Source organism: Hordeum vulgare, chromosome 6H, assembly GCF_904849725.1.
Source record: "Hordeum vulgare subsp. vulgare chromosome 6H, MorexV3_pseudomolecules_assembly, whole genome shotgun sequence".
Lineage (NCBI taxonomy): Eukaryota > Viridiplantae > Streptophyta > Magnoliopsida > Poales > Poaceae > Hordeum > Hordeum vulgare.
The window spans coordinates 316,831,220-316,903,308 of NC_058523.1; the positions used below are offsets into that span (position 1 = coordinate 316,831,220).

At 44.9% G+C, this 72,089-nt stretch overlaps 1 protein-coding gene and 1 non-coding gene across 2 annotated transcripts; one reads left to right on the top strand and one right to left on the bottom strand.

The window, feature by feature from the left end:
* The first annotated feature begins 10,617 nt into the window (after positions 1-10,617).
* On the top strand, positions 10,618-49,117 carry LOC123401293 (beta-1,3-galactosyltransferase 7-like). Its single transcript, XM_045095067.1, has 11 exons — positions 10,618-10,973; positions 29,638-29,737; positions 29,827-29,885; positions 29,987-30,186; positions 36,350-36,413; positions 47,594-47,666; positions 47,776-47,896; positions 47,992-48,079; positions 48,160-48,285; positions 48,371-48,480; positions 48,564-49,117. Exons 1-11 carry the CDS (start codon positions 10,870-10,872, stop codon positions 48,710-48,712), a joined length of 1,194 nt encoding a protein of 397 aa, XP_044951002.1. The 5' UTR covers positions 10,618-10,869; the 3' UTR covers positions 48,713-49,117.
* Positions 16,990-17,128, bottom strand: LOC123406601. The gene has a single exon (XR_006612268.1). It is a non-coding gene; the product is annotated as a small nucleolar RNA Z247 (small nucleolar RNA).
* Positions 49,118-72,089: the final 22,972 nt, after the last annotated feature.

The window sequence follows — 72,089 nt, forward strand, 5'->3', positions numbered from 1 at the left end:
AGTATCATAGAATGATAATATATCAACATGGAACAATAAAAAAATTATAGATGCGTTGGAGATGTATCAGGCCCCACCTGTCACTTGGTGATTAATTTAAACTAATTAAATTAATAGGTTGGGCTTGCAAGTCAGTGACTCGGTTTGCACAGTCAGTAGTTGACTGGGGTCAACCCAGTGAACTTGGGCCCAGGGCCCACTAGCAGCAACCTTGGGGTGGCCCGAGGCCAGCCAGGTTAGCGGGCAGCGCCGACGCTACGCCGACGACCATTCCAGCGGCGGAGGGGCCTCGGGCCTCGCTAGAATTACGCTAGAGATGCCCATTTGATGCGCGTGACGGTGTGTTCGAACGTGTGTTCGATGCCGCTTCGAATGGCATCGACGGTACGGCTGGTTCAATCGGATTCGTCACCTACAATGAGCAAGGGCGGAAGGTGCCGATGAGTTTCTTCGGGACGGAGTTAAGAGGCAGTAGGGGAAGGCGTGAGCGCATGCATTGGGATCCTACGAGCTCTAGGAGCTCGATGGGGTGCTCGGGCATGAGCTGCGGGCACGGGGTCCACGCCGGCGAGCTTGGCCACGGCGGCGGGGCTGCTACGGCTACGTAGAGGCCAAGGTAGAAAGAGGGGGAGTGATACCTCACTTGGGCCCTGTGGATGTGCACAAGCGGGCTCAGGTGAGGCTCGGGGCAGCGGATCAACGACGACGAGCGATGGCGACCCAAGGAAGAAGGAGGAGGCGTGGGGGGGATGCAGGGGCGGCGAGCTCGAGGCCGGGGTTGGAGAAAATGTAGCGGAGCATGGTGGAGCTCCTTGGCGTGGCAACGAGACATGGAGAGGACGGTGCCTACACCGGCGAGCGAGCGGAGGCAACGAGAGAGGCGGTCATGGCGAGGGGAGGAAGCAGCGGCGCGAGGGGAGAAGCGGGGCCACTAGGGTTCGTCCAGGGGGGGCGCGAGGATTCTTAAGGGCGCCGGCGAACCAGGGGATGGCCGCCATGGCGATGGGTGCGGTCGTGGCACGCATCGATGACATCCACATCCCTTTTGATGAACAAAGGAGGACGACGGGAGAGATAGGTGGGATGTGCCTCCCTCTACACTTGAGGCGGGTGCACAGTGGGCGCTTGGGTTTTTCTTTTTCATTTGTTTCCTAATCGTTTTTCTTTTAAAAACTCTATCATTTATTTATTTGAACTAGTAACTAGATTTGTAAAAATATGGCAGCTTGCCTAATATTACTATTGTAATATTAGACACTGCCACAAAAAGTTAAGAATTTATTTAAAGTAATTTGGAACTTTTATAAGTTTAAAAGCATTTAAATTATTAATATGGCCTCTGTTTTAATTATTTTAGAGCATTTAAATACTTTATAAAATGTGTATTACAACATGAAAATTATCCAAGGAATATTTGCAACATTGTGAACAATTTAGTTTACATGTTAGTGGATTTATTTATTTCACTTAAAATGTTGGGGATATTGCTTATCGGGAACTTATGGGCTGATCCAAGATAAGGAGTAAATTATCCGGTTTATCGACATATCGGCCGCTTTATCGACCAATTTATCTTATCGGTCACACAGAGGTAAGCGACAAATCGGTCGATTTGTCGGCATATCGGGGGATATCTTGAACAGAGACTTAATACTTAAAAATGAATTCAAAGGGGAATTTGAAATGAGATATGATTCAAAGATGATAAATCATTATTTAGCAAAATGATTAACTTAATCACATTGGTTACTTCAGCTTAACCACAAAGGTTACCGTTCCTTAATTACAGGGGTTTTACAAACATCACTTGAAAAATAATGGTTTCTAAACCCACTTCTCTTGTAAACATTTAAAATACATATCCTCTTCAACATCCTATATTACCAGTATTGCACTCGCTCTCAACGACTATAATTGGCGAATCATATCTACAAACGAACAACAAGTAATAGAGGTGTGAAATTGCACAGTAAGGTCAACACATGGAAACAGCATAGATGATAATAGAAAAATCAATTGTTCATGACATTTCATGTGAAATAAGCGTAGAGAGATGTGTGAGTAGTCGCTTCCACCTTGTCCTACACCAAGCAGTGGCCTTTCTCACTTAGCTTGCATGGCAAAGCACGCACTATCGCACTAATAATCACTGAAGCAATATGTTAATGTATCGTGTGCACCACATTACTCCATAGTCATTATGAAATGAACAAGTGGAGAGAGACATTGACTACATCACCCCATTATGGACATGAAAAGATCCATTAACTATATCACCCCATTATGGACATGAAGGTCCTACACATTAGACTTCCTTATTTTGTTTCCGAAACCAGAACATAGATTAAACTTCATAACCTCTTCCGTTTGCGAAGTTCTACTCTTAAAAAAATCATCGAGGGGTTCTTCACTGTAAACAAAAGGCAATTTAGGATTTACATTAAAGAGTGAAAATAAGCTTTTAATATGGTGACGGTTTTTGTGACATTACACAAACAACATCCCGTGGCATTACTACACTTCAAATCAAGAAATTATCATAAGAATAGAGGGAAGAGCCAAATAACCTTTTGTCAGCACTGAGATCGTCACAATTAGTACCAATCCAAGGGAACACAAAATATAACCATAAGACTGCTTGATGGCTTGGGCACATGATGCCTCCCATTCCATCCTCGACACTCAATAATCACTACAACCTGATGTCTAGCCATAGTTATATATTATTACTTCCTCATTGGCTTAAAAAATGAAGAAACTGGAGTTGGCACTATCATGAGAATTCATGATAAACTAAAAATTATTTAAGCAAATAAATGTGCTACACACATGGACACATCTGATTGTCAATTATTATTTTAATGTTTACATAAACCGATGAAGAAATTCACATGAGCACCTTATACTCTAACTTAAAATTCACTAATTTATAAAATAATTTGATCATGTATTGAGCAGTCAGGATTGAAAATGATATAAACACATGGATTTTGCTACAAATGAGAGGTTCCATGTATGTCCATTGGACATCTCACATATAGATATTTGTGTAATAGTTTTGTAAATTCAATGCAACAAGAAAACTGCACAAAGAGAAACTCGTAGCCGAGGGAGCAGTTGTCATCTTGCGTGGAGCACATGATGCAATTGAGGAAGCCTTATGCAAGGCCTACTTGAACTTGTATTCCATTGACCTACCACTATATTCACATGCTTTTCTAAGAAAACACATGAGTAGCCACCAACTGACCACTATTGCAAATTGTCAAGGCGTTTCCAATTCTGTAAACTATTCCAAATGTGACCAACTATAACTTTTCATCACTAAGTAATCTTGAAATTATTCCTACTTAATTGGTGGTAGAAGGCGAGGGAAGGGGAACGGTGAGGCACTCATAGATGAAGCCAAGGACGACACGACCATGGAAGAGTCGCCCGATGGGGTGGTGAAGAAGAGGCGCACCCCTCCGACGATGCTATGCGGATCACCATTAGCAGACGAGGACGCCGTCGGCCCCTCTCATGTCCTTCCGTGTGGCAGCATAGGCCGACCGGTGGGCAGCGGTGCCGCCCAGCACACATGTCCTTCTATGGAGCAACAGAATGACGGGTAGCAGCAACGAGGTGTCTCCCTCGTTTTTGGGCACAAGAGGAGGACCCACAGGGGGATGCTCCCTTGACTTTGGGGCAGTAGAGGAGGACCGACGGCGACGGAGGGCGGAGGACGACGCGTAGGCGAGGAAGGATGGGCGGCGGACGACCCTGAAGGTGGCGGAGGATCGGCTGAGGGACGTGGGCGAAGGGCATGAGCGGCGTGAGTGCGACGCCCTCGATTTAATCATACACCCAATGCGTACGATCAAACTCAAGGACTCATGAGGAGATATCACAACAGAACTCTAGACACAAATGAAACAATACAAGCTTCATATTACAAGCCAGGGGCCTCGAGGGCTAGAATACAGAAGCTCGATAAACACACGAGACAGCGGAAAAAACAATATCTGAGTACAGACATTAAACATGGGGTGCCTTAGAGAAGGCTAGCACAAAAGAAATACGATCGAACGAGGCGAGGCCTCCTGCCTGGGAACCTCCTAAACTACTCCTGGTCTTCAGCGGCCTCCACGAAGAAGTCACCAACGGGGTGACAGGCGTCGACAGGAAACTCCATCTCCTCGGCTCCATCATCTGGTCGCAGCAACGGATCAAGGGGACAAAGGGGGAGCAAAGCAACGGTGAGTACTCATCCAAAGTACTCGCAACACTTACATCGGAACTATGCAAGTATGCATCAGTATCAAAGAAGGGGTTTATATGTGGACTGACTGCAGCAATGCAAGAAAAGAGAGAGAAGGCCTAGTCCTATCGAAGACTAGCATCTTCAGGGTCTTGCAGCAATAGACGAGAGTAGAACAAGTGTAACACAATTAATAGTCATATAGTTGCAGCAAAATTAAAATGAGGTCACTCCCAGAGAGCCTCCCTCGACTCCCTGCGAGGAAGCAATCCCGGGGCAACTAATTCCAGTTAAGTAATAGTTGTAGTTGCATAAGATCAGGGCACAACTCCAAGTCGTCCTGTAACCGTGGACACGACTATCCGAATAGATAAGTTCTTCCGTGCAGGGGTGCACGACATATTCCCCGATGCGCTCGATAACACTTTGGTCGGACACACTTTTCTGAGTCATGCCCAGCCTCGGAATATCGACACGTCGCAGCCCCACCTAAGCTCAGTAGAGAGGCCAGCCCGCCGGTCTAGCTCCTAAGCATAAAGGGGTCGTGGGCCCACTTGCCCTCCACGCTCCTGCATGATGCGAGGGTGGCCGATGTCAGTCCTAGCACCCCTTAATACAAGAACGATGCATCTCGGGACCACTCGGGCGCGCGCCGCTACATCGCTGACGTCTGAAGAGCTTCGGCTGATACCGCGACGTCGAGTACCCATAATTCTTCTCACACACACGGTTAGTGTGTAATAAGGCCTTCCGACCAACCCAGATCAAATACCCAAATCCATTATCATTTTAATTAAGTCATCGACACAAACACGCGGGAATCCATCCACCTAACATCTATTCATCAAAGATCCCAGTAACATGGTCAAGTAATTGTGTGGTTGAAACATCGGGGGGAATCCGAGGTATCACCCTCGTTGGATTCCGAACGATGTAATCCGTCAAGGTGGACTTAGAGGAATCACCCTTGAGGGTCCCACACTTGAGGGGTTGCACGACAAAGGCATCGTCGGGAATAGTGAAAGAGGAATCACCCTCGATAACCACGACCGACTGGCTGTACTACAGATATATCATCAGGAGTACTTCGCGAGGTGTCACCCTCGGTACCCGATATTATCTCTCTAGCGTCGCAACAACTAAGGGGGTGTAAGTGTTGTGCCGGGTTTGGCTCGTCGATCAGGGATCGAGAATTAAAAACAAAGCGGGGCAACTGGACTACGGGGTCAGAGGGGAAGACTCCTCCACCTATACTAAACAGTTTAAAGGTACAATACTGAAAGTAGCAGTTCATAAAAAATAGGCTATGCATCAGATATAGGAGCTAACTACAACATTAGCAAAATTCTAATGCAAGCAGGAGGAAGAAAGACATAGGCGATATAGGGATGATCAAGGGAGTTTTGCTTGCCTTGTTGCTCTGCGGCAAAGGGCTGGTCGGCAGGGCCGTAGATGTACCCGGCAGCAACGTCAGTCTCGGGGTCTACCGGTAAGAAGAGGGGGGCGAAACAATAAATAACAACAACAGGTGCAACACTAAGTATGACATGACAATATGCAGGCTAGGCATGAGCTAACGCAATAACATCCGTCATAGACGGGTCGGGAAAATATCAGATGATATTTCCCGGGTCTCTAGCTACTACTGGTCAGACTGAAAACGATGAAAAAGTTACACGTTTGCTATGCTAGGGACGCGTGACAAATGAATGAACCGTGTATCTCATGTTGAAACTATTTAGTTCTGACTTACGGTTTATTTATTATTAATTTTTAAAAGTTTATTCAAAAATTAAAAAATTAAAACAAATTTAATTTATTATTTAATTACTATTATGACATCAGCATGATGTCATGCTGACATCAGCAGTTGACTGGTCAACTGACCAGTGAGTCCCATGTGTCATAGACACAAATTTTTAATTAGGTTTAATTATTAATTAATCAGATTAATTTAGTGGGGGACCCACGTGTCATACTCTAATAGGATAATTTAATTATCTAATTAATAGATTATCTAATTATCTATTTAATTAATTAACTAATTAATTAAATAATATATCTATTTTTTTATTAATAAAAACACATATATATTTATACTATTATATATATTTTTATGTCTTTTTATTTTTCTACACACATGCATACATACGCAATACATACATACATACACACATTAATACATACATACATACATGATACATACATTTTCCTTTCTTTTGTTCGTTTTATATCTCTCACATTTCTCTGCTCACATCTCTCTCAACAGAGAGAGAGAGCGGAGGCAACCTCCACCTCCTCATACCGGAGCACAACGACGCCGGAACGAGGCGGTGATCGCCGGAATGGAACCGAAACGGGGGGAGGAGGATAGGTGGCCGGGGCCCGGAGCTCACCGACGTTGCCGGGGAACGGGGCGGCGAGGCTCGGTGGAGCCGTTGAGGAGGATGACGAGGAGGCCGGTGGCTGTTGGCGTCGAGGTGCCCCGGGACGGGGCGGATCCGGCGTGGTGGAGCCCGGGGCGACGGGGTGAGGCGATGGCGCAGCCGGCCGGTGGGAGAAGGGCCGGCGCGAGGTGGCAGTGGGGGTCGGCGGCGGGAGGGGCCCTGGCGGCGGTGACGTGGGAACCGACGAGGGAGACTGGGGGCGGAGGCGGCCGGTCCTGGCACGGGGCGGCGACGCTGGCGCCGGAGTGGCCCGGTAGGCCGGCGATAGGGCAGCGCGAGATGGTGCCGGTGGTGACCCGGCGGTGGGGCGGAGAGGAGGACCGGCGATGAGGGCACCGGTCGGTGAGGGAGGAGGAGGGACAGGGGGCGACGAGATCTGGGGGAAGGAGGCGCTGAGGAGGAGTGGCAGTGACGGGATCTAGGCGAGGGGGCGCGGTGATGGGGATGGCCAGGGGAGCGACGCGAGGTGGATTTGGGGAATTCGAAGGGAGCGACGGGAGGATAGGATCGGGCTAGGTAGAGGGAACCCTCTGGTGTCCCTCGTGGGTTGGTGGAGCGTCTGGGGCGACGTGGGGATGGGCAGGAGGGAATGGGGTGACGAGGGGGGGACCGACGGGGGTTGGTAGGGGAGCGAGGGGGTTTCCTCGTCCCTGGCGGCGACAGAAGGAATGGGTGCGAGGCGGTTCAGCGCGCTAGGGTTCCCTCGGGGTGTGGCCGGCTCGGCCAATTTGGCCCAGTTGGGCGAGGGACCATTAGGTTTTTCTTTTATAGTTTATGTTTTAAATTATATAGGGTTTGAAAATGCCCGTTTTATTTCTATAAACTATTAGAGAATTCTTATAACTTCCCCGACATTTTTATTTTAACATTATAAAACTTTTCTCGTTCGACTTATGTTTAAACTTTGAATTCTAACTCGGATTCGAACTAACGCGAGAACAATGATAGAAATCATGGTAACGTGGCACCATTAGCGTGGGACCACTGTAGCTTAATTACATACATTACTGTAGTAAAAACCGAGGATGTCACAGTAAGTGGTTATGCTTTTCTTTTTAACCTAACGTGGGTGGTTATGCTCACACGTAAGGGAAACGTGTGCTGGGACGAAGCGGGATTAGCGTTTCGTTACTGAGGCTAATTTTATTAACAAAGATTTTTAACCATTGATAATGTCATTAAACAACCGAGATGATGTTTTGAATCTGTCCCTTCGTGTTTTTATAGGTATAGTAGATACAATAAATAAATATCTCAACCTCATAATCATCCTTTTTAAGAAGAAACATAAGAGAATCTAGTTGTTGGCGGAGGAAAAGAACATGCAACAAATTATCGTTGAAACTGATTGTTTAGTTGTGTGCAAAAGATGTGAGAGGCGAATGATGATAGATCCATGGTCGTTGTTACTATGTTTTCATAAATATTTAGGAATTCATTCCGATATATGTAAAGAAAAACGCTAATATACCGACACATGTTTGTGCTAGGAATTTAGTAGTGATTTAAATGCTTTTATATATTTTTACGAATGAAGTAACCCGTGCAATCCAATAGATATTGTTTCATGTGTTTAAATAAATAATGAGATTATTAGATGGCAGTTCTAAAAATAAAAAAAAGGCTGCTGGCCAACATAAGAGCATCTTCAATAAACGGTTCATATTTTCACGATGTAAATTGATGTGTAAAATTTTATATCACCAAAAAAGTTTTTTATATTTAAAAAAAGAGGCAACTTCAACACATGGCTCAAAACGAAGATGTAAAACAACAACTCCAACAGGTGGTCTAAAATAAAGACATAAAACCAATCGATGCCTAGTGTACAACCGCACATATTGCCAAAACATCTAAAAATAACGTAAAAAAATTATACATGTTCACAATATCAAATTATTACATAGTTCTTCAAATCCACGAGATCAAATATAACACAAATACAACATAGTTTTGCACAATACAACATAGTTTTTCGCAAACAAATAATTAACCTATGCGGCTCTTTCGCCATGCTATTTCCAATGCTCTTCTATTAAATATTTCTCGAGTTGATCATGCACGTCAATGTCTCTAATCTCGCTGTATACCTTCATGTAACGTTTGATCCGCTCTTCTTTTGCATGGGGTTAACTCTAATACCCATTAATTGGTAGAAGTTGTAATCTAATTTTTTTCCACGCTCGTTCTTAATGATCATGTTATGGATGATCACGCAAGCGGTCATTATGTATCAAAGGATTTTTTGATCCCAAAATTTAGATGGTCCTCGCACAATAGCAAATTGAGATTGCAAAATTCCAAAAGCCCTCTCAACATCTTTTCTAGCGGCCTCTTGTGCATTGTGAATGACGAGTTTTTTCTTACCTTCGGGTTTTGCAACCAGCTTGACAAATGTACTTCACCTCGGGTAGATTCCATCTGCAAGATAGTACCCATAGTTATATGTGCGACCATTTGCTTGGAAGGTCACCGGTGGTGCTTCTCCATTTGCTAACTTGGCAAACAGAGGTTACCAGTCGAGCACATTAGTGTCGTTGCAAGATCCAGGCATATACCAAAATATGCATGCCAAATCCATGTTTCATGATCGACAACTGCCTCAAGAATGATAGTGGCATCCTTTCCAAGATCCTTGAATTGTCCATGCCATGCTTTTGGGCAGTTCTTTCATTTCCAATGCATGCAATCCACGAATAAGGAATCAACCGAGCTCACCTACAACCACCGTCAAACATACTATTTAATCCCAATTTAAATCATCAAGTTTCGTCGTTTTTTATCTTTGGGAATTTCATTGAACACCTTGTGCGCGAGGCGGGGGGAGAGAAGATGGTTGACGGTTGGATTGGTAGCCAGTCACTGCTGCGGAAGACTGCACATGGCGAGCACAGGAGAAGGGAGCTTGACGACCGACGGAGAGGAGCTATACAGGCTACCGGACCGCCGGAGTCGGCGAATCCCGCCGCAGCTGCTTCGCGAATCGGCGACGCCGAGACGACCGCGAGACGCCCTCCGGCGGGGGAGGCGACGCGACGAGGGCGGTGGTGGCGATTCGAGGCGGTGGCGGCGACGACGATTTGGGTGGTGGTGTCAATGATTTCCGGCGGCTGCTGCTCGGGTGGGCGCGAGTAGTCCTGGCCAAATGGGCCGGCCCGACACGACCCGCCCCGGCACGAATATTAGCCGGGTCATGCCGTGTCGGTCCACGTGCGCAGCCTCACGGCCCAGGCACGACACGGAGGCTGTACGAGCCGGCCCGTGGGCCCACTAGGCCCGCTATTTTTTTATTTTAGGTTGTTATTTGGGCTGATTTTGGCCTGTTCGGCTGTTTTTGGGCTGACTTTAACATACTAGGTTATTTTTTATCTTATATATATATATAAATAAATAATAAATATGGTAAACGGGCCGTGCCGTGCCGGCCCGCGTGCCCCGCCCTCAGGCCTAGGCACGGCCCGAGGCGGGCTTCGTGCCTGGCACAACCCGATTAGCCCGTGGCGTGCCGGGCCGGCGTGCTTCCGGGCCGGCCCAAAAAGCACGGCCATTTGGCCAGCTTTGGGCGCGGGGAAGGAAAATGAATGGGCAGTTGGTGGTTTTGTGGACGGCCACGGTTTTATATGAGATGTATCTCATGATGCAAATTTGCATCATAAAGTGTTGTATTTTACATCTTTAGAAGGAGATGATGTATTTTTTTTACATATGAATTATTTGTTGGAGCATTATTTTTTGCTCTTGAAGATTCAAAAGTTAGTTATTTTTGCATATGGATCCTCTGTTGGAGATCGTCTAATGCAAGTGTAGAGAAAAGAACAGCTCGGCTATCTTTTTGAGAAGAGAAAAAGGCAAGACGGAAATAAAAATAAAAATGTTTTTCTTAAAAGCTGCGTGAGAAAACCAACAAAACAGGCCGCCCACCACGCTCCCCGTTTCAGAATTTCAGACAGCTGAGCTAACTCGGCTAGCCCAGCTTCCTCCCCCTTCGACCTGCTGGTGACCGCCGGCTGCCTTGTACGACGAATCTCCGCGCGAGTTCGGCCTAGCTCCGCAGGGAGTCTCGAAATCTCCCCTTTGCCGCTGAGTCGAGGAAGAAGATCGGCTCGGGTTCGCTTACTCGTTCGCTCGAGGACGAGATTCAGCGGCGGGATTGATTCATTGATTGGGCGCGAGCGAGAGCGGATGAAGGGGAAGAGCGGGGCTCTCGACAGGAGGTCGTCTGCGAGGTGGAGGCTGCTGCTGCTCTGCGCCTTCAGCTTCGGGCTCGGCATGCTCTTCACCAACCGGTGGGTATCTCTCTCACTCTCTCCCTCCATCTCTCTCTCCGCAGGAGCCATTAGATCTCGCCGCGCGTTCCTCTCTTATCGGAGGGATTGCTCGGGCTTGATGACGGCGCGGCTCGGTTGGCTATCAAAAGCTTGCGCCATTTCTCTTGGTTTTTGACCGCCTGAGGTTGACCAAGCTTGTTTTGTCCCACCTCTAGCCAATGGCGTGCTGATATTTGTCTTTTGGAGGGAGATTGGATTTTAATCTGTCTCTTTCTCTTTGTTCTCTCCTCTTGAGCTCACGGGGATCTGGGGTTGGTGGAAAGCTCGCATTTCTTATTTAGAAGACGGGAGATCGCGTTCTGATGTGGACTGGTGCATGCTACGTTTTGGGAACTCCTGTTTCATCGAACTAGAAGATACCTCTCGCGTTGCCGCTGAATTTCTGGTTGATAAGTTCCTAAAGATTATGTGAATACGTACTAAATAGAGATTAAGAGTATTATGATGCGCTTCTCAAACATTTGCGAGCTAACTTTTGGAAGCTGAGAAGCCAACGAAATATTTTTGTTCTTTGAGGGCTCAGTCTATAGCCTGAATGAACAAATCATAATCCTTAAGTACTTCTAGTTCCGTTAGGAAGAGAAGTGCAGGTCTACCACTCAAATATGTGTGCCAAATTCGTAAATATTTTTGTTCTTTGAGGCGAATCTCAAGAAGCATGCCGGCTTGTGGCTTGATTTCCTATCCTCGTGCCTGTCTTAATCTCTTGTAGAACATTTTTTTTTGAAATATATTCAGGTGGGGAGTCTTTCACCGTGACAGTTTTTTCTTCATAAATCTGAGGTTCCTAATTGTAGCTATCTCCCAACAGATTTTTTTGGCACTCTAGACTTGTTTATCTACCAATGGGTCAAAATGGTACTCCCTCCGTCCGGAAATACTTGTCATAGAAATGGATGTATTTAGATGTATTTTAGTTCTACGTACATTCATCTTTATCCATTTGTGCGGCTAGTAATTCCGGATGGAGGGAGTATATAACATATTAATTGCCAGCTTGTTGCTGTAGGTCCTCAACTAAGAAAAAAAAACATCAACTAAGAAAAAAAAACATCAACTAAGAAAAAAAACATGTTGACAACCTGAAGAGAGGAGCAACACCTGCAATTGCCGCCATATAAAGGTGGTTTCCTATAAATGAATCGGAAAGGGAACATAGTATGCAAGATAAAATAGATACAACAAAAGGTCAAATTGGAAAGGGATCTTATTGTCGGAGAAGTTTAAAAGATGAAAATGAAGAGAAAATTACCGCATATATTAGACCTGTTAATGGAAAAAGGTGCAGCTCGGTGCACGTAACTCCTGCTTGCGCAGGGTCCGGGGAAGGGTCCGACCACTTTGGGTCTGGAAGAAAGTGAAAAATAAATTTAATTTGAAGATCACATGAGCATGGACAGGGAGGTAAATCGTTTCTTGCAACCTGATCATGTCATATGTTGGATAATTTGATATTCAACAAACAACCAACAAAAAACCTAATAATGGACTATCTCATTAAGGGAAGGGCTGTTTTGTGACATGGATATGGAGATTAGATTAATTTGAATCCTTCACATTGATTTTTTTTAGAAAAAGAGGATGACCCCCGGTCTCTGCATCTGGGAGATGCATGCGACCATTTTATTGATTATTCCTGAGGACCTTACAAAGTAGTACAATAATATGCCTGAATTCGCCATCTTGGCAACATTTGCCGCTACTCCTATCCATATGACGAAGGGGTGCAAGCTGAGCCAAATACCCATGTGCGACAATGCGGAAACGTCTTAGCCATCTAGGCCGACGTGTTGCGTGTTATATAGATGGGTTGCGAGCCCTCATACCGCGTACAAGGAGATAGAATTACAATCTTGGAGATCAAGTAATGAAAGGGATAGATAAGAGTTTAAACCATACATAAGTATCTATCCATCTAACTTAAACCTCTCTAGAGATAAACCTCTCCTCTAACGATTCGGTTGAGATACTAGCAGCCGCATATATGTTTAACATCCTCCCTTAATCACAACTTCATCAAGTTGAGATTATGCTTGAAGTCTTCAAAACTTCTTGTAGGAAGAGCTTTGGTAAAACCATCTGCAACCTGGTCTTTTGAGTGAATAAACCTGATGTCCAACAGTTTATTTGCAACCCTTTCTCTAACAAAGTGAAAATCTATCTCAATGTGTTTAGTTCTTGCATGAAAAACTGGATTTGTTGATAGATAAGTAGTACCTAGATTGTCACACCATAAACATGGAGCTTTGGTGCTTCTTATGCCTAGTTCCTTGAGAATAGACTGCACCCATATTATTTCTGCTGTTGCATTGGCCAATGCCTTATATTCTGCTGCTGTACTAGACCTGGAAACAGTTGCTTGTTTTCTTGCACACCATGATATCAAGTTAGGTCCAAAGAAAACTGCAAATCCACCAGTTGAACGTCTATCATCTACACATCCTGCCCAGTCAGAGTCAGAGAATGCACTAACAAGTGTAGATGAAGCCTTGCAGAAATTCAAACCAATGTTTAAAGTATTTTTCACATATCTCACAATACGTTTCGCAGCAGTGAAGTGAACTGTAGTGGGTGCATGAAGAAACTGACAGACCTTATTTACAGCAAATGATATGTCAGGTCTGCTGAGTGTTAGGTACTGAAGTGCACCTACTAAACTTCTGTATCTTGTACTATCATCTGGATTCAGAAGTTCTCCTTCAACAAGAGATAGTTTTTCTGTACTAGATAAAGGAGTTGGTACTGGCTTACAATTTTGTAGACCAGCCTTCTTTACTAAATCTGTTGCATACTTAGCTTGAGAAAGGTGAAGACCATCCTTGTGTCTTTTTACCTCAATGCCAAGGAAATAGTGTAGATCTCCCAAATCCTTAAGAGCAAACTCTGCACTCAAGTCTCTTAACAATCCTATTATAGCTTCATTAGATGAGCTTGTCACAATTATATCATCAACATATATGAGAACAAATATGGATGTATTTGATTTGTTATAAATAAATAATGAAGTGTCAGACTTTGAAGGGATGAACCCAAGTGCTTGCATCTTCTTGCTGAGGCGAGAGTACCATGCTCTTGGAGCCTGTTTTAATCCATACAGGGCCTTGTCAAGTTTGCACACATAAGAGGGTGCATGTGAATTTTCAAAACCAGGGGTTGTTTCATGTAAACCTCTTCCTCCAGAACACCATGCAAAAACGCGTTCTGTACGTCTAGCTGTCGCAGACTCCAACCCCTGGACACAACAATAGACAAAACAAGACGAATAGTGGTAGCTTTAACTACTGGACTAAATGTGTCTTCATAGTCAATACCATACCGTTGTTTGAATCCCTTTGCAACAAGTCTAGCTTTGTAACGATCAATGGTTCCATCAGCTTTTCTTTTTATCCTGAAAACCCACTTACAGTTAATAATATTTTTACCTTGCTGTGGGGAACCAGATGCCATGTCCCATTCTTTTTAAGTGCTGCTAGCTCATTATGCATTGCCTCTCTCCAATTTTCCTTACCAAGAGCCTCCTCAAGAGTATTGGGTTCTCCTGGTTCACCTGTCGAACAGACTAGCCCAAACTTTGTAATATGTTTGTAATCAACTGGTTTAGTTACACCTTGTTGTAGACGTGTTCGACGCTAAATGGGCACCTCCAGAGGTTCTGTAGAGATTGCTGGTGTAGACAATCCTGGCGCTGGCGATCCCGAGGCGAAGTCGCTGTCGTGGTCGGGTGTGTCGGCTGCGGCTGGCGCAGACGTTGCCTCGCTAGGATCTTCTGCGCGTATCGGGTGTTGCACGGGAGTGCTCTGGGCCGCAGAAGATTCGGGCCGTGGCATACCATCACGTCCCAATGATTGGGTTGGCCCACCAGCCGGCCGGCGAGAACCGTCGGCGCGCCGTTTGTAGACCTGCGGTTGGGCAGCCAGGCGCGCGCGCGTCGAGGAGGGACCAGCCCGCCAGCTGTCTGACGGTGATTGGCCTGCATGGCCCCGCGCGGAGTCGGCTGCGCCTCCAGCCGGGACAGGAGCCAGCCCCGAGGTGGATTCTGGCGCTAACTCCGGGGGGGATATCCTGCGCTGCAGTGCTGCACCAGGACTCGATCCCGAGGCGGATCTGCTGCAGCCCGGCGCTGACTCCGAGAAGGATTTGCCCCCCACACTGGGACACATAAAATGACGTCCCGTTTCACTATTTTCGGCATCATTTGGGCTGTTTTCTTCGCCATTTGCACTGTGCTCTGCATCATCACAAATTTCATGAAGGTTATTAGATGGGTTAGTCATAATATGATCATCACAAATATCAACGCCCCCTTGATCATGTCCGGAGAGATGAGGTGGAAGAAGCAAAATTTCTTTGCGTAGGAGAGCACCCGCATTAGGATGGAGGGTTGCAAATGGAAATTTGGTCTCATCAAACACAACATCCCGGGAAATATAGACACGACCAGTGGAGATATCTAAGCATTTCACTCCCTTGTGTTGGGCACTGTATCCAAGGAAAGCACATTGTTTTGATCGAAACATGAGCTTGCGGTTGTTATATGGGCGAAGATTTGGCCAACAAGCGCAGCCAAAGACACAAAGGGATGTGTAGTCTGGTTTGATATGGAGGAGGCGTTCCAAAGGTGTTTCATTGTGGATGACACGACTGGGTAACATATTAATGATGTGAACTGCGGTAAGGAATGCTTCATCCCAAAACTTAAGAGGCATAGAGGCACCTGCTAGAAGAGCCAAACCGACTTCAACTATGTGCCTATGTTTGCGTTCTGCTGATCCATTTTGCTGGTGAGCATGTGGACATGACACGTGATGTGAGATGCCCAAACTTTGGAAGGAGTTGAGTTTTTCATACTCTCCTCCCCAATCTGATTGAATGGCTATTATTTTGCTGTTAAACTTACGCTCAACAAGTGCTTGGAAGTTTTGAAAAACTTGAAACACATCAGATCTCTTTTTGAGAAGGTAGATCCATGAAAATTTGCTATAGTCATCTATGAAGCTTACATAGTATGTGTATCTACCAACAGAGGAAGGTGCAGGACCCCACACATCAGAGAAGATTAATTGTAGAGTTTTGGTAGAGACACTGGTAGATATAGGATACGGCAATTGATGACTTTTAGCACGTTGACAGGAATCACAAATAGTTTCAATATTTCGCTCACCAACAAACAAGAGCTTATTTCTCCTAAGTAACCTTTCTACTAAAGAAAAAGAAGCATGTCCTAAACGATCATGCCATCGAGTGGATGAGAGCTTGGCAGCACTGCAAGCTTGTTTATTGAATCTTCTAAACTCTGGAATCAACGGGTAGAGCCCTCGAACACATCTACCTCGATAGAGAATTTTCCTCATTGCCTGATCCTTGATCAAAAAGAAATAGGGATGAAACTCAAGAAACACATGATTATCAATAGCAATTCTATGAACAGATAGAAGGTTTTTGTGGGCACGAGGAACATGTAAGATTCTTTTAAGATGGATTTTTCTACTAGGGGTGTTGATAGTTGAATGACCAATATGACATATACCCATACCTTCGCCACTGGCAGTATGGATTTGATCCTTGCCATGATACTTTTCCTTCAAGGTGACTTTCTCCAGCTCATTGGTGATGTGATTGGTGGCGCCACTGTCAACATACCAATTGGTATTGACGCCATAGGAGCCGTCTGCCATTGCAACGACTTTTTCTTCATCCTGTGAAGAGTTTTCGTCCTCGCCGTAGCGGTACCAGCAGTCCTTAGCCACATGCCCGAGCTTGCCACAGATCTGACAGCGGGGCGAGTCTGGTCTGCTTCTGTTGGCACCACCACCGTGACGTCCGTTGGAGTTGCCGCAAGGAGTGCCACCACCACGACGTCCTCTGCCGCGGAAGGAGCCATGCGAGCGAGAGCCGCCACCACCACGGCCTCTGGTCGCAGAGTTGGCAGAAGATTTGAAGCCGCCGCCGGTGCCGTGATACTGCGCCATGCGTTGATCAAAGTTACTGAGCATAGCGAAGAGTTCATCGAGGGTTACCGGGGTGACGTGTGCATCTAGGGCGGAGACGAGGGGCTGATAATCTTGATCAAGCCCATGGATGATGTAGGAGATGAGCTCATCATCTTGGATGGCCTTGCCGGCTGCTGCGAGTTCGTCGGTGTAGCCTCGCATGGCAGCGAAGTAAGAGGCCACCGACTGGTTGCCCTTCTGCGCGTTGATCAGCGCGGTTCTGATGTTGTTGACGCGGCTAAGGGATTGCGATGGAAACATGTTTGCCAAGGCAACCCAGAGCTCGCGCGCCGTGGTGATCGTGGTCACCGTGACGAGGACCTCTCTAGAGAGGTTTTGGAGCAGGTATCCGAGAACCTGCTGATCCTCCCTCACCCAAGTTGGATGGAGGGGATTTGACTCGGAAGTTTCCTTCCCGGCGGTGTCCTTTGTGCTAAGGACAGTAGCCGGTTCAGGTGCCGTGCCGTCGACGTAGTGGTAGACGCCGGCGCCCCGCAGCTGTGGCGTGATCTGCGTCCGCCACAGAACATAGTTGGTGCGGGAGAGCTTCTCCGGGCCGCCGCCGCTGAGCAACGGCTGGTGAGAGCTGGAGGAAGACATGGCGATGGCGCACGATGGGTGGAGATGGGCTTGGCTAGACTAATGGAGGAAGATTGCTCTGTATACCATGTGCGACAATGCGGAAACGTCTTGGCCATCTAGGCCGACGTGTTGCGTGTTATATAGATGGGTTGCGAGCCCTCATACTGCGTACAAGGAGATATAATTACAATCTTGGAGATCAAGTAATGAAAGGGATAGATAAGAGTTTAAACCATACGTAAGTATCTATCCATCTAACTTAAACCTCTCTAGAGATAAACCTCTCCTCTAACGATTCGGTTGAGATACTAGCAGCCGCATATATGTTTAACAACCCAGACCTCTCACTTAAGTCTAATATCTAAAGCCGGAGGCCCCGACCGAGCCACATACCGGGTCAGGGGCACAAACCGGTTTGACGCACTCACATGTGTCGCCGCCACCATCTTCCACCGGTTCATCTTCAGAGCAGATTGAGGTGCCAGCCTTGGCAGGTGCCTCCACCATCGACGCCACCATGACGCCAAACGACGACCTCCACCTACGTGAGTCCATCTCCAAGCACCGGACGTAGATCCATGCTAGGATAGGGCCGCACCACCGCCGTCGCCCACCACCCACAAGCGCCACCCAACCCCAAGGTTCCCAAAGCGGCGCCTTCAAGAAGGAAACGACGCCGTGAGCGCCACCGCCGCCCAACAAAGTTAGGGCTTTAGCCCGGGAGACCTAGGGAAAGGGGAAGTGAGGGGATCAGTCCATACCGACGTCTCCAAGGAGGGGAACGGCGCCCTCAGGCGTCGCCGTTGACGCGGCCGGCCAGGGATTTCATCCGAACTGGATCCCCGTCACCAGCAGCACCTCCTGTACAGAACCGGCGACCCAAGGAAGCGCGGCCCGACCAGGCTAGCCCGCACGCCGAACATGGGAGGAGGGGATGCGCCAGATTGCGCGCACTGACCACCGCAGAAGCCGTCATCGGCCGTCAACGACCACTGGATTCTGCCGCCCGCGCGGCCCGGACGCCAGATCCACCGCCCGCACGGCTGCTAGCTTGCCGTGCCTCGCCCATGGAGCCGCCGCTCCAGATCCGGAGTTCCCCACGCAGAGGCAGGGCAGCCAAGGCCTCGCCGCCACGATCCTCGGCGCCCCGGGCTTGCCCGGCGGCTGCCTCACGCGGCGGCGAGGAAGGGAGTGGGGCGGCTAGGGTTGGGAGGGGGAGGGAGTGGGGAGGAGCGGGAGGCTTCTCCTCCTTCACATTGATACATATGTGGATCAAGAGAAACCAAAAAACTAAATATATAAATAGAACTGCACATATGTACAGAAATGACAAATGAGAAAAAATAGTACAATGGTTCATAGGAACAGACCTGCAAATAGAGAAGTTACTATAAAGAGGGCACTGAGCCACTAAGGATGGAGGATGAGGTGATAATCAGTAGCACCAAGGAACAAATAAAAATGAAGCCCATGCAGAATTCGTACTCAGATATTGCAGTATCAATGATAAACATCTTGCAAGAAAATATGTATTGGTAATACATCCGATCTTGGAGGTTTGTGATTGTACAAACACTTGGTGAGCCTGCCACTAGGCCAGAGTGATTGCTGAAAGGCAAGGGAAATAACACCCATCTATTAGCAATAAATCTTTTTTTTTTTGCACCAAAAGGATCAACCATAACTGGAAACAATACATCTGAATGTGAAGTAGCAACTATCGAGGGACATTTTGTCGCTCCTGATAGTGGTACAAGGTGGAGTACTTGGATTTTGTAGTCAAGGGGACATGACGCTAGGAGACCAGGGGCAGGGGCTCTTAGGACACGGATCACACAAACATATAGGTTCTGGCCCCCAATGTGGGTAAAAGCCCTACTTCCTGCCTTTCTCTTTTCTTATATGTATGTGGAGAGTCAAAAGATTACAATGTCGAGGGATGATCTCGACGAGACGGAGTGCCTTGTCAAGATGAGATGGCGGAGATTTAGATGATAAGCGCTGGAATCTTTCTAGGTGGTCTAGACTACAATAATGCCAAGAAGGTTCCCCTCTACGATGCTCCTGGTGCTGGTGCCCCTTACGTAGCATAACTTATAGAAGGCCTCCATGTCAATGCATAGGGCATGTAGAGCTTGGAGTCTGGCCCTTGCGTCGGTTTACGACGCCTGCAGGGTCTTTTCTTCCTTATTTGTAGAGTCCTTCCTTACTTCGACATGTGATATGGTGGTATTTCTCCTCCTGAGGTGGCGGCGAATCTTCCGGTGTCCCGGGGGTGTCTTGGGCCCTTGGGGTCCTGCCTTGGCAGTAAAGGGAGAGAGGTCGATACATGGTTTAACTTATCATTGACCACAACTAATTAGAACTGCAAATTGAGATGAAAAAATTAACTCCCCCAAGTCCGAGTGAAAGATCCATGACAATCAAATTCATACGCAACTCTCAGGATATCGGTAACTGGTGCCATATCTGTCGGGTGCTGAGTAGGGATAAATCTCTCGGGTTCTGAGTAGGGATAAATCACATCGCCCTATTGACTGAATTTATCGGTAGGTCCAGCAGCAAAGTACCAAGCAGAGGAGAGAGCAGCAACAGCAAGCAGAGGAGGAGCAAATGAGCAGCAGCAGCAACATAGCACCATCACCATGAAGAAGTCCTAAAGCAGACGAGCTTACTGCTTGGGGAGGCCATGACGGCGGCAGCAGTGGAGGCAACTTTCTGGTGGCTTGGGGAGGCGCGGACACAACCGCGATGCATGTGGCGGAGGTCAATGGGGAGCTGACACATGGCGATCGGGAAGGTTGTCGAGACAACAACAGTGCAGGTCGGACGGGACGTGTCACACGACGGCTTGAGGAGGCGATGGAGATTGCGGCGGTGCAGGCAATGGTTCTGGCCAACGGGGAGGCAAGCTCGAGCTGTCGGAGGTGGTGCATGGTGGTGGGCGCTAAAGGGCGAGGTATCTCACGGGCAGAAAATTGGGAAATTTGAGGATTTGCCACACCTTTCCTAACACTTTTGAGGATTTTCCCTTGTTTACATTGACATGGATATTTTGCCATTAATTTGCTAAATACTTAATGATTTACCCCTGACAATACAAACCCAGTCCGCAATATCGAAAATCCCCCTCAACCCATTCTAAAATTCCCCATCTTCACCTATTTAGATCTCGAGTCTGCTTCCTCCTAAAAAAGAAGAAGAGAGGATGCATGTCAAAATGAGAAGAGAGGATGACTGACCACTGCCACTACTAGTGATGCGTGCTCTTTGTCAAGATGGGCCTCATCAGTGCCTGAGCTCGCCTTTGCCGACCTGGAGGCTGGAGCCTCTGATGGCAGGGTCCCGCACGGTCTGCTTTAGGTTGATGGCCATCGATGCGTCGTCGACAAACGTGTGTTTGTGGACCTCTGGGCGAGGCCACGCGGACCCCCAGCTCGTCGTCGACGCGGCTTAGCTGTGGCGCCGGCCTGCTCATGCGTCTCACGGTTGCAGGACCTCCGTACTCATTGTCTGCATGCTTGGGTCATCTTAAACAGAGCAAAAAGTGCATCCACCTGGGCATCGGCAGACTGGTGTGATGCATACGCATATTGATATTGTTCTTCACTCCTAAGATCAGATCTAGGGAAACCAATAATGTAACATCCACTTCATCTAATTTAATCACCCGCTCTCTTCACCAATCTTAAAAGTGAAATAGATCGAGGAAGACAGTGTCAGCCACCTGCACACAGTGAGAATGAGCAGGTGCTGCTGACTTGGGATACCTCCCTGGTATCACGCCACAACTCAGGGCTGTTGAGTAAATAGGCAATTTTCCGAGTAGATTAATCCACAAAATAATAACTAGCATGGCATTGACTAGACTAATGACATACTGATCTTGAGCTAACCTAGCACATACTACGCATATAGTGGATACATCTATGCAAACAAGTAGTACTGCTAGAATAAATACGAACAAGAGGATAAACGAGTCATACCCTCCAATCGGCCAGTTGGCCGTAGCAGCAGCAGCGGCGGCGGAGGCAGTATCCTCTGCCGTCTTCTTCTCGGCTTCCTCGCGGAGACGATCAGCTTCGCTTGGTGAAGACATGGCGATGACGAGGGCGACGCGGACGTAGACGAAGCAGACGGACGGAGGCGAGCAGTCGCGTGATCGCTCCCCAAAAACCTAATCGCCCCTCTCCCGTACAGGAACCGGAGAGGCGAGGTCTCGGAGGCCTGCTCTCCCGTCGACCGTGTACGCGGTAAACGGGACGGAGTCGCCGGCGGCAGCAGCAGTTCAAGGAACGAACGCGTGAGGCAGATGTGATCTGATTTCGTGACGGCTAGGGTAGGCGATCGCACGCTTATAAAGGCGGCTCGGGTGGAGAGACGTGGGCCAAGCCCACGTCCGAGTCGGTAACGATTACGATCCGACGTCTCGGATCGTGCCTTGTCCGTTACGTATTCTCCGTTCCTGACCGGCAAAAATAAGCGCGTAGGTATGAGCTCGGCTCGGCTCATTCCCGCAACCCGCGGCGCGTCGTGACGAGGCGTGGCGTGGCGAGGCGGGCGGCGGAGGAGGAGTGCGCGAGGGCACCTTCTCTTCTCACTCTCCAATAGCATGTGGAAGAGAGACCCTTATAAAGGGGTCCAAACTCTCCTCCACTAGCGGGGTGGGACTAAACTCCCACCACCTTGCCATGCCACCACCTACATGGGCCCTTGTAGATTTTCTGAAATTCTCTAGTGGGCCTAAGGCCCACCTCTAAATTTCAACAATCCCCCACCAGATCTCAAGGGCACATCGTGTTCCCTCGTTCCAATCACTGTTTTAATATACCAGCATTTCAGTGAAGACCTGTTAAGGTTGAGCTTCACCTAGAACAAGTAGCTACACCCCTTCACAACTGAACAATGGACTATGCCTTGAATTGTCAGTTTGGCGTAAAGGAGCTTCACCACAAGTCTTACTAGTACTAGGCTGCCGAAGGTGACCCCTCGGGTGGAGCATATTAGTCACACTCCTGGCCTATTCATGAGTTTACTAGAGATCACCCAAATCTCATAGACTGTGACCAGCAGTCAAGCTCATATAGGTGTGTTCCTCCAAAGATCGCTCTGTAGGACAGCATCTTGCTTACATATAAGCTTTAGAACACATTAAGACAGTAGTCATCCTACCATACAGTATCCGAGAGTATTGCATCTCCAACGGAGTGGGTTAGTAAAGTTACTCTCCTCAGTTCACCACTGGCTTGTTTTCCCAGGTCCTACTTCACGGGATCTCCGATCATATAGGTTAGGTTACTACCATGGCAACTCATGTGGGTCTCATACCCATCTCCCTCGATGCACTATCTATCACAACACGTGATAGCCCTTTAGTAAAGGGATCTGCCAGATTCTTAGCCGTTTGGATATAATCCAACGCTATCACTCCGGAGTTTCTCAAACGTCTGACAGACTTCAATCTCATTCTTATATGTTTGTTGGACTTCATATTGTCCTTTGAACTCTTCACTTTAACAATAACCGTCTGATTATCGCAGTTCATAAGGATAGCCGGAACCGGCTTCTCAACCACAGGTAAGTCCATCAAAAGATCTCGAAGAAATTCTGCTTCGACACCAGATGTGTCTAATGCTGTTAATTCTGCTTCCATTGTCGATCTTGTTAAGATCGTTTGCTTGCAAGACTTCCAGGAAACAGCACCACCCCCAAGAGTAAACATATACCCAGTAGTGGCCTTCATCTCATCAGCATCAGAGATCCAATTCGCATCACTATACCCTTCAAGTACTGACGGGAATCCCGTATAGTGAAGCCCGTGGTTGACAGTACCTTTCAAGTAGCGCATAATTCTTTCAACAGCACGCCAATGAACATCGCCCGGGTTTGCAACAAACCGGCTAAGTTTGCTCACAGCAAACGCGATGTCAGGCCTCGTTGCGCTAGCTAGGTACATAAGTGAACCGATAATTTGAGAGAATCTCGATTGATCTATAGCTGTGCCTTTAAACTTTCGAATAAGCACACTAGGATCATATGGTGTTTGACAAATCTTGCAGTCTGAATATCCAAAGCGACTCAAAATCTTGTCAACATAGTGGGATTGCAGAAGTGTAATCCCACCCTCATCATCTCTCAACAGCTTGATGTTCAAGATAACATCAGCCACCCCAAGGTCCTTCATCTCAAAGTTTTGAGACAGAAAAGACTTAACCTCCTCAATTACTTTGAGGTTGGTTCCAAATATCAGTATGTCATCAACATACAATCACAATATAACTCCTTCGCCCCCACCATGGCGATAGTATACACATTTGTCAGCTTCATTAACAACAAAGCCAACAGATGTCAGAGTTGTATTGAACTTCTCATGCCATTGCTTAGGTGCTTGTCTCAGACCATATAAAGATTTCAGCAACTTACACACCTTTCCTTCCTGACCTTCTATCACAAAGCCATCTGGCTGTTGCATATAGATTTCCTCATTTAGCTCTCCATTCAGGAAAGCCGTCTTAACGTCCATTTGATGAACGAGAAGACCATGAGAGGCCGCCAATGAGAGTAGTACTCTAATGGTGGTCAGTCTAGCCACAGGTGAATAAGTATCGAAGAAATCTTCCTCTTCTTTCTGGGCATAGCCCTTGGCCACAAGCCTAGCCTTGTACTTTTCAATTGTACCGTCGGGCCTAAGCTTCTTTTTGAACACCCACTTGCATCCCAATGGTTTGCAACCATAGGGACGATCAGTGATTTCCCATGTCCCGTTAGCCATGATGGAGTCCATCTCGCTACGGACAGCAGCTTTCCAGTAATCAGCATCTGGAGAAGCATACGCTTCTGAAATAGAAGTGGGATTATCATCCACGAGGTATACGAAGAAATCATCACCAAAGGTCTTTGCAGTCCTTTGTCTCTTGCCCCTACCACGGGCTTCCTCGTCATCCTCCTCAGGATTTTCATCATGTGTTTGTTCATAATATTCCATAGGAATGGCAGGCTCAGGAGTTATCTCAGATTCCTGTCTAGAAGTGCTTTGCATATCTCTCATGGGAAATATATCCTCAAAGAATGTAGCATCCCTCGACTCCATTATTGTACCGACCTTCACGTCAGGTACCTCAGATTTCACTACTAGAAATCTATAGCCTACGCTATTCTTAGCGTATCCCAAATTAACGCAATCCACAGTCTTTGGTCCAAGCTTACGCTTCTTGGGAATCGGTACATTGACTTTCGCCAAGCAGCCCCAAGTACGTAAGTACGAGAGTGTCGTCCTTCTCTTTGACCACTCCTCGTAGGGAGTGACCTCATTATCTTTTGTAGGAACTTTATTCAGGACATGACACGCGGTCAATATAGCCTCCCCCCACCATGCCTTGGATAAACCCGATGTATCTAACATGGCGTTAACCAAATCAGTTAGAGTACGGTTTTTCCGCTCGGCAACCCCGTTTGACTGGGGTGAATAGGGAGGCGTCCTCTCATGAATAATGCCGTGTTCCGCACAAAATGAATCAAATTCGTTTGAGAAGTACTCTCCACCACGATCAGACCGGACTCGTTTAATTTTCTTTTCAAGTTGATTCTCAACTTCTGCCTTATAGATTTTAAAGTAGTGTAGAGCCTCATCTTTAGTATTTAACAGATACACATAGCAAAATCTAGTGGAATCATCTATCAATGTCATGAAGTATTTCTTTCCACCTTTAGTCAAAACACCATTCATCTCACAAAGATCAGAATGTATGAGTTCTAATGGTGCCAAGTGTCTCTCCTCTGCAGCCTTGTGAGGCTTGCGAGGTTGCTTTGCTTGCACACACGAGTGGCACTTAGAACCTTTGACTAAAGTGAAAGTTGGGATTAAATTCAGTTTTGCTAGCCGCGACATAACACCGAAACTTATGTGACAAAGACGTGAATGCCAAACTTCAGATTCATTAACACTCGAATGAATATTGTTCACGACTTTATTACAAAAATCTGCTAGAGAAAGGCGGAACAGACCTCCGCATTCATAACCTTTTCCAACGAAAAGTCCATATTTCGTAACTACTACTTTATTAGACTCGAACACCAACTTAAACCCTTCTCTACACAGAAGGGAGCCACTAACGAGATTCTTCTTGATGGCGGGGACATGCTGCACGTTCTTCAGCTGCACGATCCTTCCCGAAGTAAACTTCAGATCGACCGTGCCAACACCAAGCACAGAAGCACTCGCGCCATTCCCCATCAATACGGACCCGCGACCGGTGGCCTGATAAGAAGAGAACAATGACAAGTCAGCACACACATGAATATTTGCACCCGTGTCCACCCACCAATCGGTGGACCGACAAACTGTAAATACAGTAAGTAAATTACCGTACCCAGATGCACCACTTTCATTGTTGCCCACAATCATGTTTGCAGACTTGGAGTCCTGCGCCGGCTTCTTGTACTTGTTTGGGCATTTGCTCGCCCAATGTTCCTCTGAACCACAAGTATAGCAGCCATCTCCCTTCTTATTCTTCTTGAAGGGCTTCTTCCCCTTCTTCTTGAAGTCGGTATTCTGTTGGACAGAGTTCTTTCCCTTGGGCTTGTGAGAATTGAAGTTCCTCTGATGTACCATATTGGCAGCAGAAGAGCTTTCCACCGCTTTTCCATTGGAGTCCTTTGCTCTCGAGTTCTGCTCAACACTCAGATGGCCGATGATGTCCTCTACTGAGAACTCACGCCTCTGATGTTTCAGAGTAGTAGCAAAGTTCCTCCAGGAATTAGGGAGCTTAGCAATTATACAGCCCGCGACAAACTTGCCCGGCAAATTGCACTTAAGAACCTCAAGTTCCTTAGCTATGCATATTATCTCATGAGCTTGTTCCAATACAGAACGGTTGCCAACCATCTTGTAATCGTGGAACTGCTCCATAACATACATCTCACTCCCAGCATCGGTGGCCCCGAATTTAGATTCGAGCGCCTCCCACAAGTCCTTGGCAACATGCATATGTAAATATGCATCAACCAGCTTATCTCCGATCACGCTAATGACTGCTCCAAGGAATAGGACGGTGGCCTCCCTAAACATCTTCTCCTGTTCAGGAGTGATAGTTTTCGTAGGAGTGACACCGGCTACCCAGAACACGTTCATAGCCGTGAGCCATAAGGTGGTTCTCGTTTGCCAACGCTTGAAAAAAGTACCGGTAAACTTATCCGGTTTCAGTGCAGCAGCAAAACCATTACTCGAAAAATTCCTACAGACATTAGGTTTTTGGATTGTTGAGTAAATAGGCAATTTTCCGAGTAGATTAATCCACAAAATAATAACTAGCATGGCATTGACTAGACTAATGACATACTGATCTTGAGCTAACCTAGCACATACTACGCATATAGTGGATACATCTATGCAAACAAGTAGTACTGCTAGAATAAATACGAACAAGAGGATAAACGAGTCATACCCTCCAATCGGCCAGTTGGCCGTAGCAGCAGCAGCGGCGGCGGAGGCAGTATCCTCTGCCGTCTTCTTCTCGGCTTCCTCGCGGAGACGATCAGCTTCGCTTGGTGAAGACATGGCGATGACGAGGGCGACGCGGACGTAGACGAAGCAGACGGACGGAGGCGAGCAGTCGCGTGATCGCTCCCCAAAAACCTAATCGCCCCTCTCCCGTACAGGAACCGGAGAGGCGAGGTCTCGGAGGCCTGCTCTCCCGTCGACCGTGTACGCGGTAAACGGGACGGAGTCGCCGGCGGCAGCAGCAGTTCAAGGAACGAACGCGTGAGGCAGATCACATCTGATTTCGTGACGGCTAGGGTAGGCGATCGCACGCTTATAAAGGCGGCTCGGGTGGAGAGACGTGGGCCAAGCCCACGTCCGAGTCGGTAACGATTACGATCCGACGTCTCGGATCGTGCCTTGTCCGTTACGTATTCTCCGTTCCTGACCGGCAAAAATAAGCGCGTAGGTATGAGCTCGGCTCGGCTCATTCCCGCAACCCGCGGCGCGTCGTGACGAGGCGTGGCGAGGCGGGCGGCGGAGGAGGAGTGCGCGAGGGCACCTTCTCTTCTCACTCTCCAATAGCATGTGGAAGAGAGACCCTTATAAAGGGGTCCAAACTCTCCTCCACTAGCGGGGTGGGACTAAACTCCCACCACCTTGCCATGCCACCACCTACATGGGCCCTTGTAGATTTTCTGAAATTCTCTAGTGGGCCTAAGGCCCACCTCTAAATTTCAACAAGGGCCAGCCCCATGAGGATGGCTCGACGACGTCAGACGAGTGGAAGACGTAGTGTTATGGGATTACAAAAGGATGGGGAAGAGAGATGGTCTTGTGGAGAACCCCATGGGCGAGCGAGTGGAGACGACATGTAGAAGTGATGGACTTGGATTGGGACAACGGGTGGCATCATGGAGATGGGATGGTAGAGGACGGGACAGATGGTCGGATGCATATATAGCAGGAGCGAATTTAGGATTTGGAACTTTGCTAGGACTGGTAGGAGAAGAGGACGACACATGAATTGGAGGAGTTGAAGAGGAAATTAAAGAGTCAAAGCATCCGTGCTGTGTTCTTGGGAGGCAAGGAGCCAAGGAAGGAGGACCTAACCGGAGAAGAGGACGACACATGAATTGGAGGAGTTGAAGAGGAAATTAAAGAGTCAAAGCATCCGTGCTGTGTTCTTGGGAGGCAAGGAGCCAAGGAAGGAGGACCTAACCGGAGGTGCGTGGAGCAATGGCGGATCAACTCTTGGGCTGCAGGTCTGAGCCACTTGGGGTCAATCAAACGGCTGAAAAAATTTATGGGGAAGTGGACGCATGAGAACGCAGGAAAATCTGCTAGTAGGGGGCTCCTAAGCATTGATAGTTGTGGATGGTACTAGAAGAGTTGGGACAATTTTTGTTGGTTTATTTCTCACACGATGCCATGCCAACCTGAGGGGTTGGGGATACATATTTATAGACTGCTAGCCAGCCAAGCATATGCTAAGATGCTAGTCTAAGATGCTGCTAAGATGCTATCCTAACTGCAACTCTTTGGTGGTCAAGGATTCTATCCTAACAGCCACCAGGACCATGTGCTGCAGCCTCACAAAGGACCATGTGCTGCAGCCCCACAAAGACCCTAGTACAGAGACTTATCCATCACTAGTTAGGCATACTAGATTCAAGCTCGTCACCATATTTTCTTTGTTCGAAGAATGTCCTGCTGCTTGCAGCCAGCCTAATAATTAAACGCCCGTGTGGGATCTATTTTGAACAGGTTGCCTTTTTATAAGTGAATGTTCATTTAGGTCTCGTACTACTAGCCAGTGCTTCTCTAGATGGCATCACGAACCCTTCTGGGTGGATTCTTATTCTTTTTTTTTTTTGCTAATGAAGTGTGAATTTACTTGCTATTAGTAAAGCTTGGATTTGGAACAAGTACATGTCTTGTCCTGTTGAAATGTATTGCCTGCCTCTCTTCCATAAGTTCGGACTTTTGGAGCAACCGGCTAGTGGATAAGTTCAATATGGTATCAGAGCCAAGAGATCTTGTGTTCAAGACCCTGCCAACGCAATATTAAGAAAAAAAGATTATGCGGCCTACATCGATCCCACGTTCAAGGACTTAATAAACCTAGACGTGAGGGGGGATGTTGAAATATATTGCTCGCCTCTCCCCATCAGTTCCATTGTGACATCATCAACTGTGTCTCTAATGGCGAATAGGTCGGCACCTAGGGCGGTGACCACATCCTCTTGTGGTGCCTTTCATGCCTTCTCCTCTATTTGTCCTTGCGCTGTCAAAGTTATATTTTACATGCCAGAGAAGTTGTGTTGGGTGGAGATTTTATCTTGACAGCTTTTTTTAGCTAAATATAAAGTTATTGGGATTTAAGTTGGAAGGTTAGATTGTTCAGTTGATCTTTGGAAAGGGTTGTAATTGGAACAAAAGTAAGAAAGATAAAGGATAATTTTGGTTCCTAATCGCAAAAAGGAATTCAAGTTATAAATTTTGAAGATGAAATGCTTGTTGTTGTTGTTCTTTGGCATTTATTGACGAATCCTTCTCGGTGCTTTTACAGCTTCTGGACAGCACCAAATGCCAATAACCACATCATGTCCCAACGCAGGAGACAAGATCAGGAGTTGCAACTTGTGTCAGAGGATTGCAATACAAAGAGGGTGGGTTTCCAAATTCAATAAATTTGCTTGATTTCATTAAGTTCTATACCGCCTTTGCCTTGAACTGTCTAATTTACAATGGATTGCAGAAGCATGAGGGGCACAAGGATATAATGGGAGAGGTAACGAGGACCCATGAAGCCATACAGTGAGCTCATTTGACCCCATCCAATGTTAAGTCCAAGAGTTCAACTGTATTTTGGTTATTTGCATCTGATTTGTTTTTGTCCTTCGGATTGTTTGTGCTAGATTGTTGGATAAGTCAATCTCAACGCTGCAGATGGAGCTTGCAGCAAAGCGAAGCACGTTGGAACTGGTCCGCTCTGGTGTGCCAGTAACTTCAGAAACTAGCCAACCAAGGAAAAAGGCATTCGTGGTCGTTGGAGTTAACACCGCATTCAGTAGCCGCAAGCGTCGGGATTCAGTCCGGGAGACATGGATGCCTCAAGGTTGGTAATACTGTGGGTTAATTTTGATGAATAGTAGCATGTCCGTGCTTACTGAGTTTGGATGTTCATGATCTAATTAGCGTATTGTTGTTTTGCTCTATACCAAAAAACCATTTGTTTGCAGTTAGCAGCAACATGCCGCTTTTTCTTCTTGTTTTATTTTTGTAGTCACTGTTAGGACTGTTAGAAAACTAGAAAAGCATATACGAAACTAGATGCGATAGCAAGCATCAGCATGTGAGCAGCAGTGGTAGCTTATAGAAAAAAGCCAGCAAGCATGTAAGCAGCTAGCAATAGGTAAGGTACACCATGTTGTAACAACTAGCAAGTAGTAGCTAGTACCAGCGGGCAGCATGACGTGCATCTGAGCACGTATGAGGAGCAGTTGAGCAGTGGGCAGCGGGAACAGAGCATGCAGCCGGCCACGTAGAAAGGCAGCAGCTAATCGAACGCAGCACCACGCAGCAAGATAGCAAAGAGGACAACAGCACATGCAAGAAGCAACATCGGACAAGCATGCAGGAAGAAGGCAGCCATTGTGCACGATGTGGTAGACCAGGCACTCGTTGGCGACACAGAGCTGGAGGACCGCGGCGCGCTGCTTCTGCTCTGCAGGTCCATGGCAGACGCGATTTCCAGCCCGTAGTAGCCCAGCATCTCCTGGTCCTGCTTGATCCCGGCTCCGCAGAAGACAATGTCCCCATCGGGCGGATCGTGGTTGAGCAGGCGCACTTCACGGGCGGCTGGTGGCGGCGGTGGACTGAAATCCGGCGAGGGCGGAAGACTGGCGGCGGGATCCGGCCTGGGACGAGGAGCACCGAGGCAGCAGCGGGGTCCACAACAGTTGGATCCGGCCTGGGACGAGGAGCATCGAGGCAGCAGCGGGGTCCGCAGCAGTTGGATCCGGCCTGGGACGAGGAGCACCGAGGCAGCAGCGGGATCCGGCCTGGGACGATGCTGCGACGAGATCGACCCAGAACAGATAGATCGGGAGGAAGAAAAAAAAAAGATGGATCGTAAGGACGAGTTGCAGCGTCCGGAGACCTAAACCTAGGCTCTAATACCATGTTAGGAAAACAACTTGTCTGCATTGAAGGCCCAAGGGGCATATATATATTACACATGACTTGAGGTGCAAGGAAAAGTATACATAGACTAATAAGGACTCCTAAACTAATACTAATACTTCCTAACAGTCACCATTGTTTACACTATCATGTCGTGATTGAATACATTTATCAGACCATGTTTCCGCACATGCACCTGATTAAGCACATGGCACTACGAAACAACCCCTGGATCTGAGGGCCACCCCGTGGCCTGGAGGTGCTTGGGGGGGCGACAATTCTTTGGCAAGGCGGTGCCGTCGCCGGTGCAGTAGCAGAAGGTCGCGGGGACTAGAGAACAGGGATTAGGGAAACTAGGCTTTATTGATTATATTCCTCATCTAGCTTACACGAGTAGGTCCTTTATATAGGACATGGACAGTACTACTTTGACATCCTGGACATCTGGCTCAAACTAGACTGCCTTAGCATAACCTGAAGACTACCAAAACAGAGGCGCATCCTCTGGGCACCAAACTGCCCTTGTCTAGCCACAGCCTAACCGGCCACTGCTGCCTTGCGCTTACCATAAGGAATTCCCCACATAACACACTGACGAAGCAATAACCATAAATAACTAAGCCGGGCTGAAAGGGCAAGCTCTTGGCCTTATACTATCCACTACCATAGAGAATTCGAAGCTGGTGGGCAATTGTGGTAGCTTATGTAGTTAATAATTTGGAAGATGTCTAGTCGATGCTTGCGCAAAAAGCTTTTACAAGCTGGTACATAATACTTATATAATAAGCTAGTTTATTATGATGCTTACGCAAAAAGCTTTTACAAGCTGGTACAGAATATTTATATAAGAAGCTAGTTTATTATTGTTAGGAAGTATTAGTATTAGTCTAGGAGTCCTTATTAGTATTAGTATTAGTCTAGGAGTCCTTATTAGTCTATGTTTACTTTCCTTGCACCTCAAGTCATGTGTAATATATATATGCCCCTTGGGCCTTCAATATAGACAAGTTGCTTATTCCTAACATGGTATTAGAGCCTAGGTTTAGGTCTCCGGACGCCGCAACTCGTCCTCACGATCCAACTTTTTTTTCCCGTTCGTGCTCCAGCCGCTGTTCATGGTCGCTGGATCTCGTCGCTGCTCCGCAGCTTCCGCGCCGTCTGCGCCTCCTGGCGCGCCGCGGCCGCCATCTTCGCCTCGGCCGGCGGCCGCCGCCTCCAGCCGCCGCCGCCTCATCTGGATCTCGCGCCCCCAGCCGCCATCTTGCGGTCCTCGACGAAGGCCGTCACCTCGGTGGCGTACGAGACCTGTCGTCCGATCTGCTTGAAGGTGTGCGCGAGCGCCTTCTTCTGGCGCAGCCAGACGAAGCCGGTGGCGCGGTTCTAGCCCACCTCCTCCATGTCCGCCAGCGGCAGCAGGCCCAGCGGCATGTTGGAAGCAGGCCAGGCTGGAGGGAGCCCCTCGATCTGGCCGTCTCGTGGCTGGAGGGAGCCCCTCGATCTGGTCCAAGCCTCGATCCCGTTGACTGATTGCTTTCCCACAAAAAAAAACAAAAACAAAACTGCTGCTACGTGGTTCTGCTCATGCTGCTACATGATGCTATTGGCCACCGCTGCCTCTCCTACACATGTGCTGCTTGCTGCTGCATGCTACCTTGTCGTGGCGTGTACTGCCTAGCTCCCGATTGCATGTTCTGCTCCCGCACGTCCAGCTCGCGTGCTACTGCTATTCTCTTCGCCATGATATTATTTTTCCTCTTCCGCTGTCATCATCCTTAATCTAGTGTGTGTTTTCTAGTTTTCTATGTTTTCTGCTGTGTCCACCAAATCCGTTGATATTTTGTGTTTTCTCATGCCATGCGAGTCCACCATACCTTAGTCCGTCAGCCTTTCTCCGGTCCTGATCCTTTCTATGCAACTTTTGTGGCCTACTTGCCCTTGTTGTTTTCTATAGGATTTTCTGGACTTCTTTTGCATCGTCGATCTACGTCCATCGTGCCTTATACGCCGAGCTTCTTTCGCCGACGGTTGTCGTGGACTATGATTTTCCGTGCAATGCTTTATTCTCTTGATGTGCCATCTTCTTTTGACAACCCATCTTCTCTTGATACTTATGTTGTATCTTCAAGTGATGCGGTGTCTACCTCTGATGTGTCATCTCTTCGTTATCTCCTTCGGCGACTCGACAAGTTTTGAAGATTCTTCATGCTACGACGACACTCTCAAGACGCGGATTTGGATTATCATTTTTTTTTGAGGTGCAAGGAAAGTAAACATAGACTAATAAGGACTCCTAGACTAATACTAATACTAATAACGAGTCTATGTTTACTTTCATTGCACCTCAAGTCATGTGTAATATATATATATGCCCCTTGGGCCTTCAATATAGACAAGTTGCTTATTCCTAACAATTATAATTCCCATGTATCTTCTTTAGGCCATTGATTCGTCACATAGGTCTAAGCCGGGGCAATAAGCTCTAAACTATTGGTATTTTCTTGTAGCAAAAGCAAGTAAATGTGCATACTGTATATACTTTGTGGAAAGTATAGATGGTTGACTATTGTTGTTGTTGTTGTATTGATCTAACCCTTGTAGGGGTATATATAGGAGTACATGAGGGGTAGAGGCTTGGAGTACAAGACAAGTTACATGTGGTTTAAACTAATTCTATCTCTATCTCCTTATTTCTAACTTAAACCCAATTATACTTCTAACGTTCCCCCTCAGTCGTAGCGGGAGTGAAGCGGACGCTTGCGACTGAATTTGAAGTCTTGCGCCTTTGTCATCTTCTCCACCACGCCATCATTAACCGCGTCTCTGATGGGTCAGCACCTAGGGCGGTGACCGCGTCCCCTTCTGGTGCCTTCCTTGTCTCTCCTCTATTCCCTCCCGCAGTCACAGCGGGAGTGGCGGGGACGCTAGTGACGACGCGGACGCTGTTGACTGAAGTTATTGCCGATGAGTTGCTGTAGACGTAGCCATGAATGTCGTTGTTGACGTAGCCGATCATGGTGATGTAGCCGTGGTGGAGGTAGACGTGGTCAATGTGTGATCGTCGTGGATGATGAAGCCGCACAAAGCCGGAGGCGCAAAAAAAAAGTGCTATGATGGAGCTGCATACGTGGAGGATGCACCTTGCGGATGTCAGAGGGTGTCGTCGGCAATGAGTCCGCCGGTTTTGCCAGGACCGGAGGAAACCCATCGAGCAGACATCGGTTTTTCCAGAACCGTGAGGCCGTGTAGGGGTCGTCACTATAGTGACGCCGTGTCGATGCAGTCGTTCCGTCATGGATGACGTGGTCGATGCCAACGTCGTGACGCGGTCATTGCCGTCGTCAAGGCCGCGTCTTGCAGAAACAATCTGTCAGAGGACGTTAAGTGTCCATCTTGTGGACAAGGCGGTGGTGGTGTGTTGACGAAGATGTTGATGAAGACCACGTTGATGAAGAGCTTGGCGATGAAGTGTCGGCGATGGCATCGCAGCAGCGTGTCGACGATAATGTGTCGCTTGAAGGCGTCCCTTGCGGCGACGAAGTGTCGATGCCGTGTCGTGCCGGAGAAGTCGATGAACAATTGCATCACTTTCCACACCGGCCAGCTATATGGATGATGCATGTCGTGGTCGCTTCTCGTAGATGTGCTCAACAATAGTCATACAGCTCGGTGTCGTGATGCAGGGTCGGTGTAGATCGCTCATCTTGATGCAGATGCGCTATGGAGGACCGTCTGGCCGTGGATACTGCTCCTGCGTCGCCCGTCGATGCGCGTCAGGAGAAGGCACCTGTGGGAGTCCAAGTCTTGCTGCATGCATGTCCTCGTAGGAGATTGATTCATATGGCCATGCATCGACGTCAGGAGAAGGCACCTGTGGGAGTCCAAGTCTTGCTGCATGCATGTCCTCGTAGGAGATTGATTCATATGGCCATGTGCATGATTCCTAGATGGATACGTTATCATGCAATGGGCGTACCTACGCATGGCTGGATGAAGGCTCTGCTATGTTTGGTGACGAGCGTCTTGTCTCTCGTGCGAGATCTACATGCACGGGCGCGATGGACATTGATGCAGTCGCCTGGTCGTCGTCCCTGTTTGTCGGCTCGTTCAACCATACCGGCCGACGTTGATCCCGGCTCCCTCTGAAGATTGATGCCGCACGTGGCCGTCAGAGAGCCGATGAAGTGCTCGATGATGTCCGGTTTGATGCAGCATGCACCACAGTGTCGTTGATGGAGTTGCACTCCACGCTGCCGCCTAGATCGAAGCCGCCTGGAGTCCCTCGTCAGTGCCCGTACGCCGTATTGCATGGGCTCAGATGCACCATGTACATGCACGCATGTATGCTGGGACATGGACATAGTTCGCCATGCACAAACAGCATGGGCTGTCGATGGATGCGCAGGAGTTCGCCATACGGGCGCGCCGATGCGACAGATTGGGCGAGTAGCCGCTCGACGTCGTTTGGATGGACGCGTGGTGTCCACTGATGGAGTTGCGATCTTGAAGCCGGCCGCAGGAGTAGCGCCTAGTCGAGCCCATCGTGGCCGCCGTGATTTATTTGGTGGCTAAAAAATAAAATTTACTGGATGGAATTTCAAAATTGATTTGACCTAATCTATGGAACTGATATAATCTATGAACCGATCTAATCTTTGATCAATCGGGTGCCGCGCCCCCGGGGAGAGAAGATTGATCTCCCCCGGGGCAGCGTGCTGCGGAAGTGGAGGAAGGTCCTAGGATCGGCGTCGTGAGACTAACCGCTCTAATACCATGTGGAAAGTATAGATGGCTGACTATTGTTGTTGTTGTTGTATTGATCTAACCCTTGTAGGGGTATATATAGGAGTACATGAGGGGTAGAGGCTTGGAGTACAAGACAAGTTACATGTGGTTTAAACTAATTCTATCTCTATCTCCTTATCTCTAACTTAAATCCAATTATACTTCTAACATACTTTTCCTTTTGCTTTTCTTTGTTATGTCAACGATAACCTTTATAATAACCACCACCTTGATATTTGTTACAACGTTATTGAATTCCAAATGTTGTCATAGTCCACTGTTTTGCTTTTACTGAAGTTCTCTTTTGCATTCAGGTGAGAAGCTGTTGCAGCTTGAAGAACAAAAGGGAATTGTTATCCGCTTCACTATAGGCCATAGGTAAACAAGTGGTTCTTCTTGCCCCCAGGTCATTTTTCCCGTTTAATCATCTCTGGTGTTGCAAATTTCTCTACCTAGAGCTTGCAATCATATACTTTGGATGATTCTTTCTCTTTCGCTTTAGAAAGAATTCATTTCTATTAACATTCTTATTGTCATAGTTGTAACTCTAACACCCCCCCTCAAACTCATGGTGGATGAACAACATTGAGTTTGGAGAGATACAAGCCATGTTGTGCTCTAGTCTGGGCCTTCGTCAGGAAATCCGCCAACTGTAACTCGGAAGGCACATACTGAAGAGCAACAACCTGATCCTGCACAGCAGCGCGCACATAGAAAGCATCAACACCAATATGCTTGGTGAGCTCATGCTTCACAGGATCACGCGCAATGCTAATAGCACCTGTACTGTCAGATAAGAGCAGAGTCGGTGTAGTGACATAAACACCAAAATCCTGAAGTAACCACTTTAACCAAGTCACCTCTGCCGTCAAAAGAGCCATCGCTCGCAACTCAACCTCTGCACTCGAACGGGAAACTACAATCTGTTTCTTCGTCTTCCAGGCAATGAGAGAACCACCAAGAAAAACACAGTAAGCAGAAAGTGAACGGCGATCTGAAGGATCACTAGCCCACGTAGCATCCGAATAGGCCTGAAGCTGTAAAGAACTGGAGCGAGGAAAGAATAGACGGTGAGAGATCGTGCCCCCAAGATATCGGAGAACACGGAGGAGATGACTATAGTGAACCGATGTGGGAGTAGAGACAAACTGACTCAGAATATGAACCGGATAAGAGATATCCGGACGAGTGACAGCTAGATAAACAAGGCTGCCAACAAGATGACGATAACGCGTCGGGTCAGGCAGGGGATCACCATCAGTAGCAGAGAGGTGAACATTGAGCTCCATAGGAGTCTCAACAATGCGCTCATCAGTAAGAGCAGCACGAGCAAGAAGATCCTGGATATACTTTTCCTGGGATATAAAGAAGCCATCAAAGGTAGAAGAGACTTCAATCCCAAGAAAGTAGCGAAGAGGTCCAAGATCAGACATAAGGAACTGCTCACTAAGACGGGCCTTGACAAAGGCAATATACTCGGGGTCATCCCCAGTGATGACCATGTCATCAACATAGAGAAGAAGAAGAGTCCGACCACGAGGAGAAAGGTGAATAAACAATGCTGGATCATGAACACTGGGTGAAAAACCAGCGGCAGTCACCACAGAGGCAAAACGCTCAAACCAGGCGCGGGGGGCTTGCTTAAGGCCATAGAGAGAGCGACGAAGACGACATACCATGCCATCAGGAACAGAATACCCAGGTGGAGGCTGCATGTACACCTCCTCACGCAGCTCACCATTAAGAAAAGCATTCTTAACATCAAGCTGAGAGATAGACCAGTGGCGTGTAGAGGCCACGACAAGAAGTGTACGAACAGTGGTCATATGAGCCACAGGAGAAAAAGTCTCGTCATAATCACGACCATGCTCCCGCTGAAAACCACGAGCCACAAGACGAGCTTTGTGACGCTCAAGAGAACCATCGGAGCGAGTCTTAACCTTGTAGACCCACTTACAAGTGATGGGGCGGACTCCGGGAGGAAGGGAAACAAGGTCCCACGTACCAGTGCGTTCAAGAGCAGCAATCTCCTCAGCCATCGCAAACTGCCATTCAGGATGAACAACAGCCTGATGATAAGTAGTCGGCTCAAGAATAGCAGCTCCAGCGGTGGAAAATCCAAAGCAATCAACAGGCGGACGAGGACGAGAACGCAAGCCATAAGTAGGCTGAGACGAGGATGACGACACATCCACAGAGGCATCCACAGAACGTGAACGACGAGTGTAACACTGAGGAAAAGATGAAACAATGGAAGGAGGAATCGCCAAGATAGAATCGGGGAGTGGCGACGAAGAAGTCACCGGAGATGAAGGTGTAGAATCCGGTGACATGTTAGACGAGGAGACCGTGGAAGATGGTGGCGACAAATCGACTGGAGGTGGAGAAGCAGAGGGAGCGGAACGAATAGGCAAAGGCTCGACGGGTGTGATAGGTGTGTCAGGAAAAGTGAGGAAAGAGATATCCTCCACTGAAAAAGTCGAGGAAGATGGGCGTGGGTAGAAGGGACGAGACTCATCAAAAGTCACATCCCGAGAGATACGCATCCGACGACTGATAGGATCCCAACAACGATAGCCCTTATGCTCATCACTATAGCCTAAGAAAACACACTCAACAGACTGAGCGGTCAGTTTGGTGCGTTCGCGGGGGGCAAGAAGAACATAGCAAACACAACCAAACAAGCGAAGCATCGAATAATCGGGAGAACGATCAAAAAGACCCTCGAAAGGAACACCACCCTGTAGAGCAGCGGAAGGCTGGAAATTGATGAGATAGGTGGAGGTGGAGACGGCCTCAGCCCAAAAATGAGGCGGGAGAGAGGCAACAATCATCAATGCCCGAGCCGTCTCAAGAAGATGACGATGCTTGCGCTCAGCCACGCCATTCTGAGCGTGAGCACCAGGACAAGAGAATTGAGAGAGAGTCACTTGCTCTGCAAGAACACCACGCAACATCTTAGAGATATACTCGCCAGCGGAGTCTACACGAATGGGAGAAGAGAACTGAGTATGAACCATGGCAGCAAAACGCTTATAAATGGACAACACCTCACTACGAGAAGTCATGAAATAAAGCCATGTGTAACGGGAGAAGTCATCTATGAAAATAATATAGTATTTATGACCCCCTTTCGAAGCGAAGGGAGCCGGACCCCATACATCGGAATGAACTAAATCAAAAGGACGCTTAGACACTGACTCACTATGTGGATATGGTAACTGAATCTGCTTGCCAAGACGACAACCCTGACACTCTAAAGAGGCATCTCCTGAGACAGACCCCAGAAGACCTCGACGAACTAACGACGACAAACGAGAACCACACAGATGACCAAGTCGATGATGCCACTGCTGGAAGGAACCAGTAGCCGACGCGACCAAAGCGGAAGAACTGGCGATAGAGTGGGCAGGGGAAGGAACATGAAGCCAGTTCAACTCCCAAAGACCCTCAGAATCACGGCGGCGAGGACTAGCCCCAACTAGAGTGTGCGTGCGACGGTCCTGGACAGAACAAGAGTCAAGGTCAAGGATGACACGACAACCAGAATCAGCAAGTTGACCAGCGGAAAACAGATTCATGGTAAGTCGAGGAACATGAGCAACATCAGGAACATAATAAGGAGTGGTAAGAGTGCCTCTACTAACGACCGCAAGGGGAGTACCATCAGCGGTGAGGACATGAACAGGAGAATCAAGTGATCGAAGAGAGGACAGAGTGGAAGAATTAGAAGTCATATGGAAGGAAGATCCAGAGTCCAGAACCCATGGGGATGTACCTGACTGTGTAGAAGGTGGTTGCTTAGTGCGGGAAGCCTCAGTCACAGAACCAGCAGTACCCGTCAAGGAAGAACCCGAAGTAGCGAGCAGGCGCTTAAGTCTCAGAATATCCTGCTCAGTCAAAGCGATGGCTTAAGCTGTCGAGGTAGATGACGAGGTCTCTGTAGATGATGAGCGCGCCTTGCGCAAGTGTTTCTTCGTGTAGCAGTTGGACTCAATATAACCATCATTGTTGCAGTAGCCACAATGTGGACGGGGGCGACCTGAGCCTCCTGAAGGTGTGGGCAAGAGCGGCGGAGCACTCGAGCGAGAAGGGGTCGGTGCAGCAGATGGCTTAGAAGTAGCCCGAGCAGCGAGCACCAAAGGAACCTCCAGCAAACCAGCACCACGTAAGCGAGTCTCCTCAGCACGAATCTCAAAAAGCGCCTCCATGAGAGAGATACGGCCACGAGCAAACAACTGAGCACGCCGGGGCTCAAACTCCTTACGGAGCCGAGACAGGAACTCGTAGACGCGATGGAACTCCAAATCGGCCTGGACAGCCTGGCAACAGGGGCAGTACGACAACCAGCATTGCGGAGAGAATCAAGCTGGCGCCAGATAGCAGAACTCTGTGCATCATCAACAGTAGAGTCACCCTGTTGAAGAGCATGCTCCTGACGGACCATAGAGAGGTATAAGGCATCACCCGAGGGCTCATAGCGCTGACGAAGGCGAGTCCACATCTCAAACACAGTAGGAAGGCCCAGAAACTCAGAGGCAAACTGAGGCAGAACGCTAGCAGTGAGAACAGCTGCAGCACGAGCATCATCATCAAGCCACTGGGTGTAAGCAGACAGAGCACCATGATACGTCTGAAGAGCCTCCTCATAAGCCAAAACCTTCTCATCATAAGCACGGATAGCGGCCTCATCAGCAAGCTTAGCCGCATCCTTTGTGGCCTGAGGAGCATCCGCAGGAAGAGCCGGTGGGGTCGGCGGAGTGGGAGCCACGGGAGGAACCGGACATGGCAGACAGCAGATCTCGCCAGAAAGAAAACCCCATAGGCGGATGCCACGCATGTGAATGCGCATGAAGCCAATGAACTCGGCGTAGTTAGTGCCATCAAAGATCATCGGACAACGAGGAACAACAACGTAGCCGGATGCAGCAGACATTTTTTTTGCAGAGAATAGAGACCGCAGCAGCAACAACAAATCACGGGATCACGAGATCCAGAATCAGCAGTGACCGGCTTGGGGAGATCCGGCGAACTCGGTCAACGAAGGAAACCGCGATCTTAAGCCGTGTCGAACAGTTGGATGTGAGCGGGATCCGACGCGGGGTGGGGCGGCGGCGGGATGTGGCGGCGGCAGGGTGGGGCGGCGGCGGCACGGAGAGAGACCTGGCGGCGCGACCTGAGGCCGGGAGGTCGAAACAGGACCCGGCGGCGCGACCTGCCTTGCATTTCGATCTGGCGGGACGGGATCGAGACCGGTGGCCCGCCCTGCAGATCGAGACCCGGCGGCGCGAGGTGAAGATCGAGATCCTCCAGGAGATCGGCGGATTCAGGGCCTGCCTTGCACTTCGATCTGGCGGGACGGGCAGAGCCTCGAGCGGAACGGCAGACGGAAGAGATTGAGGACTTCGAGCGGGAGCAGGAGATCGAGGTAGAGGCTTCGATCGGGAAGGAGAGGCAGATCAATCGCACGAGTTGCTGCGTGCAAAAAATTGACCTAGCTCTAATACCATGTTAGGAATATGCAACTTGTATTCCAATGAGGCCATAGGCCGGTATATATACATGTATAGGTGATGGACTATATGCAGAAAACCCCTTACATATTGGGATAAATACAAAAGGGTACATGACTTATATTATAACTCTAACAGCAGTATCCTAGATAATTTGTGTTATTTACTCTACAAAGGTCGGCCTTGCTGACATATTTAACAACATAATAGTATTCCTGCAGGCATCCATGACAATAAAACAACAACAACAAAGCATTTCAGTCGCAAACAAGTTGGGGTAGGCTACATTTAACCCATAAGATATTGAAACCAAGTCATGGTTCTGGCACGTGGATAGCCAACTTCCACGCACCCCTATCCATGGCTAAATCTTTGGTGATATCCCAATCCTTCATATCTCTCTTTATGGACTCCTCCCATATCAAGTTTGGTCTACCCAACCTCTCTTGTCATTATCAACACGCTTTTACTGTCCGCTATGCATTGGCACTTATGGAGGCCCGTGCTGTATATGCCCAAACCATCCTAGACAATGTTCGAACTTCTCTTCAATTGATGCCACCCCAACTCTATCACGCATATCATCAATCCAGACCCGATCATTTCTTATGTGGCCACATATCCATCTCGACATGCCCATCTTAGCCACATAGCTGTTGGAAATGTCGCCTTTTAGTTGGCCAACATTTAGTGCCATACAACATCGTAGGTTGAATCGCCGCCCTATAGAACCTGCCTTTTAGCTTTTTGTGGCACTCTCTAATCACAGAGAACGATATCACCATCCTTCTGCACTATTGACCCCATATATTGAAAGGTGTCGTTCCGAGGTACCGCCTGCCCATCAAGGCTAACTTCCTCCTCATGCTTAGCAGTACTGGAACCGCACCTCATGTACTCTCTGTCAATGAACACCATATGCATGCCCTTCTTTTTCTCCCTGTATCTCTCCATAAATTGTCAACAACAACAAAGCCTTTAGTCCCAAACAAGTTGGGGTAGGCTAGAGGTGAAACCCATAAGATCCCGCGACCATCTCATGGTTCTGGCACATGGATAACAAGCTTCCACGCACCCCTGTCCATGGCTAGTTCTTTGGTGATGCTCCAATCCTTTAGATCTCTCTTTACGGACTCTTCCCATGTCAAGTTCGGTCTACCCCGACCTCTCTTGACGTTATCAGCATGCTTTAGCTGTCCGCTATGCACCGGGGCTTCTGGAGGCCTGCGCTGAATAATGCCCAAACCATCTTAGACGATGTTGGACAAGCTTCTCTTCAATTGGTACTACCTCAACCCTATCTCGTATATCATCATTCCGGATTCGGTCCTTCCTTGTGTGGCCACACATCCATCTCAACATGCGCATCTCCGCCACACCTAGCTGTTGCGCATGTCGCCTTTTAGTCGGCCAACACTCAGCGCCATACAACATTGCGGGTCGAACCGCCGTCCTATAGAACTTCCCTTTAGCTTTTGTGGCACCCTCTTGTCACAGAGAATGCTAGATCCATCCGGCTTTAATTCGATGGTTCACATCTCCATCGATATCCCCATCCTTGTGCAACATTGACCCCAAATAACGAAAGGTGTCCTTCTGAGGTACCACCTGCCCATCAAGGCTAACACCCCCCTCCTCCTCGTGCTTAGTAATACTGAAAGCGCACCTCATGTACTCGGTCTTAGTCCTACTAAGTCTAAAACCTTCAGATTCCAAGGTTTGCCTCCATAACTCCAACTTCCTATTGACCCCCGTCCGACTATCATCGACTAGCACCACATCGTCCGCAAAGAGCGTACACCATGGGATATCTCCTTGTATATCCCTTGTGACCTCATCCATCACCAATGCAAAAAGATAAGGGCTCAAAGCTGACCCCTGATGCAGTCCTATCTTAATCGGGAAGTCATCAATGTCGCCATCACTTGTTCGAACACTTGTCACAACATTATCGTACATGTCCTTGATGAGGGTATTGTACTTTGCTGGGACTTTGTGTTTCTCCAAGGGCCACCACATAACATTCCGCAATATCTTATCATAGACCTTCTCCAAGTCAATGAACACTATATGCAAGTCCTTTTGCTCCCTATATCTCTCCATAAGTTGTCGTACCAAGAAAATGGCTTCCATGGTCGACCTCCCAGGCATGAAACCAAGCTTGTCATTCTTCTTAAGCGATGCTCAATGACTCTCTCCCATAGATACATTGTATGGCTCATCAATTTAATTCCACGGTAATTAGTACAACTCTGAACATCCCCCTTGTTCTTGAAGATTGGTACTAATATACTCCGTCTCCATTCTTCTGGCATCTTGTTTGCCCGAAAAATAAGGTTGAAAAGTTTGGTTAGCCATACTAACGCTGTCCCCGAGGCCTCTCCACACCTCAATGGGGATACAATCAGGACCCATCGCCTTGCCTCCTTTCATCCTCTTTAAAGCCTCCTTGACCTCCGACTCCTAGATTCGCTGCACAAAACGCCTGCTAGCTCTCACTCTCCCCATTGAACAGCTTGTCAAAGTACTCCCGCCATCTATGCTTAATCTCCTCATTCTTTACCAGGAGTTGCTCTGCTTCGTCCTTGATCCCTCGTCTTCCTCTCTCGGATCTTGGCCATCTTATAAATGTCCCTTTTGCCTTCCTTCGTGTCTAACCGTTGGTAGAGGTCCTCATACGTCCAACCCCTTGCTTCACTCACAGCTCGCTTTGCGGCCTTCTTTGCCATCTTGTACTTCTCTATGTTGTCTACACTCCTATCCAGATATAGGCGTCTGAAACAATCTTTCTTCTCCTTAATTGCCTTCTGGACATCATCGTTCCACCACCAGGCATCTTTAGCTTCTCTTCTACTTCCTCTGGACACTCCAAACTCCTCTGAGGCCACCTTACGAATGCAAGTCGCCATCTTCATCCACATGTTGTCTGCATCACCTCCTTCCTCCCAAGGGCCCTCCTTAATGACCCTCTCCTTAAATGCCCGAGCTACATCCCCCTTGAGCTTCCACCACTTCGTTCTAGCGACTTTGGCACGCTTGTCACGCTGGACACGAATTCGAAAGCGGAAGTCAGCAACCACAAGCTTATGCCGAGGGACAACACTCTCCAGGTATCACCTTACAGTCTAGGTATGCATGCCTGTCTTCTCTTCTCGAGAGGATGAAATCAATCTGGCTAGAGTGTTGCCCACTACTGTAAGTCACTAGATGTGATTCTCTTCATAAATTGTCGTACCAAGAAAATGGCTTCCATGTTCAACCTTCTAGGCATGAAACCAATTGATTTCGGGTGACTCTTGTCATTCTTCTTAGGCAGTGCTCAGTGACTCTCCCATAGCTTCTCTGTATGGCTCATCAGCTTAATTCCATGGTAATTGGTACAACTTTAAACACCCCCCTTGTTCTTGAAGATTGGTACTAATGTACTCTGCCTCCATTCTTCGGGCATCTTGTTTGACCGAAAAATAAGGTTGAAAAGCTTAGTTAACCATACTATCGCTATGTGTCCCAAGGCCTCTCCTCGCCTTAATGGGGATACAATCAGGGCCCCTCGCCTAGCCTCCTTTTTAAAGCGTCCTTGACCTCGGGCTTCTGGATTTGTGGCATAAAACGTCTGTTCGTTCATCAAAGGAGTCATCCAACTCAACAATAGGGCTCTATTTCTCAATTGAACAATTTGTCGAAGTACTCTCGCCATCTATGCTTGATCTCCTTATCCTTCACCAGAAGTTGATCTGCTCCGTCCTTGATGCATTTGACTTGGTTGTCATCCCTCGTCTTCCTCTCTTAGATCTTGGCCATCTTATGGTTTCCCCTTCGCCTTCCTTCGTGTTTGAACGCTGCTAGAGGCAAGGTTGTCAGAATCGCGATTCTGAATCGGATCGGAGCTCCGTTGGTAGGATCGTGAATCGTAGAATCATAACTACTAGGATCATACAAACTGAGATTCTATGAACAAAATCGTAGAATCGGAGGGGCTAGTTTGGATTGTAAAGTCTTAAGATTCTAAGACTTGAGTCATGACTCTGACAACTTTGGCTAGAGGTCCTCATACGCCCGAAGCTTTGCTTCACTCGCAACTCGCTTTGCATTCTTCTTCGCCACCTTGTACTTCTCTATGTTGTCCGCAATGGTATCCAGGTGTAGGCGTCTGAAACAGTCTTTCTACTCCTAATAGCCTTCTGGGCATCATCATTCCACCACCATGTATCTTTAGCTTCACTTCTTACCCCTGATCACCCCAAACTCCTCTGAAGCTACCTTCCGAATGCAAGTCGCCATCTTCAACCCTTTCCTTGAAAGCATGTGCTGCCTTCCCCTTGAGCTTCCACCACTTCCGTTCTAGCGACTTTGACACGCTTATCCCGTTGGACACGAATATGAAAGCAAACATCAGCCACCCCAAGCTTATGTTGGGGGACAACACCCTCTAGGCATCACCTTACAATCTAGGCAAGCATGCCTGTCTTCTCTTGTGGAGAGGACGAAATCAAGCTAGCTAGAGTGTTGTCCACTACTAAAAGTCATTAGATGGAATTCTCTTTTTCGAAAAAGGGTGTTAGCTACGATCATGTTGTAGGGTAAAGCGAAGCTTAAGACGTCCTCTCCTTTTATATTCCAGCTGCCATATCCAAAGCCCCTATGCATCCCTTCAAAACTTGTGTGAGATGTACCCACATGGCCATTGAGGTCTCCTCCTGTGAAGAGCTTCTTGCCAGTAGGTACATTCCTAACCGTCGTCCAGACCTTCCCAGAACACCCTCTTGGTGCTCTCATTGTGGCCTACTTGCGGGGCATAAGCCCTGATAACATTTAGAACTAAGTACCCAATGACCAGCTTGAACGACCAGCTTGAACAGGATAATCCGGTCCCCTTGCCTCTTGACGTCTACCACTCCATACTTGAGGCTCTTGTTGATCAAGATGCCTACTCCATTTTTGTTTGTAGTTGTACCCGTGTAAGCTTGAAGCCAATATCCTCTACCTTCTTCATCTTTTGTCCCTTCCATTTGGTTTCTTGGACGAATAGGATATGAACACCTCTCCTCACCGTTACGTCCACCAACTCCTGTAACTTACCCACCAGGGTCCCAATGTTCTAGCTACCTATGCAGATCCTACTAGGCTCGGCTAGCTTCCTTACCCTTTGCACTCGGTGAGTCGAATGTGAAGACCCTTGCTCATTTTTCACTACACGCGGGCGTCGATGTAGCGTGCCACTAAGCATGCGACGACCCGATCCTTGCTCACTTATCACCGTATCCAGATCAAGATACGACGTGCCACCAAGGGGTGATGGCCCGGCCCTTGCCCGTTGAACACCACACCCTGGTTCCGATATGGCACGTCGCTAAGAGGGTTATGCCCCAACCATGTTCTTCTGGGTTTCATCTCCATAAGAGTGGCTGAGTTTTGGCGTTCGCTCACCAAGCCAATCGCAACTCTCCTCCTTTACCCGGGCTTGGGACCGGCTATGGTGAGACAATATAGGCGGAGTTGCAGGCATCCATGAATAAGCTACTCCCTCTGATCCATATTACTTGTCGCTCAAACGGATGTATTTCAATTTTACTTGTCGCTTAAGCGGATGTAAATACATCCGTTTGAGCGACAAGTAATATGGATTGGAGGGAGTATAATAATTTTCACCAAATTTGGGGTAAGATATGCAGAAGTCTCTTGCTAAGTTGCTACTCCTTCTGTTTACAAATATAAGATGTTCTAACTTTTTTGTGAATCGGATGTATAGACACGTTATAGTGTGTTTGTTCACTCATTTATGTCTGTATGTAGTCCATATTGAAATATCCAAAACATCTTATATTTGTGGATGGAGGGAGTAGTTTTGGCAATTTGCCATCAGAACACCTCAACTCCCTGAGTTGCAATGGATGATTCAGTGACACAACCCTGATTTAATCCATCTTCCTTATTTTATAGAACAGGGGTGTTAATTTTAGGGTTGTTCTATGTTGCTATTCCCGTCCTCTTAAAAATTTGGTACTAGTACCTTACAAAATGTGAATTGTTTTGGTGGTTGTGCAGTGCAACATCCAATAGTATATTGGACAAAGCAATAGATGCAGAAGATGCACAACATCACGACTTCCTTAGACTGGTAAGGCTGTATCCTTCAGTGATGTTATGACACTGATCAAACCATAGTTCTACTAGAATTTTGAAGTGGCACTGACCATGTTACCTGTTGTTGTTTATTTATCATTCAGGACCATGTCGAAGGGTATCATGAACTCTCCGCAAAGACAAAAATCTTCTTCTCCACGGCCGTTAGCATTTGGGATGCTGACTTCTACGTCAAAGTCGATGATGATGTGCATGTGAACTTAGGTGCATTTTATTTCTTCTATGTTATTACCTTCTTTCAGAAAAAAAACTAGGTTCTGTTTATCACCTTACCGATATGCTGCACATGAAAAAATCAGGAATGCTTGCCACTACCCTTGCGAGGCATAAATCGAAACCAAGAACTTACATTGGCTGCATGAAGTCGGGCCCAGTTCTTGCTGACAAGTAATGTTAACTCGACTGTCTTGCAATTAAATTCTAGCTTTGGGGTACAAACTATGCTTGAACCTGCTCTTGTCATATAGGAATATGAAGTACCATGAACCTGAGGCCTGGAAATTTGGGGAGGATGGAAACAAGTATTTTCGCCATGCTACCGGACAGATATATGCCATCTCAAAAGATCTTGCGACCTATATCTCAATAAATCAGTATGTTCCATTGATGGTCATGTCATAAAATGGTCCTCCAGATAAAAAATAAAACCAATCTAATGATGCCTTTTGATTTTGTCAGACCTATCTTACACAAGTATGCGAACGAAGATGTATCACTTGGGTCGTGGTTTATTGGGTTAGAGGTTAATCATATTGATGAAAGGAACATGTGCTGTGGAACTCCACCAGGTCTGCCTCCTCACCTCAAACAGCACTTATCCTATACTCCTATTTCTCTAACCTCTTCTAGTTGTGCGTTGACGTCTCTGCAGATTGTGAGTGGAAAGGGCAAGCCGGCAATATGTGTGTGGCATCCTTTGATTGGAGCTGCAGCGGCATATGCAAGTCCGTCGAGAGGCTCAAGGATGTACATGCTCGATGCGGCGAAGGCGATTCTTCTGTTTGGAGTGCTCTAATCTAGCTAATGCCCTCCCTGGCGTAAATATGTAGCATCCTCAGTAAACTCTGACGATCGTGCCTCAGTGGCTACAACTGAAATGACTGAAATTGCACAAGACAGGTCAGATGGACTAGATTTCTGGTAGTTCGGCCTGAGGCAACACTTGTAGTGCAGTAGACGGGAATTGCTTTGTGCCATCACCGGTGACTTCAGTAGTGTTAGAAGGGAGACCAAAGCGTGTGAGCTCCTCAGCTGTTGTGTACCACAAATTAGAGGAAAATATCAACGGCAAATTTTGATCAGTTCTTTTTATGCCGGTTCCTTTTGTTTATCCTTTGCCGGAACACCTGAAAATAGGATTCAGTTGTCATGTTCTGTTTTTGCCTTGAAAGTTCAATGCAACATACCGTAAAAAAGTTCATGAAACTTGACATCATTCTCCTGTGATCTTGTAGACCAGCGCTAGGGTTTTGTCCTAATTTGCTCATATGAAACCCCCAAACATATTTTTGAGCAGGAGTATCGTGTCGACACAGGTGTGTCGATGAATAAAGTTTCGCCGATCTTATGCTCGGGAGGTTGCCGTGGAAATGTACAAATAGAGGTTGTGTATGAAGGGTTCTCGTAGGTGCCGATTGTGACGTTGGTTTTCTTCAGTTTTAGGCCCCTGATGGATTTTCTTTTTTTGAAAAGGAGGAATGCTCAGTACGATAACAGTCTTAGATCCAAATCGAGTAGGGTACGGTAACAAAGTCTTAGATCCAAATCGAGCTCACAAACTGAGTGCAAATAAAAGGTATAAAAAGATGCCACATCCGGTGATAGATCTAAGCAATGACTCTACAGATAACTTGTAAAAAATTGGTAAAAAGTTTCTCATTAAATATCAAATCATTTTTAGTGTTTCATATAGCCCAAAATAGTGCATATATTCCTATCTGAATATGTTTCGCTATAGTTGCGTCACTGTATTGAGCCACGTCTCAAATAACGTGTTAATGCTTGTTGGGAAATTAACGTTAAAAACTATATGTAGAGAGCTTCATAATAACTTTGCTAATGGATAATCGAGAAAGAGATGTCTTATCGTTTCATCTTGGTCACAATAACAACATCTTCTTTTTGTCAAATTATCATCAAATTATCCTTGGTTAATACGACTTCCTTGTGTACAAACCACATATTTTTATTTTATTTTAAGTGGAACATTAATCTTCTAGATGTGCAATGATCTCGAGATTGGCCTAGAATCAATTAAGTTTGAATACATAGATTTCACCGAAAAGGTACCATTCATAGATAATTTTGAGTGAATTGTATGAGACTGGTCAGAAAGTTGAACATCCATCAACCTGCGGACCAAGTGTAACCAGGAGTTCCACCATTTTCCCACTAGGGACATCCTGAATTGGATATTAAGAGGTACCGAATGTAATATTGCAACGACTTAATCTTCCTTTCGTTGTATAATATTATATAGAGAGGGATATTGCAAAGCCAAGGGCGTCTTTCCTAGCCATGTATCCTCCGAGAATCTAGTTGTGGTACCATTACCAACTATAAACTTCATCCGCTGAAAAAAGGTTACCTTCATCCTCATTAACCCCTTCCGGAAAGGTGAGTCCATAGGCTTAGCGGTAACCTAGGCCAATGCCTTAGAATGTAAGTACTTATTCCGCAATATTTGTAACCACATACCCTCAGTCTCAACAGATAACCTGTATATCCATTTGCTAAGCAAGCATCTATAACTTCTAAATTCTCGATCCCTAACCCACCTTGGTCTTTGGGTCTGCAAATATTATTCCACTTGGACAATCTGGACTTCTTCTTAGCCTCATCACATTGCGAGAAAAAGCGGGATCCATATAAGTCTAGTCTTTTACGTACCTCTACCGGCACTCAAAGAAGGATACCATGAACATCTATAGACTCGTCAAAACTGAGTTTACCAATACTAGCCAACCTCCATAAGACATGAGCTTGACCTTCCAACAACTTAGTCTTTTTTCAAATCTATCTTTAATACATTTCCATTCCTTATTCGTCATTCGCCGATGGTGAATTGGAATCCCTAGGTAGTTGAACGGTAACGACCCCATTTCACACCCAAACAGTTGTCTGTAAGCATCTTGTTCGTCTTTGCTCACCCAAAGCAGGACAATTCCCTTTTGTTAAAATTGATTTTTAGTCCAGACAATTGCTCAAGTAAACAAAGAACGAGCTTCATATTCCTAGCTTTTGCCAGATCATGTTCCATGAAAATGATTGTCTCATCCGCGTATTGTAGTATGGACACTCCCCCCTCGACAAGGTGTGGGACAAGTCCTTCTACCCCGACCAGTAAGGACTGCCAACATATCCGCTACTATGTTGAACAACACATGAGACATGGAATCTCCTTGACTTAACCCATTATGCGTCTGGAAATAAAGACCTGTGTCATCTTTAACTTTTACCCCAACACTATCTTTCTGAATGAAGGAGTCCACACGTGTCCTCCAGGATTCGTTGCACCCCTTCATACATAAGTCTTGTTGGAGGAAGGGCCATTTTACCTTATCATATGCTTTCTCAAAATCCACTTTGAAGATAATCCCATTTAGTTTCTTCGTATGGATTTCGTGAAGAGTTTCATCTAGGACAACAACCCCCTCTAGGATGTGTCACCCTGGCATGAAAGCTGTCTGAGTGGGTTGAACTACCGAATGGGCGATCCGCACCAACCTATTCGCGGTAACCTTGGTGAAAATTTTGAAGCTTACATCAAGTAGACATATTGGCCTGAACTGCTAAATGCGCACAACCTCCACTTTCTTTGGCAACAACGTTATTTTTCCAAAGTTTAGGTGAAACATCTGTAGGTGTCCATTAAACAAGTCATGAAACATAGGCATAAGATCTCCCTTTATAATGTGCCAACATTTCTTGTAGAATTATGCCTGGAACCCATCCAGTCGAGGGGCCTTATTCTGTTTCATGTGTGCTATTGCGTCAAACACCTCTTTCTCAGTGAAAGGAGCAGACACCACCTCATTCCCGTCTGAGTTGATATGAGGTATGTCCCCGATTGCGCTCTCATCTAGTGACACAAAATTTTCTTTGAGGGCTCCAAAAAGCTTCTTATAATAATTGGAGATACAATTTTAGGTTCTCATGCCCTACAATTGTACCCTCATCCTGTTCAAGTTGAATTATTTCCTTCTTTCTATCTTTCCCATTTGCTATCATGTGAAAAAACTGGGTGTTATCATCCCCTTGGACGACCTTAGTCACCTTTGTTCCAAGCGCTCATTTCATCTCCTCCTCTCTAAGAAGAGCATTCAACTTCTTCTCAGACCCATTCTTAATAGTCCGGTCCAACATGTTATGAAGTGTAGACTCAACTTTCAGATCCAACTCATTAATAAGTTGTATTAGTCTCTCTTTTTCCACTTTATATAAACCACTTTAATTCTTGGCCCTTCCTCTCAAGAACTGGTGCAAGTGTCTAATTTTGTTTTACCATCTATCAACACTAGAGGAACCACTAGACCCCTTGGCCCATTCTGTAGGAATGAGATCCATGAAGCCTTCCCTCTCGAACCATCATAATTCGAAAGAGAAAATATTTGTGTTTCCCACATGGGTCGCTTCCCCGAAATTGGCCAATAGTGGTGTATGATAAAAAATGGCCCTCTATTATGACCGTTACCAAAGGAAACTTTTGTTCCCACTCAACAATGGTGAGAACCCGGTCCAACTTCTCATATGTGGGGACTGCTAATGTATTATCCCACTGAATTGTGTACTAGTGAGGGCAATCTCCCTCAAATCGAGACTCTCAATGATCGTGTTAAACATGAATGACCATCTTAAATCGAAGTTGTCATTATTTTTCTCTTCTTACCTTCTAATGATGTTGAAGTCTCCCCTAACAAGAATAGGTAACCTTTCATCCGAACAGATTCTCACCAAATCTATGAGGAAATCAGGTTTAAACTCAAGTTGGTCTGCACCATATAGAGCCACCAAAGCCCATCTAAAGCCATCAACTTTTGACCTTACACGAAATTTGACAGCAAAATCTCCATAAACCACATTCAACACTTCTAGTGTTTCACACTTAACCCCAAGTAGGATCCCACCGGATTGACCCCTTGGGGGTAAGCAATGCCAATGAAGCTCAACCTCTCTTGAAATGGTATTGAGAAGTTGCAACGTGAGATTATCTCTACCTGTATCAAGAGTAAAGCCATAAAATAAAGCTTATGTTCTATCGATGCTTCTCTAAGTAATCTCCTTTTAGCCAAGTTCGCTATACCTCTACTATTCCAAAAGATCCCTTTCATATTTTATCATGTATTTTTTTTATTTTTTAACTCTCGTAATAGCTCTACGTCTTTCTATATACCATATGGTGTTTTTCTATGTTATGAGCTAAGCTATTACACATAAATGCTCTTGCATATCTCTTGGCCTTTTGGTGAGGCTCGTACTGTCCTTATATAGGAAGTCTTAGGCTGCTAGTTCGATATTTTCCTGTCCCAAATTATAAGATGTTTTAGTAGGTTAAAATAACCCAACTAAATGTCTTATAATTTGGGACGGAGGTAGTATCTATCTTCATTTTCTTCTCGAACCATGTCCCTTTCACTCCAAGTGAAAGAAGGAAGATGATATGATCAGGTGATCTCATAGTTACGGGGCAAGAACCTCCCGTGTTATAAAATCCCTGAAGTAGACGCTCCTGGTCCTTACCACTTATGACTGCCTATCTGGACGTTATCTCTTATGAGTGCCTATCTTGGCACAATGAAGCGCAATACTAGGGAGACCTTGCACAATCGGGTTGAGTGCCTATCTTCGCACAACGAGGTGCAAGACTCGGGGAGGCGCAAGACTCGGGCTCCCTTGGACACTCAATTAGAGTGCATATCATGGCACAACGAGGTGCAAGACCCCCGAGTCAATATGAAAATAAATAAATTCTTGCTACATATTTTTATGATATGCTGCACCCACAAGGATCAATATGTTGAATGTAGGCAAGCTTCATGAGAATTTTCTTGTTGTTAATAAAACATGCAATTTGGTGTGACTGGTTCTCCCTTTGCACGCAAGTAATTGTCCTACCTTGGTAATAGTGGTTTACTCTAATAGTTGGACATACCGTACCACACAGTAGTCCTGTACAAATCATATCATGTGATCGTCCATATAACACTTGAGTATGTGGACTTATGCGTCATACAGTTGCCCCAAGCCAAACTCCAGATAATTCCCCTGGTCCAACCCTAGGTATATGAGTTGGGTCCATACTCCCCTTTGGTTCAAACCATCAAATTTTAATTAAGAATAGGTGATTGAATCAAACCGACAATTCTCCGATGAGTTGCTCAAAAGTTTTCCATTACAAGGGACACAGTTTAATCATGATTCGTTTTATACACTCTGCAGAGGTTTTATGTACTTTAACCATGATTCCCTATAACGCCCGCGTGCTACTAAACTTCACCCGTGAAGTAGCTGGGTAGATCAAGTCAAGAATTTTTAGAAGTAGTAGCCCCATGCCCACTGATAGACCGAGTCAAATCCTACATGCAAAACTACATCTGTTGGTCATGCCGGAGGGGGTTCCAATGACTTACTTGGTCAGGCCAGAGTCCATATTGACTCACAGTTACACATGGAAGCTACTCAACTTTGAATTCATACAATCCCTTTGATACCTAGGTGGCATTCCCAAATAACTTGTACACTCTGATGACCCAATCAATGTCAGTCCACCCAAATTGATTAATTAATTAAGTTGTTTCATTAAGTAGTCATCCATAAAGTAACCCTTTTGAATGTTGATCCCAATCCAGGTAATAACAACTAAACAACTACTTGTTGGCTATAAGGTCGGTATATTCAAGACCTAATTCCCGCTACTGGGTTCTGTCAAGCATAAAGTAAAATTCTACAAGGGGTTCCTAGTTGAAAACAACTATAGTGCATGAAAACATAGGTTATGATCAAATGTTCCACTTGCCTAGTATTGGCGATTCTTCAATCTCACAATCTTGATCAAGTTACTCTTCGATCTCCGTAGAATCTAACATAAGTAAATAGCAATCATAAACAACTATATAAAACAAACAAACATACCACAAGTGTCATGCATGATATTAGTGTCATTATGATGAGAGATCATGTGCTAGTGTTACTCATAAGAGTCTGGAAACAACACAATGGTTGACTCTTGGAATACATGTGACATAGAGGTTCACATGCAAATTTCAATAAAAAGTTTCATCACATAAGGAGTATGTGATGCAAATTTGTGATTGCAAGATTGTGTAAAAGGAATCTTGAACTCGAGTCGTGGTTCATGAATCTTGGATAGCCAAGTTCATGTTCAAGTTTGAGTGCCAATTTAAACTTGTTAACCTATCATGAGTTTGAATACACACTAAGTTATCTAGGTTTCGTTCTTAGTTCATTTTACCTATAATTCAATTTGATTTTTAATTAGGGTTCATCTTGTTGAATTCAATCTGAATTGAGTTCACAATTTGATTTGATTCCAGTAAGTTTGAGCTTACCAAGTTAAATTGAATTATAAATGGTTTCTTAATTGACTAAGTTAGTTTGAATCCAACTCAATTATATTTACGGTTTCCCTGAAGTCAAATTCAAATCCAACGTCGTTACTCAAGTTTATTTTTTCAATTCAAGTTTAAACTAAAGTCAAGTATAACTCCAACATTATTTCCTAAAGTCATTTAGGTTCCTCACTAGCAAAGCAAAAGGTTTTATTCAAATTGAACTTATGATTTTTAAGTTATAAGCAATTTAAATCTGAACCAAATTCAAATATTATTGGAATTTTCTAATATCAAATAAAATCCAAAATCCTTTACCACAAGTCAATTTAAGTTTTTGGAATGTGTTGCAAAAGGAATTGTTTGATTTAAACATTATATTTAAAAGTTATAACCTAATTAGGTTCAATTCCATTTGGATTATGCTTCTGTTTAACTTTATTTACGTTAAATTCAAATTATTTAAATTTAAAACAAGGTGATATAGTTAGGAACTATATTTCACTAGGTTTATTCTATAAAAGGAATCAATTAATTTGGATGTATAAATTGCAAGTCATGTCCATTTTAAATTTAAGTTCATTTTATTTGAATTTTATTTGTAAACTATTTAAATTCTGAACTATTTTAGTCCGGTGAAAGGTGTTTTCATAAGGATCATTTTGCAAAAGGAATCACTAAATTTGGATTAGGAGAATAAAAGTTATGATGGATTGAAGTTCGAGTTTTTATTTATAAAACAACCATTTAATTCAATTTAACAAAAAAAAATCTAAGGATAATGTTTTGAATAAGGTTGTGACATGGTTGCTTCTAATAGGCTGGTACCGGTTTGGTAAAGTGACTTGACGTGGTGCATAGGATCTAGATCTAACGTGTGAAAACAGATTGAGGGGGTGCTCACGGTTAGGTCGAGGAACGAGCGACCTTGACGGGGAAAGCAGCGCTATGGCTTGGGTTTGATGGATCTATCCCTTCAGGGGGTCTCGAGCGGTGCGAGGGTCATGGACGGACACAGTGATGCATGGAGAGGTCGCTTGTGTCCTCGTGAGCTTCTGGGGACAACAAAGATGGCCGGGGCAAGATCGTCAGAGACGCACGGGTGATGACCCACAAGTATAGGGGATCAATCGTAGTCCTTCCAATAAGTAAGAATGTCGAACCCAACAAGGAGCGGAAGTAAATGACAAGCGGTTTTGAGCAAGGTAATTTCTGCAAGCACTGAAATAGCGGTAACAAGTTGTTTGATAGCAAGATAATTTTAACAAGTGACAAGTAGCAATAGTAACAATAGGTGTAGAAAGGAAGCCCAATCCTTTTGTGGCAAAGGACACGCCAGAACAGTCTCTTATAATAGGCAAAGCATTCTTGAGGGCACACGGAAATTTCATCTAGTTACTTTCGTCATGTTGGGTTAATTCGCGTTCGGTACTTTGATAATTTGATGTGAACGGGCCGGTGCTTGGTGGTGTTCTTACTTGAACAAGACGCCCACTTATGATTAACCCTCACGCAAGCATCCACAACTATGATAAAAATATTAAGAATAAATTCTAACCATAGCATTACACATAGGGATCCAAATCAGCCCTTTAGAGAGTAGCGCATAAACTGGGGTTTAAGTTTCTGTCACTCTCGCAACCCTCCATCTAATTATTACTCCGTAATGCATTCCCTCAGGCCCAAGGATTGTGAAGTGCTATGTAGTCTACGTTCACATAACACCACTAAGGGAATCACAACATTCACATCATCAAAATATCGAATGAATATCAACTTCACATGACTACTTGCAACATGACTTCTCCCGTGGCTTCACGAACAAAAGTAACCACTCACAAGTGATAAACATGCTCATGATCAGATAGGTATTAAATAGCACATTAGATCTGAACATATGATCTTCCACCAAATAAACCATAAAGCATCAACTACAAGATGTAATCAACACTACTAGTCACACCCGAGGTACCAATCCTAGGTTCCTCTAAAAGACTTAGCACAAGAGATGAACTAGGGTTTTGAGAGGAGATGGTGATGATGAAGATTGACCTCCCTAAGATGAGAGGGTTGTTTGTGATGACGATGGCTTCGATTTCCTCCTCCGGGAGGGAAATTCCTGCAACGGAATCGCTCCGTCGGAGGGCGAAAGTGCTCCTACCCAGGTTTTGCCTCGAGACGACGGTGCTTCATCCCGAAAGTCCTCTCCTAATTTTTTTAGGTTAACAGGGAATTTATACGAGAAGATGGTCGCCAGAGGTGGGCCAGGGGCCCCACTAGACATCAGGCCGCGCCAGGGGGGCCTGGCGCACCCAGGTACCTAGTGGGCGCCTAGTAGCCCCCTTGGTACTTCTTTGCTCCAACTTTTTTTATTTATTCCAAAATAAATCTCAGTAAAGTTTTAGCCCATTTGGAGATGTGCAAAATAGGTATCTGTGACATAGCTTTTTCAGGTCCAGAATTCCATCTGCCATCATTCCCCTCTTGATGTTAACCTTGCATAATATAATATACATTAGAATTACTCCACCAAGTAAAAAAATGCATAAAACACTATAAAATACCAGTAACAAACCATGATTCAAAATGGACGTATAAACGGGCATGTCAGAGCTTCGGGCGAAGATGTTATGCTCGATTTATTGCGTCTTTGGATGCGAGATTTGGTCCGAAGATGCGTGCCGTTGAAACAAACCAAATGGACAAAGTCACAGGGTTCGACACTTAAGATGCTAGCTGGTGTGGATCTCACGACTGTGGTTGGGCTCGGCCTCCATCGATGTTGGGGTTGCAAAGGGATTTGGGTTTCGAGAGCGTGTCCACGAGATGCACACATCACGAGGGAAACCGATGGTGGCGGTAGTGGGCTTCAAGGGCGACAACCTTGTGATATGTCTCCAGCGTATTGATAATTTATGAAGTATTCATGCCATATTTTCCTATGTTTGCAATACTTTTATATGGTTTTGTTCACTTCATATGATTTATTTAGAACTAACCCGGAGTGACACTGTTTTCATGAGAATTACCATGGTGTTTTTTTTGCAGGAAATAAAAGTTCTCGGAATCGTCCGAAATCTTTTTATGATTTTTTTTGGGGAAAATAAGAAATACCGGAACGAAGAATCACCGGAGAGGAGCCACCCATGGGCCACAAGCCAATAGGTCACACCCACCCCACTCGATGCACCCTATTAGCTTGTGGGGCCCACGTGGCTCTGGCTGATATGATTCCAACGCTGAAAAATCCAATAAATGTTGAAACCCCCTAAAATTAACCTTGGACTTCCACTCTGCCACCGCAGCTCTGTGTATCAAAGAAAAACCTATTAGGAGCCTTTACGGTACCCTGCTGGAGGGGGAAATCATCACCGGTGACCATCTTCATCATCGTGGCGGTGTCCATGACAAGGAGGGAGTAGTTCACTCTCGGGGCTGAGGGTATGTACCATTAGCTATGTGTTGGCTCTCTCTCTCTCTCTCATATTCTTGAGATGTCACAATCTTGATGTATCCCGGGCTTTGTTAATATAGTTGGATCATATGTTGTTCTTCCCATGCCATCTTGTTGTGATGAATTGAATCTTTCCCTTTGAGATCTCTTTATGTTGGATTGAATATTTTGGGTTTGAGAACACTTGATATATGTCTTGCATGTGGATACCCGTGGTGACAATAGGGTATTCTATTGATTTACTTGATATATGTTATGGCATCAACTTGCAGATTCCGGTGACCTTGGAGATCTATACATAGGAGTTGATTTCACGTTTTCATCTGACTTTCTCCGATAGAAATCTTGGGGTACTCTTTCAAGTTCTTTCTGTTGGATCAAATATGATGAATCTAAAATTGTTTGATGCATGTCAAATAATTAACCCACGGATACTTGAGGTGACATTGGAGTATTTAAGTGACATTAGGGTTGATTGATATGTATCATTAGTGTTATTTTTGTACGAACTATATGTTTGTTTGTGACACCTATAGGAATAGCCCAAAAGATTGATCAGAAAGAATAGCTTTGAGGTGGTTCACTGCCTACAACAACTTCTTATTATGTTCTCTCCTAATAGGAACACTGGAGTGATTCTTTGTTGCATGTTGAGGGATGACCATATGATTCTTCTATGTTAGCATTGTTGATTGATTGCTCTAGTGAAAGTATGAACCCTAGGCCTTATTTCGAAGCTTTATATAAATTTTTGCTCGCTGTTTACTAATTGTTAACTTCCTATTTTTATTTATCCAGATTATAAAAAATATAATTCTACTATCCATACTACACTTGTATCACCATCTCTTCGCCGAACTAGTGCACCTATAAATTTTCCATTGTATTGGGTGTGTTGGGGACACAAGAGATTTCTTGTATTTGATTGTAGGCTTGCTTTAGAGAGACCATCTTAATCTTACACCTCCCATGGATCGATAAACCTTAGGTCATCCATTTGAGGGAAATTTGCTGCTGTCCTACAAAACTCTGCATTTGGAGGCCCAACAACGTCTATAAGAATAAAGTTTCATAGTAGGAATGAAACTCTTTTTTGGCGCCGTTGCCTGGGAGGTGAGTGCTTGAATGCATATCTTTAGATCTTGAAATTAAATATTTTAGTTTATTGTTTTTCATTAGTTTGGTTCTATAAAATAAAACTACCAAAAAGGGAGTTTAAGTTGCCTCAATTGCCTCGCCTTTTTAATGTCTTCCGTGAAAATGATGGTTCAGAAAACTGTGCTCAATTGTTAGAGTAAGACTTTATAAAAGTGCTTAATGTGAAATCCTTGAATGCTGAGCATGATAGTAATATTTTTAGTATGAATTCTCTAAATATCCATGATGCTAATGATATGCAAAGCCACAAGCTTGGGGATGCCATGTTTGATGAAGATGATATTTTTAGTCCCCTAAGTGTTGATGAGCAGATTTATTATGATGATATCATGCCTTCTATTTATGATAATTATATTGATGAAACTGGGTTTGGAATAGTGTAAACTCTTGGTACTAATGATCCCTCTATTTTGGAGGCTGTTGAATCTTTTCATAATGATAAAAGTGGATTTAGAGAGGTCATGACTTTATTTAGTGATGATTCCACTATTTCCACAAAGGTTCTAAGTGATCACGACAACAAAGTTGCTATCTATGATGATTACGGTTATGACATGCATGCCATAAAGAGTAATAATAACCATGAAACTTGTCATTATGATTTTAATGTTCAATTGGATTATGCCAATCAAGTATCACATGATAGTTATTTTGTTGAGTTTGCTCCCACCACTATTATGAATGATAAGAAGTTTGCTTGTGTGGGTAGTAATGAAAATTCTATGCTTATGCATCATGAAAAGAATGATTTATGTGATATTTATATTGTTGAATTCCTTCATGATGCTACTGAAAATTATTATAAGGGAGGAACATATGCTTTTAGGTGTTGCAATAGTATCAAGTTTCCTCCCTATGTGTTCAAAGTTTTGAAGTTATGCTTGTTTTGTCTTCCTATGCAAGTTTATCATTGCTACAATAAATTGTTCGATTATGAAATCACTATGCACAGGAAGTGTGTTAGAATTAAACGATCTTCTCATGCGATTAATGTTGCTGTATTGCATGTTTCAATTATTACTTTTTATGTGGGCATCATTGAAATCATCATGCCTAGCTAAAAAGATTTAAAGAAAAGCGCTTACTGGGAGACAACCCCACACTTTTACTTTATGTTTTTGTGTGGTAACATGATTAAGCTACTTTATTAATCATGTTTTGTGTCTTTTATCTCAATAAGGTGCCAAGTAAAGCCTTTGGGATAGTGTGTAAACTTGTTTGTTTGACTCTCTGGAAAAATAGAAAAATTTACGTTCAGTGCAGAATTTATATGATTTTACATGAGAGTCCAAAAGTTCTGAAATTTTTACACAGTTTTTCCATGAAAATTATTTGCGTTTTTCTATTTTTTCAGAATTTTCAGATATATGGAAGTATGGATTAAGTTCAGATCTTTACAGTCTGTCCTGTTTTTGACAGATTCTGTTTTGCATGTATAGTTTGCTTGTTTTTGTGTTTCCATAGCTTATATTTAGTGATATAGATGATGGGAATTATAGAATACAATATTAATCATGTGATAACAATTATGAATCTTGTCTTTATAGTAACTAAGTGAATGATCTATCTGTATTACACTAACCCATCTCACGAAGTTTCATTAAGTTTTGTGTGATTGAAGTTTACAAGTTTTGGGTGAGATACCGATATGTGGAGAATAAGGAGCAGCAAGAACCTAATCTCAGGGATGAATAAGGCACCCCAAGATAATATCCAAGGAAGACTCAAGCATCTAAGCTTGGGGATGCCCCAGAAGGCATCCCCTATTTCGTCTCCAACACTATCAGTATAACTTACTTGGAGCTATATTTTTACTCGTCACATGATATGTGTTTTGCACGGAGCATAATTTTATTTTGTTTTCCTGTGTTAGATATTATTTATAATCTTGTTTTTCAATAAAAATCCAGTAATTGCCTTTAGAATGCTTGAATTGCATGTGTGATATTTGCTATAAAAAACGGAAACTTTTGCTGTAGTATTTGAATTATCAAATTTTAGTGGAACATGGAAAGTTGCTGCAATTTGTACACAGTACTTTCATACAAGTTCTTTATCATTTCATAAAGTTCCATAATTTTTGGAGATACATAAGTACACTTCTTAAATTGATTGCCACAACATGTTTTGTTTGTACGGATTGCCTTCATTGTTTTGTTATCTACTTACCCTAGAGGTTTCATGGCTTATGTTAGTACATATAAATTGCGGAAATGATATTATACAATACCTAATGTTTGAAAATTATTATGCAACTTGTCTTGGGAGTACATGATGTGTTGATTTTTTCTTATGTGTACTAACCTATCTCACAAGTTCTTTTCGAGTTTTCGTGGATGAAGTTTTTGAGACTTAAGTGAAACCGGGATATGAGAGGATTGAAAAGGTACAAAATCTCAAGCTTGGGGATTCTCAAGGCACCCAAGTAAATATTTCATGAAGTCTCAAGCATCTAAGCTTGGTGATGCTACGCATGCCACCTCTCTTCAACAAACAAATATCGATTAGCGTATGTTGAGCCCAATTTTTATTTGTCCACATGATATGTGCTATTCTTGGAGTCTATTTTGTTTTCTTTGCTATTTTGACATAAATATCATATCTAAAAATCCTTATTTAGAGAAAGTCCTTACATAGCTACTTAATTGTTCGACTGCTCATTGATCTTCACTTACATCTTTTGAGAGTAGTTTGATGTTTACTATTGTGATACACTTATATCCTAGGAGTAAATTGTGAATGGATGAAATACAATAAATCTTAAATTATCAATGTGATTTATGATTTATAGTAGTTTCACATTTGGTTTCAAAAGTAAAATATATTGAAGTTTGGCGATCACAATATTGGTCATACAAGAAATTCATGAATAATTAGTATAAGAAAGAGAACTTTCACATACAAATATATTATCTTGGACATATTTTATGATTGTGAATACCCATTAATTATTTTCAATCTTGATCAAATAGTTAAAGTTGGACAAGCAAGGCAATTTAGTGGTTATGTTTGGGTAAATTTGCATAGAAGTTATATTGTTATGGATTCTCCAACATGTGGTTCTTGTTTAGAACCTTTTGCTAGCTAGAACTTCTTACCAAGTAGAGGTAATACTCGTGAATCCAAATCCTTGAGCCAAGTTTCTTCCATGACAGCCCATCATACCTACCTATATATGGTATTTCACTGCCATTCCAAGTAAATTTGCATGCACCTCCTCTAAAACCTTCAAATAGACATCCATTTTGTGTGCTCGCACGCTCATGGAGCGATGGGGCAATCATTATCTTCCATGCTAAGCGGGTTATTCTCAAGATGAGTGTTTATTCACTTGTCATTGCATAGATAGGCTGGTAAAAATGATGCCCAGTAGTGCATAATACAAAAATAAATAAACAAGAACCCCCTAGAAAGTTGATTGCTTGTATGACACCTGTGGATTCGGTCATCCATGGAATGTGTTTGAATGATGGAGGGGGAGTAAACTTTCAATTTTGTTTGGCAACTGCCAATAATGTGTTTAGCATGGATGGTGTTGAAAACTCTGTTGAGATGTTGGCACAAAGAGTATACCACTGAAAATTACATATTCATCTCTGTTTTAAACAATGAGCTCCGACACCTCTCAAATTCCTGCTTCCCTCTATGAAGGGACACTCTATTTACTTTTATGTAATTTAATTTCATATATTTACTTTTCATGTTGAGTCAACTTCTTATTTCAACCCCAATCTATTAATTGGGAAGCACCATGTGGTGGGTAAAGATCCAAACACATATATTCAGTCGCATATATTTGAACATGATTCATTATTTTTGACAATTATTTTCATGATAAGTACGTTGGGACGCAAAACATTAAGCCCATATATTTCTGTGTGTTTGATGGATGATGTTTGTTCTAAAATTATGCATTGAGTATTAGCAATCATACAAGACTATATGATAATTGAGTATGTGGAGGTCTTACTTCGAATTTATGATGCATTGAAATTGTTTGATGACTAAGAACATATGTTGTTAAGTTTCTAGAGAATGAATTGTTTGCACCTTGACATGTGAACTAATTGCTACTCTATCATGATGATTTTTTATGAGAAAAAGTTGCTAGTCATGATGCTAGAAAATTGACTGAAATTATCAATGGTAAAACCTATTCACTATGCTAGCATCAAAACTTCGTAAATTACTTCTTTTATCATTTACCCACTCGAGGACGAGTAGGAATTAAGCTTGGGGATGCTGATATGTCTCCAACATATCGATAATTTCTAAAGTATTCATGTCATATTTTCCCATGTTTGCAATACTTTTATATGATTTCGATGCACTTTATATGATTTATTTAGAACTAACCCGGATTGACGCAGTTTTCAGCAGAATTACCGTGGCATTATTTTTGTGCATAAAATAAAAGTTCTCGGAATCTCCCAAATTTTTTTATGATTTTTTCTGGGGAAAATAAGAAATACTGGAGCGAAGAACAACCTATGGGGAGCCACCTGTGGCTATCTTCATCATCCCGACGGTGTCCATGCCAAGGAGGGAGTACTTCACCCTCGGGGGCAGAGAGTATGTACCCGTAGCTATGTGTTTGACACCTCTCTCTTTCTCTCTTCTGTTTGTGAGATGTCACGATCTTCATGTATCACATGCTTTGTTAATATACGTGGATCATACGGCGTCCTTCCCTTGACATCTTCTTGTGATGAATTGAATCTTTCCCTTTGAATATCGTTATGTTGGATTGAATATTTTTGGTTTGAGAACACTTGATGTATGTCTTGCATGTGGATACCTCTCGTGAAAATAGGGTATTCTATTGATTCATGAAATATATGTTATGGCATCAACTTGCAGAGTATGGTGAACTTGGAGATCTATGCATAGGAGTTGACTCCATGTTTTCATCCGACTTTCTCTGATAGAAATCTTGGGGTACTCTTTGAAATTCTTTGTGTTGGATCGAATATGATGAATCTGAATTTTTTTATGCATGTCGAATAATTAACCCACAGATACTTGAGGTGGCATTGGAGTATCTAGGTGACATTAGGGTTGATTGATATGTATCATTGGTGTTATTTTAGTACAAACTCCAGGGCTATTTGTGACACCTATAGGAATAGCCTAAAAGATTGATCGAAAAGAATAACTTTGAGGTGGTTTGCTGCCTACAACAACTTCTTATTATGTTCTCCGCTAATAGGAACTTTGGAGTGATTCTTTGTTGCACGTTGAGGGATGACCATATGATTGTACTATGTTAGCATTATTGAGAGTTTGCACTTGTGAAAGTATGAACCCTAGGCCTTATTCCCAAGAATTTCTACAATGTTTTGCTTGCTGTTTACTAATTATTACTTGTTGCTTTTATTTATTCAGATTATAAAAATATATTTCTACTATCCATACTACACTTGTATCACCATCTCTTCGCCGAACTAGTGCACCAACACAATTTGACATTGTATTGAGTGTGTTGGGGACACAAGAGATTTCTTGTATTTGATTGCAGGGTTGTTTGGGAGAGATCATCTTCATCCTACACCTCCCATGAATTGATAAACCTTAGGTCATCCTACAAAACTCTACACTTGGAGGCCCAACAATGTCTACACGAATAAAGTTGGATAGTAGACATCACCTTACCGGAATCGGGTCAGACATTGATGCCGCATCAATGGGTTTGCGAGATCGAGTACAAGCAACCTGTTGGCACTCGTGGTGTGGGTGTTGGTGAAAAATGGAGAGGAGGTAACATGCTTCTTATTGGGCAAGGTGGTGTGGCTTGGCATGGCCATATCATGTGATTCTGTAGGTTGTGGCCACATCGTGCGCTTGGTCATGGCGTGTGCACGGTCGTGACATTTGTGGAAGGTGGGGATGACATGTTGGTACGGGGTGTCCGCAAGATAGAGGCTGCATGGGGCTTGACTAGCTAGTTGGGCCGGGGTCGGGCTGACTAGTTGGTGTGGCTTTTTTTTCTTCCTTTCCTTTTTTGTTTCTTGTGTTAATTCCATTTGATCTTGAATTTGATTTTTCTTTCGATAACAAACTTCTCCTAAATTTGGATGTGAATAGTTGTGACTCTGCCAACATTTTATTTGGCTCTTTTGAGCATATATTTTTGACCACTTTATTTCTAGGCTTTGTTTAAATAATTTTATTTACAATTTTTTTTCTTCTATTTTTATTTAACTTAGTTCTATATTGACCCATCTTGACTTCATTTTGAATAAATGGTTTGTTTTATTGACCTTACCCTTTAGGTTTTTTCTTTGCTTTCAACTTTCCGTGGTCATGGTTTCAAACAAAGTCAAAGCTGGTTCCCACTAGTTGTACGGGGCCTTTAACACTTTAGGTTGCTTACTCAAGTCAATCAACAAGCAATCCCAGTCAATGTTATTTTAGTAACAAGCAAACAAATGATTTTATATATAGAAAAAACTTAATTCCTCTAAAGTTCTCAACATATCACATTTGAGAAAAATATGGGATGTGATAGTTGTTAGGGAATATGTCTCTCTAATGGTTTTGGTGATTGATGACCAGGCTATTTGTGGACTAACCGTATGCATTGGGCATTTCAGTTATTCCCATATATGTGACAAGATAGTTTTATTCCCCTCATTGGAAGAAAGAGCGAAGATGGTTTTCCAATGTTTCTTTTAGTTAATTCGAGCCATAGGAAATCCGTACTATTAAGAGGGGGTCCACTTTAAAGCTTTGGGTTGAATCAACATGTACGCAACCTCATATGCATCCACTAACCCTTCCCGCAACTTGGAGAATCAATCTGTTGTGCTTAAGGCACTTTTGTTTTACATAGGTGGTAGTACCGCTCGGCTCCACAGTAGTACTGCTTGTGCGTTACTTCCGTTGTGAGGTACCACACCTACTACCGCTTGCCCACAGGCTGCATGTACGTTTCTGTAACCCTCATCTCACTAGCGGGAGTAGCATGGTAGTACCACTTGTGCGGTACTTCCGCTTCTTACTACCGCGGCTACTTCCGCTTGTGATTTAGGTTATGTGCAAGTTTATGTTGCCCTCACGATGCTAAGGGCGGTAGCACGGTAGTACCACTTGTGCGGTACTTACACTTATTACTACCGTTGCTACTACCACTTGTATTCATAGGGTGGGCAAGTTTGTGTTTCCTAAAATCGCCCTCACGGTAGTACATCCTCTCTATCACCGCTCTAATAGCATTGTTCCTCTCTGCATGTGATATAAAGAAGTTCTACTGCTCTGATGGACGGTAGCAAAGCTTTGGTGCCACTACCGCTACAGTACTCGCTATACTCATAGGCTACAACAGGAATTGCCGCTCTATGCGGTAGTATCACTACTAGAAAAAAGGCTATTAGTGGCACACCTATTTTGGCTATTAATGGCGCACTTTTCAGATTTTTTCCCTTTTTTTCTTAATCTGGGGTCACTATGGCCTAATCTCAGGTCAATATGCTTAATCTCAAGTCAAATCGCACTCCATGGTCAAACTTCTCGGAAGGTCACCCATCCTCATACTACTCCAGCCCGATCACTCTTAACTTCTCAGTTCTATCCAACCCCAGCACCAGCTCACTTAACAGACACTTGTTGATATATGTATCATATCAATCCTATTAAACCTTGTTGATGTCTAGGACTTTGTTCATGTTATGAGTGTGATGATTTTTTTTCTGTTACTAGTGGCGCACCTAGCAAATGGTGCGCCATTACTAAGTTTGAATTTTTTTCCATTTCCGCCCTCTAGATCTTAAAAGCCCCGTATCTTTTATTCTATTAGGTTTTTGGGGATTCTAAAAATCTTCAACGGGGTTTCCCCAGTTGAATTTGGATGTAAATTTTCGAGTAGATGATTTTTCATATAAAAAACTTTTTAATCCGAGTTCGTATGCAAAAGTTATGCCCATTTTACTAAATTACAGAGAGATTTTGCAAATAAAGTCAAAATTCATATTTGTAAATTTTCCCAACAACTAGACCACATATCACATGGGAAACTTATTTTCTTTTATTTTTTTGACATTTCCATCATTTTTTTAAACTGAAAAAGGCGGTCGGGGGGGGGGGGGGGTGGAGGGTTGCATGTAGTAATGGCACACCTATACAAAGTGCGCCATTACTATGTGGCAGACTTGGTCAAACTTAGTAATGGCGCACTTTGTATAGGTGCACCATTACTATGTCAACTTAGTAATGGCGCACCTATACAAAGTGCGCCATTACTAAGTTTGACCAAGTGTGCCACATAGTAATGGCGCACTTTCTGAAGGTGTGCCATTACTATGTCAACTTAGTAATGGCGCACCTATACAAAGTGCGCCATTACTATGTGTATGACTGGGTCAAACCTTGGTCAAACTTAGTAATGGCGCACTTTTGACCTCGTCCGCCATTACTAAGTTGGTTACTAATGGCGCACCTACACATGGTGCGCCATTACTATTTAGTAATGGGCACCACATGTATAGTGCGCCATTAGTGTCCATATTGTCTATAGCTGTTTTTCTAGTAGTGTATCACCCCCTTGAGTGGTAGTATCAATTGAGTGCATGTTGTTGTATAACAGATGGATTTAATTCTGAGACCAAAACAGAGTAGCAGCAAGCCAAGCGATGGTAAACGGACATGGGGAGCACGAGATGCATCACACAAGCTAGCACGTGTGTAGTAGAGGCAACGGTGGCCAATAGGAGCACCATGTAGCAGCATGAGCAACACCACGTAGCAGTAGGAACGGCTGTCGTTCGCGCGATGCGAGACGGACAATAGTGAGTCGCTTCGTCGCCAGATGTGGGATGCCGACGAGGAGGCGGCCTCTGACGACGAGGCACACAACGTGGCCGTGGCGCAGATGCACGAGGCCGAACGCGTGGCGTCCCTCCATCGCGCCCTCGAATCGTCGGTGCGGCAGGGTATTCTTCCCCAAGAAGGCCCACCTCTTATCCCCTTTACTCCATTATTGCTCAAAAGCTCATTTTTGCCCGATCTCTCTCCCTAGCCATCAGGAATTGTTGATCATGAAGGGTTTGGAGGAAAGGGCTTTGATCTACACTTCCACCAAGAGAAATTTGACCCCAGTAATACATTGTGGATCTTGTTATTCCTGCGTGTTTGGGCACCCTAGATGGAAAAGTTCACGTTGGAGCCACATTCCATTATAGTGAAGCTTCGTGGTGGTGTTGGATGTTGGAAATATGCCCAAGAGGCAATAATAAAGTGGTTATTATTATATTTCCTTGTTCATGATAATCATTTATTATCCATGCTAGAATTGTATTGATTGGAAAGTCAAATACATGTGTGGATACATAGACAACACACTGTCCCTAGTGAGCCTCTAAAGGACTAACTCGTTGATCAAAGATGGTGAAGGTTTCGTGGCCATATACATGAGTTGTCATTTGATAACAGGATCACATCATTAGGAGAATGATGTGATGGACAAGACCCAAACTATGAACGCAACATATGATCATGTCAGTTTATTGTTAGTGTTTTCTACATGTCAAGTATGTGTTCCTATGACCATGAGATCATGAAACTCCTGGACACCTAAGGAATGCCTTGTGTGTATCAAACGTCACAACGTAACTGGGTGACTATAAAGGTGCTCTACAGGTATCTCCGAGGGTGTCTGTTGGGTTGGCGTGGATCAAGACTGGGATTTGTCACTCCGTATGACGGAGAGGTATCTCTAGGGCCCACTCGATAATACACCATCACCAGAAGCTTTTCAGCAATGCGACTAAGGAGTTAGTCACGAGATCTTGTATTGCGGAATGAGTAAGGAGACTTGCCGGTAACGAGATTGAACTAGGTATGCAGAGACCGACGATCTAATCTCGGGCAAGTAACATACCGATGGAGAAACGAAACAACATACAAGACTAACTGAATCATTGACATAGAGGTTCAACTAATAAAGATCTTCATAGAATATGTAGGAACCAATATGGGCATTGATAACCCACAAGTATAGGGGATCGCAATAGTCTGCGAGGGTAGAGTATTCAACCCAAATTTGTTGATTCGACACAAGGGGAAGCAAAAGAATATTCTCGAGTATTAGCAGTTGAGTTGTCAATTCAACCACACCTGAAAGACTTAGTATCTGCAGCAAAGTGTCAGTAGCAAAGTAGTGTGATAGCAACGGTAGCAACGGTAACAGTAACAGCAGTGACATGAATAGTGGTAACAGTAGCAGGAGTGACAGCAGTAGCGGCAAAGTAACGTAAAAAGGACCAGTAGGAAAAGACTCGTAGGCATTGGATCGGTGATGGATAATTATGCCGGATGACATTCATCATGTAACAGTTATAACATGGGGAGATATGTAACTAGCTCCAGTTCGTCAATGTAATGTAGGCATGCATTCCGTATATAGTCATATGTGCTTATGGAAAAGAACTTGCATGACATCTATTGTCCATCCATCCCGTGGCAGAGGGGTCCTAATGGAAACTAAGGGATATTAAGGTCTCCTTTTAATAGAGAACCGGAACAAAGCACTAGCACATAGTGAATACATGAACTCCTCATACTATGGTCTTCTCCGGGAGTTGTTCCCGCTATTGTCACTCCGGGGTTGCCGGGTCATAACACATAGTAGGCGAGTACAACTTGCAAGATAGGATCAAGAACACATATATATTGATGAAAACATAATAGGTTCAGATCTGAAATCATGGCACTCGGGCCCTAGTGACAAGCATTAAGCATAGCAAAGTAGTAGCAACATCAATCTCAGAACATAGTGGATACTAGGGATCAATCCCCATCAAAACTAACTCGATTACATGATAGATCTCATCCAACCCATCACCGTCTAGCAAGCCTACGATGATATTACTCACGAACGATGAAGAGCATCATGGAATTGGCAATGAAGGATGGTTGGTGATGACGAAGGCGTCGATTCCCCCTCTCCGGAGCCCAGAACGGACTCTAGATCTGCCCTCCAGAGGAAGAACACGTGGTGGCGGCGGCTCCGTATCATAAAACGCGATGAACTCTTCTCTCTGAATTTTTCCGAGCGAGAGAGAATATATAGAGCTGGAATTGGAGGCGGCGGAGCCACGAGGGGCTCACAAGCGTGCCAGGCGCGGCCAGGGGGGATGCCTCCTGGGCTTGTGTGCTCCTGGCTCCACGTCTCGAGGTGATTCTTGCCCAGTATTTTTTGTATATTCCACAAAAAATCCTCGTAAATTTCCAGGGGGGCACCTTCTAGGCTTGTGGGCTCCAGTATTTTTTATATATTCCACAAAAAATCCTCGTAAATTTCCAGGTCATTCCGAGAACTTTTATTTCTGCGCAAAAACAACACCATGGCAATTTTGCTGAAAATAGTGTCAGTCCGGGTTAGTTCCATTCAAATCATGCAAATTAGAGTCCAAAACAAGGGCAAAAGAGTTTGGAAAAGTAGATATGATGGACACATATCAACTCTCCCAAGCTTAAAGCCTTGCTTGTCCTCAAGCAATTCAGTTGACAAACTGAAAGAGACAAAAGAAAAACTTTTACGAACTCTGTTTGATCTTGTTGTTGTAATTATGTCTAACTCACATTCGGATTTTCAGCAAGATCATAAGCTAACCACATAAGCAATGACATTTAGGTCTCAAGATGTACTCATATCTATGGCAAAATTAACTAGCCAACAATAATAATAAGTTTCAAACGTCAACACTTCAATCAAAACAATCATAACACGATATGAACTAATGGTATCTCACTAGCTCTTTCTGAGACCGGAAAACATAAATGCAGAGCACCTTCAAAGACCAAGGGCTGACTGAACATTGTAATTCATGGCAAAGAAGATCCAGTCACAGTCATACTCAATACCAATTAATATCAAAGCATAAAAATGATGGAGGTGCTCTCTAATTGGTGCGTTTTGAAAGAAGAGGATGACTCAATAGAAACATAAATAGATAGGCCCTTCACAGAGGGAAGCAATGATTTGCAGAGGTGCCAGAGCTCAAGCTTTTAAAACAGAGATAAATAATTTTGGGTGGCATGCTTTCATTGTCAATGTGATGACCAAGAGTTTTCACCATCTTTCATGCTACACATACTATAGGCGGTTCCCAAACAGAAAAGTAAAGTTTTGACTCCCCCACCACCGATCAATCACACTCCACGGCTAGCCGAATCCTCGGGTGCCGTCCATACCAACAACAATCCAGGGGGAGTTTTGTTT

Coding starts and splice junctions, on each gene's coding strand:
- LOC123401293 (XM_045095067.1), top strand. CDS start 10,870: ATGAAGGGGAAGAGCGGGGCTCTCGACAGGAGGTCGTCTGCGAGGTGG. Junction 47,667..47,775: donor ATCACGACTTCCTTAGACTG/GTAAGGCTGTAT, acceptor TTTATCATTCAG/GACCATGTCGAAGGGTATCA. Junction 48,080..48,159: donor GGCCCAGTTCTTGCTGACAA/GTAATGTTAACT, acceptor CTTGTCATATAG/GAATATGAAGTACCATGAAC.